The 62567-nt window shown below is 36.2% G+C and overlaps 6 protein-coding genes across 12 annotated transcripts in view; 3 read left to right on the forward strand and 3 right to left on the reverse strand.

The window, feature by feature from the left end:
* LOC120423658 (dynein assembly factor with WDR repeat domains 1) overlaps positions 1-3908 on the reverse strand; it is a 9814-nt gene extending 5906 nt beyond the window's left edge. For 2 of the 4 annotated variants that reach the window (XR_005606268.2, XM_039587540.2), the window contains exons 1-3: positions 3830-3908; positions 3694-3766; positions 3420-3623 (exon numbers count right to left, since the gene is read on the reverse strand). Coding sequence is in view for 1 of the 4 variants with exons in the window: in XM_039587540.2 (XP_039443474.1) it covers positions 3420-3623; positions 3694-3766; positions 3830-3869 (317 nt within the window). In the remaining 3 variants the exon portion in view is untranslated. The remainder of the gene's footprint in view (positions 1-3419; positions 3624-3693; positions 3767-3829) is intronic. The other 2 variants (XR_005606267.2, XR_005606266.2) reach the window with 1 other exon arrangement.
* A 16335-nt stretch (positions 3909-20243) lies between these two features.
* LOC120423659 (importin-13) lies at positions 20244-36849 on the reverse strand. Its single transcript, XM_039587541.2, has 7 exons — positions 36191-36849; positions 25505-27535; positions 25356-25448; positions 21230-21368; positions 21020-21175; positions 20789-20960; positions 20244-20726 (listed from the first exon to the last, which is right to left on the reverse strand). The coding sequence occupies exons 1-7, from the start codon at positions 36503-36505 to the stop codon at positions 20624-20626; spliced, it is 3009 nt and encodes a 1002-aa protein (XP_039443475.1). The 5' UTR covers positions 36506-36849; the 3' UTR covers positions 20244-20623.
* A 139-nt stretch (positions 36850-36988) lies between these two features.
* LOC120423660 (glycosyltransferase-like domain-containing protein 1-like) lies at positions 36989-42256 on the forward strand. The gene is made up of 4 exons (XM_039587542.2): positions 36989-37197; positions 37276-37753; positions 41167-41451; positions 41508-42256. The coding sequence occupies exons 1-4, from the start codon at positions 37125-37127 to the stop codon at positions 41779-41781; spliced, it is 1110 nt and encodes a 369-aa protein (XP_039443476.1). The 5' UTR covers positions 36989-37124; the 3' UTR covers positions 41782-42256.
* A 2776-nt stretch (positions 42257-45032) lies between these two features.
* Positions 45033-51098, forward strand: LOC120423667 (uncharacterized protein K02A2.6-like). Of its 4 annotated transcripts, XM_039587554.2 has the most exons (4): positions 45033-45630; positions 45854-46113; positions 46220-47312; positions 50252-51098. In XM_039587554.2, the coding sequence occupies exons 3-4, from the start codon at positions 46226-46228 to the stop codon at positions 50296-50298; spliced, it is 1134 nt and encodes a 377-aa protein (XP_039443488.1). In that variant the 5' UTR covers positions 45033-45630; positions 45854-46113; positions 46220-46225; the 3' UTR covers positions 50299-51098. The 4 variants fall into 4 exon arrangements, 3 of the variants coding, with proteins under 3 accessions (XP_039443488.1, XP_052564150.1, XP_052564151.1); XR_008212118.1 differs by lacking the exon at positions 46220-47312; XM_052708190.1 differs by having other exon boundaries at positions 46220-51098.
* Positions 51099-56090: 4992 nt separating this feature from the next.
* On the reverse strand, positions 56091-57589 carry LOC120423669 (RNA-binding protein with serine-rich domain 1-A-like). The gene is made up of 3 exons (XM_039587555.2): positions 57430-57589; positions 57245-57370; positions 56091-57184 (listed from the first exon to the last, which is right to left on the reverse strand). Coding segments are annotated over exons 1-3 (966 nt in total). The 5' UTR covers positions 57432-57589; the 3' UTR covers positions 56091-56346.
* Positions 57590-61816: 4227 nt separating this feature from the next.
* Positions 61817-62567, forward strand: part of LOC120424570 (syntenin-1-like) — a 2429-nt gene continuing 1678 nt past the window's right edge. The window contains exon 1 of the mRNA XM_052707464.1: positions 61817-61977. The gene's annotated coding sequence lies outside the window, so the exon portion shown is untranslated. The remainder of the gene's footprint in view (positions 61978-62567) is intronic.

Below are 62567 nucleotides of genomic sequence, written 5' to 3' on the forward strand. Positions count from 1 at the left end.
TGAGACATTGGCATTAGAAAATGGAGGATTGTTTGAGTTAACTAGAGCCTTTAAATTTCCCGGGAAAAAAACCAATTTTTGAATATATTCTGAAAAATAAAGATGAAGAAATTCAATATAATCTTGTTCAATTCAATTTATAATTAAGTTCATATAAATTAATCAGATGATCAGAAAATTTGCTGTCAACATTTATTTGTGATGATATTAAATTCTGAAGCTTCTGAAAATAAATCTAGCCTCGTAAAAATAAACTATTACAATTTAGGTAAACTTTTTGAAGAATAATTTATGTTACCGCAAACACAAAATTTAGTTTTTTTACGTTTTTGTTAACCATGAATGAGATGAAAATTGAATTAGTATCATTAATAATTTCAAAAATGTTTGGTGATAAGAGAAGTAAATACTTCAATTCGTTTAATATGAGATTACAATTTGAAGTAAAACAATTATGAAGGCAATGGTTGTTACAGGGTAAAATATAAAAAAAATGGAAGACTGATTGTGAAGTGATGTTACTTTATCGTATAATTTATAATCATATTTTTGAGCTATGAAAAAACTTTCAATCGAAGTCAGTTATAAAATAGAAAACCATTTGGCATAATAAAACCATAAAAACACTTTGTTTTGTTTGAGAGTTGTCCAAAATCTGCAAACATATTTTAAAAACTTTTTCCAAATATTTGAAAAAATTGCATTGAGTTGTTTGAAATAAAAGCTTTAATATTTTGTTCTCAGCAACCACAGGTCTAATCTTTTAGACAATTATAGAGCAAATTTTCTGAACATTAAAAAAAACATGTTCAGAAATGGTCACAATTTTTTTAAATCGAAAAATTGCAAATATTTCACTGAAATCAAACTTTCAGTGGCTATATCTTGAAAATGAGGCTCTTTATAAAAAAAATCCGTAAAGTACTTTTCGATAGCAATTTCAAATTTAAATTAAAAAAAAATATTTTCAATTTTTTAAATCACGAATGTTTTATATTTTAACATTGAAAATCGGACCATTAGTTGCTAAGATATCGACATGGTGGGTTGTTTAGGTGAGACTTAGAAACATCATTTTTTTACTGTTTTTTAATCTTTGCATGGTAAAATCTCAGCAACTAAACTGCCCATGCTCGCATAAATGCCCCATATGCATTTTCTGCAAGTTGAGAAAACGAGGTTTGAAGCTTGAAAAATTATTTCTCATGAAATTCAAATATACAATCATTTTACTGGAAATTCATTCAGAAAAAAAAAAAACAAAGTTCAAAAAAGCAAAATATAGAGATTTTTCTCAGCCTTTCAAAAATATTGTTTTCATGGGCACTAATTAAAAGAAACGAATAACTGCGAATATTTTCGAAAAAAAAACCTAAAAGTGGATATAACTTGAAATCAATGCACTTTATTAAAACTTCACTAAAGTACTTTTTGATTGCAAATTCAATTTTACATCGAAAAATGAAGTTGAAAATTTTTTGCGACCAATATTTCGTTTTTTTGAAAAAAATAGTATTGATTCAAAATTTCATAACTCGGTCAAAGATTTTTTGCACATTCTGGAAATTTCTTAAAAATTGGCATTTGATGTCCAATAAAACATATTAAAAAATTAAAAAAAATAAAAATACTGTTTTTTTTGCAAATCAAGTTTTAGTTTAGTGATAAAAAGTTAAATTAAAAATCACCAATTTTTTTACCTTGTATCATTTTTTTCAGTGCAGTCCTTATCCAAACCTACAACTTTGCCGAAGACACAAAATCGATCAAAAAATTCCTTCTAAAGATACAGATTTTTGAATTTTCATATATCAGTTTTGTATGGACAGCTGCCAAATTTGCTTGAAAAATCATATGGACAAACTAATGATGCAAAATGGCTTCTTTGGGCTTTCCAAAGGCACCGAAAATGTGTCAGCCGGATTAAAAAATACAACAAAAAACGAATGACCGAAATCTCAGAGAATTGTTCAGCAGGAAAATGCATTTCAAATTGTTTTCAGTTGATTCGACTTCTATTTTCATCAAAGTTTTGAAGTTTTTAGAAATTGAGTTTTTGTGAAAATAAGTTAGGCCGTTGCGAATATTTTTTTAATCTGAGGTTAGCAAAATTGTAGGGGGGGGGGGGGGGAAATAAAATTAAAGTAGCAAGCTATGGTCACAACTTTTGAATGAAACAAGTGTTTAAAAATGCATTTTACACCTGCCCAGTTGTTTTGCAATCATTAATTTTTAAAATATCTAAGTATTGACAAAATTCACAAAAAATCCAAATATATTTGATTGATTCCAGACAAGCTAAATATGCTTTTAAAAGCAGGAAAATGCCTTTCAAATTATTTTCAGTTCATTAAGTTTTGAAGTTTTTTCGAAACAAAAATTTTTGCCCCCTTATTTTTCGGACCGATTTAAAAGGGGTAAGGGGGGGCACATAAACTTTGAAAAATATTTGCAACGGCCTTAATTAAAAAAATCGATAAGATTTTTTCCGTGTACCTATTTTTTCTGAACAGTCCTCATCAATATCTACAACTTTGCCCAAGACACCAAATTGATCAGGAAATTCCTTCAAAAGTTACAGATTTTTGAATATTTATGTACCATTTTTGTAAGGACAGCAGCCAAAATTGTATGGAGACTTGTATGGATGAACCATTGACACAAAATGGCTTCTTTGGTCAAAGGGAAGGCCCCCACAAAGTTTGAGCCAAATAAAATAATACAAATAAAATCTATTTCCGGTTTTGATTGAGAATTGCTCAACTAACTGATTCAGAGCGTTTTGTACGGTATGTCCACGCATCCTTCCTCCCCTGTTGATTCTGTGAAATGTGGTCCGTTTACAGAATCTGTTTCTGCGGTTAATGCAACGCAGTAAGCCTGGTGGTTAATTTTTTGCTATTTTTCCGGGGTTACTCGTATGCACTGTAAAAAATTAAATTGAAGAGAAAGTACTGGGGTACGCCCCCAAGTTCTTCCATGATGCTTTCTTCGGACTGGCTGCGCTTGTGTTCAATTAGATTAAATTAGACCAGATCATGCTGTCAAAAAAAATGATTTCAGTTTCACACTATCACAAAGATAAAAAGATATTACACAATGCTTCGCATGTCAACATGTCTTTCAAAAAAATCCAAGCTTTTTCCACCACATCAAAATTAAAAGTCTGTAACTTTTCGCACCCACTTTCCACTTCAATGCCAATGCTATCGACAGTTCACACCTGGCGATAGTGCTGCTATTATTATTTCTTGTTTTATTTATGCCCCAATCGATTCCTAACTGAACTGCAACGGAATGGCCCAACTCCACCCTCCACCCCGATCATAAAACCACCAGCGTTCCAATGCAAAAATCACGCCAACTTCTCGACATAAAATCGATACAAACCAAAAAAAACGGCTGGTAGGTATACTCACTTCTTGCCCGATTTGTCGAAGGACACGTTCGTCAGCGGAAGAATGTGCGTTTGGAGCGTTTTGAAGAGGTAGAACTTGGTCTTGACCGGTTCCTTGAGCTTTTTCTGGAGCTTCTCCAGGATTTCTATCACCTGGGGGAAGATGTCCTGCGTGATGAGGGGTTCGGTGGAGGCGATCTTCTTGGTGACCACCTGCAGGTCGCAGCTGGAAGGGGGAAGAGTTTTTTTCTGTTAGAACAGATTGAGTTGGGAAAGACTTTGAAAGTATCGCTCACCTTGGAGTTAGATCGAAGAGATCAATCATTTTCGTTTCTTCAATGTTACGTTTTCGATAGTTTAGTGCGATGCCTAAAACAAATTGGTGATCAAATTTTAACAATCAAACAAAACAAAATCAATCATCAAACTTACCTGGTGGATAGTAACGCAGATAGATTTTTACCAGCCTCATATTGTTGGGGTTTTAAACTAACTTGAGCTGTTATGCAAAGTTATTTGAAAAATTTGGCGGATATTCCTTCACAGCAAGACTGCCTCCGTTGAACAATAATGAACGAATGTGCAGAATTTTCCATCATCGACTGTTGGATCGATACCGGATGGTCGTGAATTTCGATAGATCGAGCCACGGCCACGTGGGTTCCGTATCTTGGATATGGTTGCCGTAGGAATGAGATTCGACTGTTGATGTTTACAAGCCACAACTGTTGAAGCTTGGATTGCGTGCTTGGCATTCAACACACGGTGTGTTTTTTAGAACAAACTAATGATAAAAAATTCGGTATGTCTGATATTGGGCACCGTGAAAGTAGGGCTCTTTCCGGACATTTTGCGGGGTATACCGAAATATTTCGTCGGGGGGTCTAGAGCAACTTTTTTTTTTTGAAGATTATTTTTCGATTTTATGGGATATTTGTTCAAAAAAGTCACAGAAAATCGATGCATTCATGTTGATATCACTCAAATTTCTTATGAATATGCCTTGGGGACACTAACTAACTATATTTGACCCATATTTGACCACCACAAAAAAATCGAACCAAATTTACCAGATTTCTAGCTTTCTTAGAAATTACCCCAAAATCCAAGCTGGAAACCCAGTTACGACCGAGAATAAATCTTTTCTTTGTACAATTTTTCATGGAAAATCAGTAACACATTGCCCGGATACAAATTTGAGCAATAAACAATGCAAAACATGGATTATTTAATAAATAAGCTTTTTATTACCCAATAGGTTCCAATTTTTTTTTTCAATCCTCTGCCACATCACACTATTACATTTTAAAACATTTTAGAATCAATCACATTGTAGGAAAAAGTTTTCTGAACAAGTTCCATAAAAAAGTATCAGTTTTGGTTCAATATAAGCAGAGATATGCCCAATTTCCTGAAATAAATAGTGCCTTTCTCCAAAATTTCTTAATTTAATTACCTTTCACATGATGGGCATTGCCTACTGAGTTTTGTAATGAATGCTATAGAATAATTTTCATGAATTTCGTCAAAACTTGTTATAATTTTTATGTTTCAATAAAATATTATCATCATAAAAAATATCTGAGTAGGCAGTGCCCATCATGTGAAAGGTAATTAAATTAAGAAATTTTGGAGAAAGGCACTATTTATTTCAGGAAATTGGGCATCTATAAGCAGAGATTGAACCAAAACTGATACTTTTTCATGGAACTTGTTCTGAAAACTGTTTTATACAATGTGATTGATTCTAAAATGTTTTATAATGTAATGATGTGATGTGGCAGAGGATTGAAATAGTAGTTTATGCAACAAGTTGCAAAAAGAGGATTTTTTCAGCACGAGTCGTACATTTATCCAACGAGGTTCACCGAGTTGGATAAATACGACGAGTGCTGAAAAAATCAAGTTTTGCAACGAGTTCCATACAACATTTTTTGCAATTTCGAAAAACACCCATTGAGTGAAATTTTAAGTCGAATTTTCATGTATCTTGTCAATAAATCGCTTAAATCAAAAAAATGTTGAAAAGTGTTACTTTTCGAAACAAGTGCTGAAAAGTTCAACTTTTCAGCACCCATTTCAGTGCTGAAAAGTAGAACTTTTCAGCATTTATTTTTAAAAGTGTTGCTATTCGATTCTGTTATTTTTGGTACAGAAAAGTAGGCTATTTCGTCGTTCAAGAATGACAGAAAAAGTAAGTAGTTTCACGACGGAATTGCAAAAAAGTAATTTTCGGAACCTATTGGGTGATAAACAGCTTATTAAATAGGTAAATAATCTATGTTTTGCATTGTTTAATGCTCAAATTTGTATCCGGGCAATGTGTTGTTGTATTTCCATGACAAATTGTACAAAGTAATGATTTATTTTCGGTCGTATCGGGGTTTCCTGCTTGGATTTTGGAGTAATTTATAAAACGTGCAAGAAATCTGATAAATTTGGTTCGATTTTTTTTATTGGAGGTCAAATATTGGTCAAATATAGTTGGTTAGAGTCCCCAAGGTATATTCATAAGAAATTTGAGTGATATCAACATGAATGCACCGATTTTCTATGAATTTTTTGAACAAATATCCCATAAAATCGAAAAATAATCTTAAAAAAAAAGTTGCTCTACGACGAAATATTTCGGTATACTCCGCAAAATATCGGGAAAGAGCCCTTCTTTGACGGTGCCAAATATCAGACATACCGGTTTTTGCCTTCCTCACCATACTGAGGAAAGGCTATAAAATCACTCGAAAAACGAAATTCTTAATTTGACCTCCTAGACCCACCTTCATGTATACATATCGACTCAGAATCAAATTCTGAGCAAATGTCTGTGTGTGTGGTGGGATGTTGATAAAAAAAATTGCACTGGATTATCTCGGCATTGGCCGAACCGATTTTGACCGTTTTGGTCTCATTCGATCCGTCTTGGGGTCCCATAAGTCGCTATTGAAAATTATAAAGTTTGGTTAAGTACTTCAAAAGTTATGCTAAAAAAACGATTTTACTATAAGTCCGGAAGATTGTAAAAAGGGTGGTTTTTGTAAGAAACCCCGTCATGTTATACATTTTTAGAAAGGTATTCAAAAGACCTTTCCAACGAGTTCAAAAGATTGAAGATCTGACGACCCTATCAAAAGTTATAAGCACTTAAGTGTTATTTATGAACTTTTTAGAGGCCGGATCTCAGATAATTTAACAAAAACGTTGTCCGGATCTATCATGCGACCTGTCGTGCGACCTTTATCTAATGTTATAAGCACATAAGTGCCCTGAATTATGAAGATCGGACTACCCAATCTTATGGTATGTATAATGAATCAAGTTTATAGAACACTAAAAGGTCTGCCCTTTTGTGTCTATTTTGGATAACATTACCCTTTAAATGTGAGGAAGGCACCAACCACCTAAGGGTGGATTAAGTAACGTTTTTATCTTTGAGGTCTCTTAAAAATACACCGTGATAACAAGCTTAATTTTTTATTAATTCAATTTACGAGTTATGAGTTACCTAAAACAGATTTGATCAATTAAAACAAAAAACAAAAAATAAAAATAACCTCTAAAACTTAATGCCAAATTAACAGAAAAGATTGGATGGAAAAAAAATCAAAATATTTCAGGAGAAAACAAACCAACTTCTAGGTATTTTCTCAAAAAAGTATTCGACTGCTAAAATGTCCAGGCATTATTTAAAAGTTTTTCAGCAAGTACCTGAGATAAATAAATTACCGTTCGTCATTTGGTCCGTCTCCCACAGCATTAGTTGCCCTTGGAGGTGGTGTATGAAATGATGAAAGTCCGTACGGCACTTCAAACTGCCACACTATTACATATAATGCATCACTTGTGGCACGTGGGAAAATGAACACCTTCGCCGCCGGGGCACCACCTTTTCGCTTCACGGCCAGCAGGGGGAGGATTCTGAACACGAAAGTCCTGACGATTTGCCGGGGTTGTGTGCGTAGTCGGTAGATTACGCGCTCGCCTCTCTGTCAAAACATATCCTTCACGCTATGGATCGCGATGTCAATCGAAGCGCATCGTGCAGTGAAATGATGTTTGCCACCGCCGCGACACACCCTCCCTCCCGCGAATGTTCCTCTGGTCGGCTAATGCGTTAGGTGAGGCTGCGTCCCGGCCATGGGGTGGACCTAATTTCAACTGATCAATAGCGCAGTAGCACTTCTGGCCTTTCTACTTTAACTTAAATCAAATTTTTTAAACCATACCTTTTAGTATTGGCAAGCATACTTGAATAAAATATATTTCAATCATTTCAACCCAACGACGGTACACAAAAAAGTACAATCTCTTAATCTACTTTCTCTATTCCTGCTAAAATTTTGTTGAGTTGTTTATACAACTTCCAATTTTCATCCAGAATAGTGGTCGAGTCATTTCAACAGAACGTCCTATCCTTAATTTTTTTTTCATACTGGTCGACATTTCTTTGTATTTTTTTTATTTTAATAAAACCAAAATAAAACTCTGTCCATGCATTCCCCGAGTCAAAAGTAGTCATTTTGCATCATTATTTTTTCCATACAAGTCTCCATACAATGAATTATGATTTCCGATTTTCAATGTTCAAAAATTAAACTTTTGAGAAATTCTGATCTCTTCAATAAAAATAATTCAAAAGTTGTATAATTTGATATAAACTATGAAATTAGGAAAATTATTAGTTTCATTTTTAAACATTGAAATTCTGATCAATAGTTTCCGACATATCGTCAAATGAAAATTACAAACTTATTAGGGATCCATAAACCACGTTGACCCTTTGGGGGGAGGGGGAGGGGGGTTAGATTTCCAAAAAAGTGTCCACGTGGTCTATGGATGGTCCCTTAGGTGACACTTAGAAAAACAAACATTTTCATCGATTCGAATCCTTTGTGAGGCTGTATCTCAGAAACCCGATGTTCAAGGTTTAGGGACAAAATTTTAGGAAATTTCTCAGCTATTCTTCAAAATTTCTACGCATAATTGTCCCATGTCATTTTTGGTCGATTCTGACTTTTTGTCATTTTTAGGTTTAGTTTGACATTTATATTGCGAAAAACACATAAAATCTAGTACTTTGTTCGGAAACTTATTGAAAACAACACCAAGTCTGTTTGTCCCTTCGTTGAACTTCTACGCATAATTGTCCCACCAAGAATTTTCTTTCACGAAATTATTAGTTTTCCGAAGTATTGTGTCTTGTTAACTTATTGTATAGCAAGAGGATTACGAATAAGAGTGATAATGATTAGGGGATGATTAGGGACGTCTAAGCGGGACAATTATGCGTAGAAACACAAAAAACGGTCAAAAAAATTCAATCGCGTTTTTCTCAGTTGCACTTTTTTTTAACATGGGACAATTATGCGTAGAACGGCAGTGCTTGTCTTTTAATAAGTATTGAAAAAAATGCAAAAAAATAAATTGTATACCTAAAAGCAGATACAACCAGCCATGTCAGATATACAGATAAATCTGTAGTATACAGTTTTTTTGATCCCAAAAATCACAAAAATATATATACGGATTTTTTTTAAAATGATTTAATTTGAAAATTTCAATAATTCAGTCATTGAATTATGCTTTAATATGATTAAAAAGCTTAAATCTGTTGTGAAAAGTCTAAAAAAATCTTCTATTGCTTTGAATTTGACATGGTACAGATAAAATACAGATTTATTTTTAATAAAATACAGATTTCCCATAAAATAATCTGGCAACGTTGGCTACAACTGCTGGAAACGGTACATTTTATAAAAAAAAAGTGGTAAAGTTTTTTCCTATTACAACATCATCAAGATGTCTTTTTAGGTCTCCTAAAACATATCATTTTTTTCGTGTATCTTTTTTTCGAAAAGTCCTGATCATAACCTAAAACTTTGCCGAAGACACCAAATCGTTCAGAAATCCCTTCTAAAGATGCAAAACTTTTGACATTTAGCTAAAAGTTAAATTATTAAAATACGTAAAGAGCAGAAAAAATCATAAAAGTTGAATTTTTAAACATTAAAAATCGACTCATTAGTTTAGCAGATATCACGAGTTGGAAAAGAGAACTAATTAAATGACTCTGAAAATACGATTTTTTCGTAAAACTTAAACTTTAAGAGGCTGTATCAAAACAACTATTTTCTATTTTTTTAGAAAATGTTTATTGCACGGTTGCTTTTTCTTTATAAAGATTTTTTAAATTACAAAAAAAAGTTTTTTTTTAACTTCTAATTATAAATTACCTATAATTTGAAAACGGTGCACTTTATCAAAAAATGTGTTAAGTAATTTTTAATTGCAAATCTGAGTTTACATCTAAAAATTATGTTTTAAATTTTGTTTGAGAATGCAGTGCCAACCGTTTTTGGCAACACGACTTTTCGTCATTTCCTCTAAAAAAAAAAACAAAATTGACTGATGAACAAGACAAACTTCATTTTTCTTCTCAATTGTTGATTGAAAACCAGTTTAAAACTTAAACCAAAACTAAACAATATCAAAAAATATGTTGACGGATGGCACTGTATGTAAAAAAAATCATAAATCTGGTCCAGATTTTGCACCATAGAGCAAAATATGCCTTTCTTAGTCCCCTTAAACATAATTTTATTTTCACAAATAATATAAAAAAGTCAAAGTCAATGTCACAGACATAACCGGAATGGCGTAGACTACGTAAAGTTTAGATGTGTGGGTTTGGTGAGAATCAAATCGGGAAGCAAATTGTCTAACTTTCGACATTTGCGAAAAAATGAAATTCTTTGAAATTTTCAATAGGATTAAAAATATTAATAAACTTTTAGCATTTCTAGGCATGAATCAATACATAATTATTGATTTTGAAGGTAAACGAGAGCAAAAAATGATAAAAATCCCATATTTATCCCCGCGGTGGGCTTGTTTCGGTGGCAAATTTGCTACCCTAGCGGTGGCGATGACGGAGTTTTTTCAAGGTGGCAAATTTAATCTCGATATTCTTAAGCCGGATGCAACATTTGATTTGCACTCCAGCGTTGCAGATGCCCTGAGGGCACAAGCACTAACAATTGGGAATTGATTGCGTTTATTGGATGAATTTTGGCAAGAATGCTAAGAGCAGAATGGGGGGAGGGCAGAGGTGTTGGGGGCGAGAGCAGCCTCAGAAAGCTGTGCAGTCCGTCGCCCCCGAAGACCAAAATTTGTTCCTGAAATTAAAATTATTATATTTCGCTGCCTCGTCCCGGGTGGGACGAGGGACGGGGAGTGGGGCAACTCCGATGAGTTGGAAAGTCCTCACCCCCTTCCCCAGGAGATCCAAACGGTCCGGCCATCGAGAGGCAACTGGCTGACGAGAAGGCGATAATTTTCGAATCGAATGGAACATAAATCGTGTCGATTCGATTAGAGGAAGGAAGATATAAGCGTTTGACGGATGACGCAGTATTCCAGGGTCTTCGGCCCGGGTTTTTTGGAATGGCACCCCAGTACCTTCGAGTAAGACGTAGTCTACGTCAATACATATTTTGAGAATTCAACCTTTACGGATGAAAACGTAAATAAAAAATAAAAAAACCGCGTACCTATTTATTTTCTGAAAAAGTACTAATCATAACTTACGATTTTGTCGAAGACGCCAAATCAATCAGGAAATCATGCCTTAAGATACATACTTGCGGGTATTTACACGCCTATTTTGTATTACCAGTCTGCAAAATTGTATGGAGCGTTGCACGTAAAAAAAATTTAGGCAAAATGGCTTCTATTGACATATGGAATGCATGTACTAAAATAAATAAAAAATGCGAAATTTTAGAAAATTCCTCGCACAAAAAAAAATCTTGAAAATATATAAATTCAAAATTGCTCCTAACAATCAAAGGTTTTTTTTCTAAAATCTTCAAATGTGCTGATGATAGATTAGCAATCAGCTAAAAACAATGAGAAATCTTTTTTTTGCATTTATAAGCAATTTTAGTACATTTCAAAAATATTTTGAATTTTAAAGTTTTCTTTCGCAATAAAAATTCTCATCATAACATAAAATTCTGAAAATTGCGTTTTCTTATTTTATTCATTAAATTATGCCACCATTGTAATTTCATTATTTTTTTAATATTCTTATTAGTTTATCTCATTTACTATTGAATTGTTGTTGTCAACAAATGAAACTTACGTGAAATTTTCTGATCTTTCACACCAAAAAAATAATTTATAGATAAAAAGCAATGATTTAAACATAAAATACATAAAAACATAAAAGTTGTTCAAAATATTTGTATTGCAAGAAATTCTTCAGAAAGTATGACTTTTTTTAAATAAAGTTTCTTTTTTCAAGTCCAACCACCCTACCTTCGTGCTCGACATCGCCAACAGCAGTGTACCTATGTAACAGTTTTCCCGAACGCTGCGTATCATAATCACCCGCCCTGTTCAGCAGCAGCTTAATCTTCAACCTCTTCACTTGATGCATTTCCCGGACGGGGAGGACGACTAAGCCCATCATTCCGGCGGAACAATTTCCACCATCCCCTTCAACGCTATAGGGTGCTGCTGTACTGCCGGGGATATCGTCGAGTGTGAAGAATAATAAATTTACGTGATGTGTTCGGAAAATAAATAAAATTGGCTTTCCGGAGATAAACCCTCTTACAAATAGCTTTTTGTCGAAAATCCTTTTGTTAAAGTATAATACCGGTGTAGACGCACGTACGATCGGACCCTCGGCCACCCTTCTGGGTGGGTGGGTGGATATGGACGGACGGACGGACGGACAGCAGGATGTTCTGTGTCCCAGGTTATGCTGTTGACCAAATGGGCCAAGTGATGACGATGACGGATTTTCCGACTATCGGACAGGGGTTTATGCATGATTTTTCCATTTTCCACCGTGGTGCCATGTTTTATTATTTATTTTATAATGGAAGTTACAATTGTAACGTTATATGCAGCTATTAAAATTCTTAGAAGTTAATATTTTATCTTTATTTGCAATTGATTGTTTCACAAATGAATCAAACTGCTTCAAACCGGTTTCATAGCTAAACGTGAAAGGTTTCTCAAAAAATCTTCTAAGAAATGCTTGTGCAAACATCACCAACTTCAACTCTCATAGGGTTGATTTTTGTTATTCTAAATTTGCCTGTCAGCCCTCATCCGGGGAGGGCTATTTCTTCACCGGCTTTGATCCTTATTGAACTGAAAATATTGTCCCAAGTCCAGTAGCAAAACGGCATCGAAGCTGACCCTCATTTGAATAACTGTGGAAATCTTTGAACCAAATAGAGAGGAATCAACAAACACAAGACGAAACTACCAATAAGAAGTACACATCGTCAGCAGCCAGACCAATATCGTCTCCGGCTTGGCAAAATGCAAAAGTTATCTACATATTCCGGGTTCTTAATAGCAAAGTCTCGAAGAGGACACAAACACACACATACACAATATGGTGGCGGAGGTGGCTCTCTCAAGTTTCTTGAATACACAAGCAAATTAGTTCAAAGCTAGAAAATTTTCTGCCAACGACGACGTTTCCTAATACAGCCTCTCCAATAAAAGCAAACTGTCAGGCCACCATCATCTTTGGTCGTGTAGAAATGTGGCACGGAAACCGAGGCATCTTCAGCTGGAAACTTCTATTGGGAGGGCAATTCTTTGGAGTATGGATTGGATAGATCAATCATGATACAAAAAGTGATATTTTTTGAAAAATTGTTTCTTTGAAAATATTGTAATTTTTGCTCTCAACAACCAAATCTAGTAATGGCCACCTAATCATCAAAAAATACTAGAAAAAACATTATCGAATTGATCTGATGAAACTGAGATTTTGTAAAGCTCTTTATATTAGCAAAGCTCTTTTATATTTTTCTTCAAAAATTATTTTAATCACAATACGGAAACAAGATTTATCGTGAATCTTACTAAAATTTAGTTAAAAATAAAAAAAAAATGTTGTTTTTGAACCACGATTTATTTTTAAGATAGAAATCCTTTTAAAAAAAACCCTGGATTTGTCAGTTCGAGCCAGTTCCAAAAACTAGTAAATCTGGCTAGAATTTTAGTAAATTTTACTAATTTGCCAGCTGGAAACATGCGGTCAGTTTTTAAAGCTGTATGTTTTCAGTTAGTCTGTAAGCAAATTAAGCTGAGCAATTCCAGCTCAAATCAGGAATTTTTCTGGTATTTTTGTACCCGACCCTCTCCGATTTCAATGAAACTTTGTAGACATGTTATCCTAGGCCTATATAAGCCATTTTTGTGCATATGGAGCAAATAGTACTCGAGAATAACATTTGAGAAGGGCGTAAGGTATTTAAATATTTTTGTATTCTGTAATTTAAAAATTACTGTATCTCGAAGCCGTTGCGTCGTATCAAAAAGTGGTCAAAGACAAACTTGTAGGAAATTGGACGGGCTTTCTGAAAAAATACACTGAAACAAAAATACACGCCACTTCTATGAGATTTTTCAATTTTTATGTTTAAAAGTTAAATTTTAAGGTGATGCCACGATTTTTTTTCGTTCGAAATTTTTGAGGAAATAGCCTAAAATGTTACAAAAAAACTCACGAAAGATGCAGGATGGTATGTCTCTTCTAAAAAAATTGAAAAAAAAAACATTTTAAATTTTCCAATTTCCTAGAGAACTGCCCCTCCTACTAACCGGCGTCGGATGCTGGGGAGGTCGGAGTGATTTCGAGCGTCAAATGGGAACCAATGAACGGAAGCAAAATCAGCGACTGCTTCAGGTAGAGGTGGAGACATGTGACAACCGGCCAGATATTGTAGAGCTAGAATTGGACTTGTTCCATATCGTGTCTAGAACAAATAAACAATCTTCGTTTGATTCCTTGCTATTTCTTCCAGTTGGGGGGAATCTTTAGAAGAAGCTTTTCTTTGTGGAGTCTACAATGTAGAGCATTTTGACAATGGTTGCATTAAGATTTGATCCACTCCAAATATTGTTTTACTTAACTTTAAGAATTTGTCTCATAAAAATATGTGATTTTGAAATTCCAGTTTTTAATAAATGCTTAATTTTTGAGACATTATTCGAATGTTACCCTAAAAGTATAGGAACGTAAGTGGCAAAGAGCCTCAAGGCAATACGCCATGCCATGATGTGCTGTGATCTGTGTTTAATGTATTTCAAGTGTTAACAAAACATCTGGTCCCGTTCGTCTTTGGAATTTCTAGCATATTCGCATTCTCACTTACCTAGATGTCTTCATCTCATTATAGTGCTTCATGACGATCAATGTCCGGGAAAAGTTACCGTACGAAAAGCGTACGATTTGCGATTTTCAAAATGTCTTGCAGCCAGATAAGGAACTCTGTCTTTTTGAAATCTTATGGTTTTCCACAGTGTACGAGTGTGCGCTGCTGTCTTCAGGCCGTTGGAAATATTTTTTCAAGTTTATGTCTCTCAACTCTGACCATAGTATTTTTTCGCAGAGGATTTTTTTTTGCGATACAGTCCAGACTCGATGATCCGAAGACCTCGGAAAAATTTCACTTCGGATAACCGAATCACGAAAAAAAAATGTTTTTCGTTGTCTAATTTTTTATTGTTGAGGTCATACTACGCTAAAATTATTTAGAATTTTTAAATCCAATATGGCGGCCAAAATGGCGGTAATGCAGGATTGAAAAAATGCATTTTATTTTTTGAAAGGCAATCAACAACTCACATTTGACTAAAATGGGGTCGTAGAACTAAAATTTTATGTTAAAAACAAGAAAATTTAAAAAAAAAAACAAAAAAACAATTATCCGTTATTATATTATCCGAAGTCCCATACAAACCTTCGGATAATCGAAACTTCGGATAATCGAGGCTGCGGATAATCGAGTCTGGACTGTACTGTAATTTTTTATGTTTTTTTTTGTATTTTTAAATGTTTAAGTTTCGAAGCATAGAACACAGCTTTTTATGTTTATTAATGCTTTTTTATGCTCTTTAAATGTTTTTTATCGGTTTTTATGTTTATTTTGTTTTTTTTAATGTTATTTTAAAGTTTTTATGGTTTTATAAGTTTCATGTTTTTTTAGGTTTGTTATGTTTTTTTTTAAATGTATGTTATGTTTTTTAAACATTTTTTTTGTATTTTTAATGTTTGTTTTTTCACATTTTTTTATGTTTTTATGATTTATTCTGTTTTTATGTTTCATTATGTTTTTATATATTTTTATTTTTTGCTGTGTTTTAAATAACATAAAAAATATATTTATATTGTTATGTTCTATGTATTTTTTATGTTTTCCAGCTTTTTATGCTTTTGCCTTTCTTACAAAAGAAAGGTTTAAGGTTTGCTTTTGGAAAAACGCATTTTTCAAAAATCTAAAAAAAATCGTGCACGGCGAGGATTCGTGCCAGGAAAAAATCCTATTACTAAATTGAAGGTTTAGATGCGCTCTTTCGATTGAATTTTGGCCCGAAACCCGGAACTCAAAGTCTGATTTTTGAGAGCTCTTTTTCTGAAATACATGGCCGATGTCTGTATCGATCAGTAGTGCGGTGCTTGTGGGACGCGCAGTCCTGTTTTTTCGTGTTATTTTCCGTCTCTTTTGTGTCGCTGTTCGAGTGCATGGGGTGATTAGATTTCTTCTTCTTCTTTTTTCATTTATTTTTTGTTCGCGCGTTCGTTGGCCGATGAATTTTATTTTTGTTCTCTTTATATAGTTTTCGATAGAAACGATCCGATTTTTGTTTTTTGAGACAAGCAAGTCGTATTGCTGGATTAAGTCCTTTCCATATCATCGAGGATCGGAAGGCACGTCGACGGATGTGTTTTAAGGCTTATGATATAAAATAATTTTAATGAATGAAGCCCTTCCTACATCACCGTTGATCGGAAGGCACGCCGACGGAGAATTTCTGGAGAAACGCGGTCGAATTAATACTATATTTAAATCCCTAGATAGGTATCTTTCCGCAGCCGGCTGCCTAAGATTTTTAAAATTTCAACCGATAAACAAATTGCTCATGGTCGCATCACCTACCACAGTGAATCCTGACCTCATACCCATCTTACTAACCCCTCAAAACTCATGTGATACTTTGTCGGAGACGCAGTCGATTTGGCGGTCCCATCACTCAAGTATCGGCTAACATTTCCATCCACTTCCCCGTGTCTTACCACTGGTCGTGGCCGGCGTCGGTATTGATCAGCACGATAGGGACCTTTGAAAATTGCGAAGGGGTGATGATTGGTTCCTACTTTTCATCTGTGGTCCACGGAGCAATGTTTGGGGGTCCTGGTCAATAACGAAGTAGCAGCTACGGGTAGACACCAATGCTATGCTATGCTAATACATGGCCGATGTCTGTATCCGCTCTTAAAAATTTGTGTCTTCCATCACTGGAAAACTGCTCGTAAAACCCACAATTTTTAAAAGCCAGATCTGTAGCCGTGGGGTCGGAGACGAACATTTTATTTTGCGATTCACAATTTTCGACCAGGAAATGTGGTCTAAGCCATTTTTAGAGGTATTTTTTGGACTATTTTACAGATAACACTATCAAATTTAAAGAATTCAGTTTCAAACAAAAAGCCATTCGAAAACATGCGCCATAAACTGTTTGGGCCCAAAATTTGAAGCTTTTCCAAAATGTATTTCCAGAGATATAGCGATTTTAGTGTTTTTCGTCTTATTTTTACCCTATTTTTTCCTATTAAATTTTTGGATTTATACAAAATCATATACTGAACATCAAATTCAAAGTCCCAGCCCATTCTCGATCGAAAGCATTTGGTATGAATTGTATTCGAGTAAATTTTGGTATTGATCAGACGGTTGGTTCAAAAGTTATAGCTGTATGATTTTTCCCGGCTCGTTCTCGCTCGAAAGCTCGACAAGTTGTCAAGTCGAAGCTTCAACGCCAGCGCTTTTACGCTGCGCGTGAAAGTGTTCTTTCTGGCTTCTCATAATTGATCGACAAAGTGCAATAGCGATACATATTTTTTTAAGTTAATCATAGACTAACATTATAGACTGAGTACCCTTTATTATTTTTCTAATAATGTCAATCCAATATGTTTTTCTTAATTTTATTTAATGTTTTAATGTTTTAATGTTTTAATGTTTTAATGTTTTAATGTTTTAATGTTTCAATGTTTTAATGTTTTAATGTTTTAATGTTTCAATGTTTTAATGTTTTAATGTTTTAATGTTTTAATGTTTTAATGTTTTAATGTTTTAATGTTTTAATGTTTTAATGTTTTAATGTTTTAATGTTTTAATGTTTTAATGTTTTAATGTTTTAATGTTTTAATGTTTTAATGTTCGTTAATTGCTAATAACTCGTCAGGGTTAACTCGGATCGTTTATCGGTCTTCTACAAAATACTACAAAGTAGATTGACATAAAATTTTACATAAGAGCCTCACACTTGACAATGATTAGAGACATTTAACACCTTTAGTGCCAAAAAAAAGTTACATAATTTCAATGGAAATTCAAGTGCAATCAGCTCAAATCAATTAAAAATGCATTCCCCTGCGTTTAGAATTATTTTTAGCATATTCAAACATATTTTGATATTTTTCAATTTTCGATGTGCAGTAAAAACAGTACAGTATTTTTTTTTTGTCAAATCTTACGTTTTTTGAAACTTATTAGGCTTCTTCCATAAAGTATGTCAAGCTAAAATCAGCCAAAAGGTTCCTTGGAGTAGAAAGAGGTTTGGGTGCCCTCCACATTCAAGCCATTGGACTCCTAGGTTCTAATCTAATCTAATCTAATCTAATCTAATCAGACCCTAGCGCAGCCAATCTTTCGAAGGGATCCTGGAGAGTGCCTTAGGTTAGATGACGCCTAGCACTCTTCTTGTCATTTATTAACATTTGTAGTGCGCCATTGCATCGGAATGCATTGAAACATCACAAGCGTTAAAGCGGCCAGTCCTACTGCGTAAAGCCGTATCGCAGAGATGACTCGTAATGAGGTTGAGTTCGAACAACAACACAATTCTGAATCGACAGGCGAGGAAGAAGCGTGGGCTCACACCACCATACGCTCCGAGATTTGATTGTATTCGTTGGGAGCACCATGCTAAGAAGGTTTGGTACTCCGGGACCCTCTGGGATGGGACATTGTATTTCCACAAATGCCCTGGACACTATTTGCCGTGGTTATAGCGCCACAACTCGCTCTCAAGCCATTGGACTCCTAGGTTCGAGCAGAAACTTGCAATAGAGACCACAAAAGACCTGGGGGTCGTTAACGTGGATGGTTTGATTTTTTGATTTTGTTTCTGGGGACCGTAAACCGGGGTGACTTTGATAGGATTTCAACTTGTTTTTAGAATATTTTCCAACAGTAAAGGTTTTTCTCAAGATTCTTATTTTTAAAACATTTACTGGGGTAGGCCACACAAAGTCCAAGAACTATTTCGGAAAAAAGTTTTTTCAATAATGTTTAGAAAAATAGTTACGTTAAAAATTCTTAGTTTTAATTCCGGGGTGACTTTGATAGTCATAGTTTTTCTTGTTAAAATCATATTTAAGATGTTCAAATTTTATTTTTACGCTAAATGTACCATCACTAAAGTAGCTGATATAGTTTTTAAGAAAAAAAAAATCGATGTTTATATTTAGTTAACTAAGGGTATAAGCTTTTTAGCAAACTACATATAAATTTTAAGTAAAATTGTTAAAAAGTCGGCATTTTGCCTGTAATTTGTTTAAACTAGTTTTGTTTATAAAATAATCGTTTTTATTACATTTTATACTGAATTCGAAGCACGAATCACAAGTTTTCACATTTTACATGAAATTTGTTCAAACTGAAATTGCCTATAAATTTGGAGATTTTTTTTAAATTGTGTTTCAAAAACACATATTATTTATTATTTACAAAATTTTTTGACCTTCTCCTAGTGGAAAATTGTCCAAAGAATCCGAAAATTCATTCTGTTTTTCGATCAAAAATCATGTTCATTGAGAAAATCATGACACTTTGAGAAGTTTAAAATAATGACTTTCATCAACATTTTCTAAACTATAGTTAACTAACTTTTTAAACTTGTCAAAATTTTATGAAAAGTTCTTCTTGAGGTACTTTGAAAACTTCTCTACCACGGTCAATATGTTTCTAAATCATTCCTTGCGTAATTTAATTGTACTCTTCATTCTGCGGAAAAATCGCAAACCTATCAAAGTCACCCCGGCTATCAAAGTCACCCCGTTTAACGGGACCTCAAACTTCATGCTTCCCCTCGAGTTGTGCCTGCGCAGTAGGGGAACTATTCCCTTTCTCAGCCTATTTCTATTATCGGCCTATCAGCACTTTGAACATGAATTAAAGCTTTCATAAAGAGTTTTTGACTGTTCCAAAGTAATAAATAGCTCAAATGAAAGTGAGCAAGCAACTTTCCATTGTTGATACATCTGAAAATGTTGATTTAATAGCGGAAAACGGCAAAAGTGATGAGAATTGGTCGAACGGCTTAGTGTGATTAAAATGGGTATATTTCCCCTAATTTTTGTCATTATTTGGAGGTCAGTATAATCGAGGGTCAAGTATGTATGCGTGTATGTATGTATGTTGATATGATCCCCTCACTCGCCGTTAACTTGGTCCTGAAACACACATGCGAGCGCTAGGTGAACAAAACGATCATCTTTTACTCCGTTATCCGTACACTCACGTCCATATTTCACTTGGGACTTTTAGCATAGACGCCCTTGCTCCCTTCACGTCAATAAAGCTAAGAACAAGATTTTCCGTTCTACGCATATGCAGAACTTTGCGATAGAACAATGCCCTTTGTTCAATGATAGATGACAATTGAATTTCGACAAAAATTGTTCCAAAATTATTTTTTCAATTAGGGGGAATTTTCGGATATTACAAAAAAAAAGTAGACACACAACTCTTTTTGATAAAATAAAACTGTGTTTCGTCATTCTGCTGTTTTCAAACATACATTCAGTGAAGTATCCATAATTTACGTATCATCTCCTAAACTCTCTTTCTCTTAAACACTAGACAGAGTCTACGGGAGGGCACTGGCAACGAACCTTCTTAGCTGTGGTTCGTTTCCCTCACAAAACAGATACACGAAATGGGGAGGGGGGGAAGGAAGTGGAAAAGTACTCACACTTTGCTAGCTCATCGCCAACGTCATCAGAACCTAAAAGCTAAAATCACAATCGAACTGGGAACCCACCTCTGCAACCGCACGCAGATTCTGCTGCCATCTTTCTCTTTAGTACTGTCAAACGTTTGCTGCCGCACTCTAATCCAACCAGGTCTAGCTGCTCGTCCTAAAGTCAATCTCCCACTCGACCGCGTTCCGGCACTGGGCCGCAAACTTGCGCACGTGCTCCTGGACGAGCCGCCGGTTGACCTTTTCCCTGAAAATTGTTAATTTTGTTGTGATTTAATTCTAAATTACATAAAGTTTCAAACAACTCACTTTAGAACCTTCTTCACAAACTGCTCCTTGTCGGCTTGGCTGACGAAAAAGGTGGGAAAGTTGGGCTTCTCAAGGACCTTGATCCACCTGACATAGTCGCTCGGATACTTGTAGTTCAGGGCTAGGAAGATGTCCGCAAACACGTCTACGTGGGCTCGCGGAGTGTAACCACCTAGAGGGAAATAACTTGAGTTATTACAAGGTTCAGTTAGTGTAGCACCAAGACATTACCCAAGCACAGGAACGTATTCCGTAGGATGTTCTCTCCTTGGCCCGCGACGGCGCTCATCATCCGGGGACAGTTGCGGGACTCCTTGATGAATACGGTCAGGAAGCCGACACTCTTCTTGATCGGGCCCGTCTCCGGCAGCATCATGGCTTTCATGGCTACAAGAAGAATCAACTCAGAAATGTGTTGCCCAAAAGTCCTAAAAGTTTTACCGTATTCCACGAGCCGCGTACAGTCGGCCTGCACCTCGCCGTAGCAAACCGGCATCTTCTTGGTGATGCGCGTGTTGAACATGTAGAACGTTTCGATCAGGTCGGCCACGTCCGACAGCTTCTGCTGCTCGTCGTATTGCTGCGAGAGGAGAGCGAAATAGCAAGAGTTAAGTCGTAGAGTACTAATATGAGATGAGAACAAATACAGGGTTGTTACGGAGAAGTCGACAAAAAATCCGCGCCGTCTCAAAACCGATTTCGCGAGAAATCCGCGAGAAATTTCGCGACAAACATACAAGAGAAATTCATAATAATTTAATTTTAGATAAATAAAAAAGATAGTATTTGAAAACAAAAATTAAACTCGTTTTATGTTTAAGGGCTCCGTCGCCAATACGCAACAATCACAAACGTTTAAATAAAGTTGTATTCAATAAATACAATTTTAAATCCAGAATATCCTCATGAAGCCGAATCTCAGAACGCAGAATGTTGAAACGCCGAAAATGAAAAAATTAAAGACCAATTTATTTTTGCTAGGTTGAAATAATCCAGAAAAAATCCATAAGAATAATTTTGACTAAAAAAGAAATCCAAAAAAATAAACCATTCAAAAAATAAGACATAAAAATTAAATAAAATTTTAATTCAAAAATGTTTAACAAATAAAATTTAAAATCTTTAAAAAATCATAAGACTAGGGGTTTGAAAATTTAAACACAGTTCGTACTCGATGATACTCGCCAAAGAGTCACAAAGAAAAATCGAAACACGAAATTTGTATAATTATCTTATCAAAATTTCTCTAACCTAAAATATGACTCAAAAAATGCTCCAAAGTTATCTAATGCTCAGCAAAAATGGTAGCATTTAGGAATTGAGGAGATCACCAGTTTAAATTTTTAAACAGGTCCAGAATTTAAGAATCCTGCAGTTCACTTTCAAAAGGGTCCTGAAGTTGGGATTTGAGGAATTTAGAAAATCAGACATGTAAGAATTTTAGAAATTTAGAAATTTAGAAATTTAGAAATTTAGAAATTTAGAAATTTAGAAATTTAGAAATTTAGAAATTTAGAAATTTAGAAATTTAGAAATTTAGAAATTTAGAAATTTAGAAATTTAGAAATTTAGAAATTTAGAAATTTAGAAATTTAGAAATTTAGAAATTTAGAAATTTAGAAATTTAGAAATTTAGAAATTTAGAAATTTAGAAATTTAGAAATTTTGAAATTTTGAAATTTTGAAATTTTGAAATTTTGAAATTTTGAAATTTTGAAATTTTGAAATTTTGAAATTTTGAAATTTTGAAATTTTGAAATTTTGAAATTTTGAAATTTTGAAATTTTGAAATTTAGAAATTTAGAAATTTAGAAATTTAGAAATTTAGAAATTTAGAAATTTAGAAATTTAGAAATTTAGAAATTTAGAAATTTAGAAATTTAGAAATTTAGAAATTTAGAAATTTAGAAATTTAGAAATTTAGAAATTTAGAAATTTAGAAATTTAGAAATTTAGAAATTTAGAAATTTAGAAATTTAGAAATTTAGAAATTTAGAAATTTAGAAATTTAGAAATTTAGAAATTTAGAAATTTAGAAATTTAGAAATTTAGAAATTTAGAAATTTAGAAATTTAGAAATTTAGAAATTTAGAAATTTAGAAATTTAGAAATTTAGAAATTTAGAAATTTAGAAATTTAGAAATTTAGAAATTTAGAAATTTAGAAATTTAGAAATTTAGAAATTTAGAAATTTAGAAATTTAGAAATTTAGAAATTTAGAAATTTAGAAATTTAGAAATTTGGAAATTAAGAAATTTAGAAATTTAGAAATTTAGAAATTTAGAAATTTAGAAATTTTTAAATTTTTAAATTTTTAAATTTTTAAATTTTTAAATTTTTAAATTTTTAAATTTTTAAATTTTTAAATTTTTAAATTTTTAAATTTTTAAATTTTTAAATTTTTAAATTTTTAAATTTTTAAATTTTTAAATTTTTAAATTTTTAAATTTTTAAATTTTTAAATTTTTAAATTTTTAAATTTTTAAATTTTTAAATTTTTAAATTTTTAAATTTTTAAATTTTTAAATTTTTAAATTTTTAAATTTTTAAATTTTTAAATTTTTAAATTTTTAAATTTTTAAATTTTTAAATTTTTGAATTTTGAAATTTTGAAATTTTGAAATTTTGAAATTTTGAAATTTTGAAATTTTGAAATTTTGAAATTTTGAAATTTTGAAATTTTGAAATTTTGAAATTTTGAAATTTTGAAATTTTGAAATTTTGAAATTTTGAAATTTTGAAATTTTGAAATTTTGAAATTTTGAAATTTTGAAATTTTGAAATTTTGAAATTTTGAAATTTTGAAATTTAGAAATTTAGAAATTTAGAAATTTAGAAATTTAGAAATTTAGAAATTTAGAAATTTAGAAATTTGGAAATTTAGAAATTTAGAAATTTAGAAATTTAGAAATTTAGAAATTTATCAATTTATCAATTTATAATTTTTTTGAAATTTTGGCTTTTCAAATTCTCACATTTTAATACAACTTTTTAAATTTAAATTCTTAAATTTTTGGAGTTTAATTAATCTTATTTATTAATTTCGAATGTTTTTTTTTTATTTTAAATTAAAAAAACGTTTCTTAATCCACCATTAGGTGGGTGGTGCCTTCCTCACATTTAAAAAGTAATAATGAAAATAAGTTAATGCTTAAAATATATACCTGATACAGACTTTTCCAGAAAACATGCAGACTCTCATTTGAAGCAATGTGGCAACCGGGCGTTTGCATCTGGCGCGACTCTCGCACGTAAACAAAAAGACCCGGCCTTTTGAGGTTAGGCAAAAAATCACCCTTTTTTGTATCTACAAAAATCTGTTTCTTGGCATAACTTTTTAAATACCTAACTAAACTGAATAAAATTTAATAGGGTCTTAGGGGACCCCAAAACGAACAGAATAAGGCGGATCCGGCCAAAATCGGTTCAGCCAGTTCTGAGATAATCGTGTGGAAAAAAAATCATGTCTACACACATCCCCACAGACATTTGTTCAGAATTTGATTCTGAGTCGATAGGTATACGTGAAGGTATATCTTGGAGTCGTATTTAAGAAGTTCATTTTTCGAGTGATTTTATAGCCTTGCCTCAGTGGGGTGAGGAAGGCAAAAAACAGTTTTTTTTTTAATTTTTGGATTAAATTAACTACACACTTAGATTTTTTACAGATTTCGGTAGTAAAAAAATCGGTAAAGTTTAAATCGGTAAATCATCTGTCAAAATGAACAAAATTCTAGCGAATGAACAATGATGAACAATAAGTCGGGACCGTGGTGTAGGGGCGTGATTGCCTCTCACCCAGTCGGCCTGGGTTCGATCCCAGAAGGTCCCGGTGGCATTTTTTGAGACGAGATTTGTCTGATCACGCCTTTCGTCGGACAGGGAAGAAAATGTTGGCCCGGACTAACCTAAAAAGGTTAGGTCGTTAGCTCAGTCCAGGTGTAGGAGTCGTCTCCCTGGGTCCTGTCTCGGTGGAGTCGCTTGTAGGCAGTTGGACTAACAATCCAAAGGTCGTCAGTTCGAATCCCGGCTAAGGTGTAAAAAGAGGTTTGCAATTGCCTCAACAATCAAGCTTTCGGACACCCTGTTTCGAGTAGGAATCTCGCAATCGAGAACGCCAAGGCAATGCTGTAGAGCGAATAATTTGATTTGATTTGATGAACAATAATGAACCTCATAACCGAATTTCGGGAAGTTTTTACCGAATTCACTAAATTTCAGTTTACCGAACTGTTCAGCATTTGAAAATTCGGTAAACTTGACCGAATTTGGTAAGAAAATCTATGTGTGTATAAAAATCAAAAAAACTTTGAATTTTTAAACTTCTGAAAATTCTGAACATTTAGTTGCTCTTATTATTGATTTTTTTTCCCCCAAAAATGTTTAAATTTGTAAAAAAAGTATTTCTCCGTAACAAAAAAAATAGCAAGCCACGGAAATTCGCTGTATTGTTGCATCTGCAATTCGCACACTTTACGCGTGTCTGGTGATGGTATATCAACACAGCTCAAAGATGATCCGAATTAAAACTGATCTAGCTTTAGCTGCTACCCTGTAGTTGTCTTACCTGCATTTGGCCAAAGTTGTACTCTAGAATGGCGTTGAACAGCTGCTTCATGCTGTCTCGGCTCTGCGGGTCATTGTAGAATATCAGTATAAACTGTAACGAAAAAAAAGTTTAATAAAACGCGACGAACCCCTACCACCTCCACTCACATTCCCGGCCATTTCGACCGCCGACGGGGCGCACTTGTTGGCAAAGATGTGCAGTATCAGGCAGCACATGTCGTTCAGCAGGGGCTTGATGTCGTCCATGAGGTTGGTGAGCGCCTGCTGGAGCGCCTTGCACAGCGTCTCGATGACGCTCTCGTCGTGGATCCACTGTTCGCACAGGGTTTTGAGCAGGCCCATCGTCTTCTCCAGGATGAGCAAAATCGGTTGGACGGGTTGTGGTTGAGGTGGAGCGGCGGCGGCGGCAGCCGCAGCCGTTGGTTGGCCTCGACCGACGGTGGCGGAAAGGTCGTCGCCGTCCTTTTCGGAGGGTTTTCGTGTGTTGAGTGAGGAGAAGAGCTTCGAGATCATCTCGAGCCGCAGGATGATGCGACTTTTGGCGGCGTCGCTTTTGTCCTGGTTTTGGACGGTCATTTGAAGTTCGGCGAAGCAGGGCGATACCATAACGTCCAGGTATTGGATGATGTTTTCGTACGAGATGACGCTCATGATGTTGCCAACGGTGTACATGAGCCGGATCATTTCGGAGTTTTTGAGGTGTCCACCCTGGAGGGCGGCCCGACATGCGTCCAGGAGGGGAAGCGCGAACGGGGCCATCTCTTTTTGACACTCGGAGGTAAGATCTTTGAGGCCAAGGGTGGCCTGTGATGCTTGCGTTGAGCTGAGCCCTTTGACGAGCAGCTCGATCGCCGACGGCAGGTACTTTGGGTTGTCGCTGATCCAATCGCTGTACGCGCCGGCCGTCTCCAGCGCCATGCCGAGCAGCTTATCGCTGTACTTGTCGTACGGGATGTCGTTCAGGACTTTGAGCAACTTTACGATCTGAGGATATTCGGCGTACTCGATCTTCTGTGCGATCGAGCAGTACGCGTGGATCGTCGCCTCCAGCAGGGGCCAACTGTCCGTGTTCTGTGGGTCATAGTTTAGGTACAGTATCGACTCGTCCAACGCTTCTGACAACACGTCCAACATCAGATCGTTCAACACGTCGTGACAAGAGAGCAAAGTATCGCCAATATCTTGCCTGTAGCATCGGAACGTCTCCAGATCGTCCGAGTTCCACTTGGGCAGCGCTTTGTCGTTTGGCAACTGACTTTTCCGGATCAACACCTTCAAGATGTGCGCATACACCGGCTTGATCGCATCCCAGCACTTGGTCTTGTGATCGTCATTTGGCATCGAGAAAACCTCGTCCTGCAGCATGTACCAAAACTCCATCGCCAGCGTGCTGCACGATTCGTCCACCGGATACGTCCCCGGCTTGTCCGTACACTTGACCAACAAATCAACCGTCCTCCCGTAAACCTTCGTCAGCTCTTCATTGTCCGTCAAAATCCCAGCAAAGATCACCGACGAGTAGCACTCCAACGTCGTCAAAAACAGCGTATAAATCACAAACGCCAAATTCTCATTCTCGTTGTTCTCCTTCCACTCAACGTCCAAAATCGGACCCAACACGTCCAGAAACAACACCATGAACCGTATCACGGTCGCGGAATATTTGTACCCGTTGCAGTTCTGCGAACTCATCACCTTCACCAACACCTTCACCGCCGTCTCCGCCAAATCGCTGTCCTCCTGCGACAAACACCCGTCCTCCTTCGGCTCCTTCCAGTAACAATAGTGAATCAACTTCAGCAACACCTGCACCATCGTGTCGCACTCGTCCAACCGCACATTGCCGTACTTCAACCAGGTCGCCAAACACTTTGTAGCGTTGATCAGCACAGTCATCTCGCTCTCCTCCAACCGACCGGCGTTCAACTTCTCGCTCAGGTAGTTAATCACCGTTCCGGTCGCAAAGCCGGCCTTCTTGTTCAGCTCCTCGCGGACCATCGCCCGGGGGATCTGCGTGTGGACGGAATCGGCCTCGTCCGGGATGCCCTCGAGCACCGACATCAGAATCTCCAGCTGGCACGTTTTGGACAGCGCGCCGAGCTGCTCGTTCAGGAACATCCCCGTCACCTCCTCGATGACCGTCGGGTGCTCCAGCATGTGGACGATGAAGACGCTGAGCTGGAAGAGAAGAACAAAATAGACGTTTTTTCTTAATTTTAACATCAATTTCGAGTTCTATGACCCCAATTTAATCAAATTTGAATTGTTGAAAAAATGTATTTTTTAGTGTATTGCAGTTTCGATTATCGCCATGACGCCATCACATTTCGTTAAAAAATTGCGCTCTTGATTTTTTTTCCTCGCTTGGGTAGTTATTAAACATTAAGCGCGCATTTTGTTTATTGATTCGATTCCAGGGAGCAGGCCACGTGGTCACTCTGCAGGATTGATATTTTTGCATCCTATTTTTCGCATGTAGATATCCATTTTTAGTGTATTTATTAAAAAAATTAAATATGCTGATTAATCCCATTACACAAAAAATAATTAAATGCTAACTAGTTAAATGCTTTTTGAATCGGTCGTTTTAATATAAGTTCTAACTCTCACATTTAAATAAAACAAATGAATAAATAAATATTTGATGTTCACTCCGCATTGCTGTAAGAGTTTAAATTCAAGATTCTAATTATGCGTTAAATCATCTTTATAACCTCGAATTTCGCTTAAACACATAATAATTTATAAAGAAATATATAAACTTCGCTTTACTCTTACAGTCGATAGCTTGAGTTTAACAGCAGACATGTTAAAACTGTGTTTAATCAGCATTGTTTTTACCTGAGAAAATGGTTGGTTTAGTAATACTACAGACAATTTAATCATGCACGGCTTCGTCGCGTTGTATCTGCCGTGACTTTAAATCGAATATATATAAATCATGCATCTTTCATACTGTACAGTCATCTGTATAAGTTTAATAACCAAAAAAAAGGTGCAGGTGGTTATGTTACACATGACCAGTATGACAAAGAACTTTGCAAGATGGTTGTTGAAATTTTCGATTACATTGTCTGGTCCAAATTTTCCCAAGATTCACTAGATTCATAATTACCATAAAGTTTGATACCCATATTGCCCCTACTCTTATGGTTCGGCAAATGTCCCCCCATCGGAACATCCCCGGGGCCTCCAAACACTCCAGGTGGTGGCCAATTCCAATTATCGACTCCTAATGCCGGCTGGCATGTCTTGGCTGATCCATGCCATCTGCTCCCGGGCCACCAGACCATCTGCTCCTGATGTTGACTCGTCGACGTCCAGCAACAGAATGAATTTTCGGGACCAACCGAGCCGAGTTTTGTTGGTTTAGGTTTAGTTTTGTTGCCCCGTCGACGATCCGAAAATTATGAGGTGGAGTGGGGGTAATTTTAGATACATCAATCTCACGTCTCTCGATTGACTGATTGGGAAACGTTTGTTCGACCAACCAGCGTGTACCTAAGAGGGGAAATTTGCCGAGAGGGGAATTCGTCACGTAACGTTTTCGCTTCGCGAAAATTTTGGATTGACACCACGTATAGAAACCTTAGGACAAAGTTCTTTGTCAAAAAACTAAATATAGGTACTTGACTTGCCCGCAATACCTTTCGGGGTATATCCTAGGGTTCTACCTCCCCAAGTAACCAGAAGCACTAAATCAAAACTCTAAATCCACTCTAAATAAACTTTCACGATGCTATGGCACTTTAAATAGTCTTTCCCAATGTTTTGAAACATTTGTAGCTTGAAACATTATTATCTACTGTATAATGACATATAGAACAGCCAATTAAAGTTTCAAAGCATTTAGCTCAATAATGTTTCAAAGCATTAATGGTAAGCTTTATATATCAATGTAAAGTAAGCTTTTAAAGTTACATCACACTTTGACATTTCTTCAAATGTTTCAAAACACTAACTCAACATTAGTGAGAGCAAAGAAAGTTTGCAAGTATTTGGTGGTATTTTTGTTGATGCAGGAAAAAACGTTTGGAGGAGGTCCAGGTTTTACTCGGACGAGATCGTGTTCGGAGTGGCATACGTCTACGCCAGCTTTAATTATACCTTCGTCCACGTTACGGATCTTTTGGGCAAGTAACTATCTGGCGGAGCACCGGCGGCATGAAGGTCAAGGCTGATCGTGACGAGGCTCGCCCTACGCTGCTATGTGGCGGCTTTGTACGTAGGCGAAAAGTGCAAGTCCCTCGGAATCACCTCGCTGCACATGAAGCTGCGTGCCGCCGGCGGAACTTGCACCAAGACCCCGGGACCGGATGCGCAATCGGTGCTCCGTGGCCTAGCCCGTTCGTCGATGAATATTGTGAAGATTATTAATATCTTGTAAAGGTATGAAGTGTATTGATTAATAAATATGTACTTTGTTTCAACCTGGCTAGTGTATTCTTTTTTCATGCTACTAACTGAAGGAAGACTCTATCGACAAAAAGGTGCAGGTGGTTATGTTCTACATGACCAATATGACAAAGAACTTTGTACAAAACTCCTAAAAAAATATTCTATTACATTTTATTTTTAAATCATTGCCTATTTATTTAATCCTGAATAATTTATTCTAATTAAATGTTTCCAATCTTAGGCACCTCTGTGGGAATAAATTGCAAAACACGAAAATATTGCCAAAACAAGTATGGTTCGGAAAATGCCACGGAACCGGCCACTCCAGCTTGTGGTCACTACAATCAAAATGGTTATTTTCATGTCCAGTATCAAAAACCATGAATTTTAATACCCATATTACCCCAAGTCGGATGGTTCGATTAATGTCCTCCCGGTAGAACCTTCCCTTGGACACTGGCCACTCCGGGTGTGGCCAATCCGGTCAAAATGGCCATTTTAGTTACCAGTTTCAAAAACCATGAATTTTGATACCCATATTGCCCCAAGTCGGATGGTTTGATTAATGTCCTCCCGGTAGAACCTTCCCTAGGGCACTGGCCACTCCAGGTGTGGCCAATATTTGGTGCACATACTGTGTCTTTCAATGTGTGCGTGTGTGTGTGTGTGAGCAATAAAATTACCACCGTGGATCCGTCTTTGACGAAACCGCGATAGGCACTGAAATTTTCTGAGGCTAAGTGCTAGCTTATATAGTTCGCATGAAATGTGGGAACATGGTGCAAAATTTGCTTCCTCTCCTGCTTTCGCAAAACTCTCACGCGAGAGTTTGGCACCACTGTTGCCACATTTCATGCGAACTATATAAGCTAGCACTTAGCCTCAGAAAATTTCAGTGCCTATCGCGGTTTCGTCAAAGACGGATCCACGGTGGTAATTTTATTGCTCACACACACACGCACACATTGAACGACACAGTATGTGCACCAAATTGGGAGGGATTCTGTTCTAATGAAGATTGATAGGAAGGTCACCGGAAAACCAGAATAATTTGGGGCAATGGGGTTGGGACCACATTGGTAGAACATTGGCCACACCCGGAGTGGCCATGGCCCTGGGGAAGGTTCTTCCGGGGGGACATTTACCGAACCATACGACTTGGGGCAATATGGGTATCAAAATTCATGGTTTTTGAAACTGGTAATGAAAATGGCCATTTCGACCGGATTGGCCACACCCGGAGTGGCCAGTGCCCTGGAGAAGATTCTATCGGGAGACATTAATCGAACCATACAACTTAAGCCGGGACCGTGGTGTAGGGGTAAGCGTGATTGCCTCTCACCCAGTCGGCCTGGGTTCGATCCCAGACGGTCCCGGTGGCATTTTTCGAGACGAGATTTGTCTGATCACGCCTTCCGTCGGACGGGAAGTAAATGTTGGCCCCGGACTAACCTAAAAAGGTTAGGTCGTTAGCTCAGTCCAGGTGTAGGAGTCGTCTCCCTGGGTCCTGCCTCGGTGGAGTCGCTGGCAGGCAGTTGGACTCACAATCCAAAGGTCGTCAGTTCGAATCCCGGGGTGGATGGAAGTTTAGGTGTAAAAAGAGGTTTGCAATTGCCTCAACAATCAAGCCTTCGAACACTTAGTTTCGAGTAGGAATCTCGTAATCGAGAACGCCATGGCAAAGCTGTAGAGCGAATAATTTGATTTGATTTTGATTTTTTTTTTTTGACAACTTGGGGCAATATGGGTATCAAAATTCATATTGGTTTTTGAAACTGGCAATCAAAATGTCCCGCCCGTGTGGATCAATCGGACCGCGCACTGGACCCACAATCCAGAGGTTGCTGGTTCAAATCCCGCGGCGGGCGCTCTAAAATTCTAAGTGTAAATATGGGTATCCGGCGCCGTCGCTCCGTGCCGTACTCAAACACTTAGGAGCCCAGGGCGGCGAAGCCCTTGTAGTTAAAAGAAAGACACTAGTGGTTGGTACTAGCGGCCGACAGCTATAAAGTCAACTTCATTTTTTTCAATTAAAATGGCCATTTTGACCGGATTGGCCACACCCAGAGTGGCCATTGCCCTGGGCAAGGTTCTTCCGGGGGACATTTACCGAACTATACGACTTGGGGTAATATGGGTATCAAAATTGCCCCAAGTCGTATGGTTCGATTAATGTCCCCCCCCCCCGGTAGAACCTTCCCCAGTGCACTGGCCACTCCGGGTGTGGCCAATCCGTTCAAAATTGCCATTTCCATTACCAGTTTCAAAAAACATGAATTTTGATACCCATATTGCCCCAAGTCGTATGGTTCGGTAAATGTCCCCCCGGAAGAACCTTCCCCAGGGCACTGGCCACTCCGGGTGTGGCCAATATTCTAACAATGTGGTCCCAACCCCATTGCCCCAAATCATTCTGGTTTTCCGGTGACCTTCCTAACAATCTTCATTAGAACAGAATTCCTCCCAATGTGGTGCACATACTGTGTCGTTCAATGTGTGCGTGTGTGTGTGAGCAATAAAATTACTACCGTCGATCCGTCTTTGATGAAACCACGGAAGGCACTGAAATTTTCTGAGGCTAAGTGCTAGCTTATATAGTTCGCATGAAATGTGGCAACAGTGGTACCAAGCTCTCGCGTGAGAGTTTTGCGAAAGCAGGAGAGGAAGCAACATTTGCTACGTGCTTTCAGCCAATCAGCAGCCGGGATTTTTCTTGCATTCATTTTTTATTTTCATCTTAACTTTTAAGTACTTTAACAAAGTTTTATCAACTTTGTGAGGTAGTCAACTTGTACTTTAAGACTTCCCCTTTCGTTTGGTGTGTAAAACATAAAGATTGTTTGAATGGGGGGGAAGATATAAGCATTTGAAAAACGACAGAAAATCGTTAAACTTTCGCTTCGCGAAATTTTGGATTGACACCCATAGACAGTGCCCTTAGGACAAAGTTCTTTGTCAAAATCATACGTGTAAACATATTTCAGGACGGGTGAGACGGTTGGCGCAGGGCATCTAGGTGAAACATCTCTGAACATCAAATCAACACGCAGTTTAGAATCTCGAATGAAGCACAACACAGCAAAAAAACGCAAACAAGCTTTCAAAAACTGTCATCCCAGCGTGAAAAGCACTCTCCCAAGAGAGAGAGAGAGCTACGCGCAAAGCTTTTTTTTCTATTTCAAATACTGCCGGTAAGGTAGTATTTTGACGTTTTACCGCGGTATAACTCTATATCAACTCTACCAGTCGCCACTCAATTTTACCTCCATGCGTATAAAGTGAATATAAAGTTTTGAGACTCTGTATGCATACTTTATATGTTGATATAGAGGGGATTTAAAGCTACCATATACAGTCCCACGGTTACTTGGGTCTCCTACTAACATTGAGTCCAAAACCTCCCTACAAACATCTATACCACTAAGGTGACGTAGGGTTCCCTGCGCACTTTAGATAGGTGTTTACAAACATTCCTTCATTTCCCCGAGGATAGCTTGGACCCGGCGTGGACCCCCTTATGCCCTGGGCTGTATTACACACTCATCAAAAGATGAAAACATGGTATCTCCCGTGTTGGATTATTGTTCCGGATGAGGGTCTAACACAACCAGACCAAACAGTGGGATAAGCGTTGTGGAGCCTTCCGGTGGGGGGGCGTCCTCCAAATGCTAATGCTAATGCAGTTTCGATTATCTGATAGTAGAATTTTAGTAATTTAATAGTTTAGTATTTTAGTATTCTAGTATTCTAGTATTCTAGTATTTTAGTATTTTAGTATTTTAGTATTTTAGTATTTTAGTATTTTAGTATTTTAGTATTTTAGTATTTTAGTATTTTAGTATTTTAGTATTTTAGTATTTTAGTATTTTAGTATTTTAGTATTTAAGTATGTTAGTATTTTAGTATTTTAGTATTTTAGTATTTTAGTATTTTAGTATTTTAGTATTTTAGTATTTTAGTATTTTAGTATTTTAGTATTTTAGTATTTTAGTATTTTAGTATTTTAGTATTTTAGTATTTTAGTATTTTAGTATTTTAGTATTTTAGTATTTTAGTATTTTAGTATTTTAGGATTTTAGTATTTTAGTATTTTAGTATTTTAGTATTTTAGTATTTTAATATTTTAGTATTTTAGTATTTTAGTATTTTAGTATTTTAGTATTTTAGTATTTTAGTATTTTAGTTTTTTAGTTTTTTAGTTTTTTAGTTTTTTAGTTTTTAATTTTTTAGTACTTTAGTATTTTAGTGTTTCAGTATTGAATGGTTCTCTACGATTTCACAAATCGACTATTCTTAGTATTTTTTTTATTTTGATGAAACTATATCCATGTATTCCCTATGTCAAAAGAAGTCTTTTTGCATCATTCGTTTTTCATAAAAGTCTCCAAACAATTTAGGGACTGGTCATACAAAATGCGTACGTAAATGTATGAAACTCTATATCTTGAGAAGAGATTTTCGGATCGATTTGGTGTCTTCGGCAAATTTAAAGGTTATGATTACGATTTTTCAGAAAAAAAGACACGCAGATTTTGGATGGGATTTTTTCCATGTTTTTTTAACTTTTAAATTTTACTGTTTTAATTTCGAAAGGTTTTGATATTATCAAGTTTTTAAGATTTTCAGTTTTTTTTTACAATTTTGTTTTCCAAAAAACGATATTTTGAGGTGTTTTGTTGATTTGTTTCGATGTGTGCAGTGTTTATTTGCCGAAAAAAGTGAACAATAAAAACACGATAAGCGTTTGGTACGGTATGTCCACGCACCCTTCCACCCCTGTAGATTCTGTGAAAAACTTCAAGTAGCTCAAAATAGAATCCTAAAAATCATCTTAAATCTTCCTATTCGTAGTCACACAGTCGATTTGTATGTAAAGAATAATACTTTACCTGTCAGGGGAAAATATAGGTTTTTCAAGTTTGTTGTTTCATTTACCTTTGCTTAAATAATAAAACCCATACTAATACTAAATTTGTTCGTTCTAAACATCAATATGGTACAAGATATCACGATCTATCGTCCTAACGTAACCACAGTACCTGGTGAGCGCAGTATAATTTTCAATGGAGCTCAGCTTTATAATTAGATTTGGTAAAAGCTTATCCTTAAATATCTTCAAAAATCAACTAAAGCAGTGTTTGTCCCGACCTGACATCATAGAAAAACTTCTAAAATCCGTTAATATTTTTGCTTAATTATTTTGTTTAGTTAATTCTCCGATTCAATCCCTCGTTTGTATTTGTTTCCATCTTGAACACATTTATCTTGGTAGTTTTCTTTTATTTATTTTCAGCCGCTAATCGCCAGAAACCGAACTCCTTAAAAGGTCTACGCCGATGGAGTTCTGGAGCCAGCCGCATCAACTTTGTCGTTACATTTATATTTAATTTTCAATGACATGTAATCTACTTAATTTGTATTACACATTGAAAAGAAACAGTTCAGTCAGCACTTTGCTGGCTTTTTCTGTCAAATAACAAACGCAGTAGGGCTGTCCGCTTTGATTTTTGCAATACATTTTCGGGTGTTCTCGGATGTACTGCAATTATTAATAATGACAAGAAAAGTGCTTTGTTTTTTATGTTTTCAAGTTTTAATTTTTTATGTTATCATGTAAAGTTTTTTACGGTAATAAGTTTTTAATAAGTTTTTAAGTTTTGATTTTTTTAAACTTTATTTTTTGTACTTTTTATGTTTTAAAGTTTCTAGTTTTCAGTTGTTTGTAAATTTTTGCATGAAACTATCTTACATAGAATCATTCTCGCTTACTTTTTCAAAAGGCCTGTGGACTGTCCTGGGATCCAATTCTTGGAATCTACCACCGTAATAACACGATTCTACCAAGATTTTAATAGAGGTTAATTTTCAATGTTTGACTTTTTTCGAGCACTACGAACTGTTTGAACCACTTTTAAACTGTTTGGGGTACTCCAAACCAGGATTTTTTACATGGATTGGAGTGTAACTTATCTCTCCAACTAATTAGGAGCCTTCGAGGTTGGAATGGTCATACATAAAAAAAAATCTACATTATCATCTTGACCTGAAGTTTGTATCAGACTATGAGAACTGTACAAAACTGTCAGACACATCACTGAAGTGAATACGAACCTTGATCAAAATCTTGGTAGAATCGTTTTGTTACAGCGATAAGCTCTAAGATCATATTTCAGGACACTTTGGAGGACCCAAAAAAATCAAACCATCCGCTTGAACGACCCCTAGGTTTTGTGTGGTCTCTATTGCAAGTTTCTGTTCGAACCCAGGAATCCAAAGGCTTGAATGAGGAGACCCAGAACATTCCAAAAGTGGTCCAGAATGTTCATAATGATGCCAAAGAGTCCAAATGAACAAATTATATGAAAGGTCAGAGTTTGACTAAGATATAAAAAAATAACAAAATTCAACTAAGCCTACAATATCAAAAGCACTCACCGAAATGCACAACTGGCTGAGCACAATCTTCGGCCCGTTGCCGAACATGACGATGCTCTCGAGCAGCTTCTGCTTGAACTCGCCGTGGGCCTCCTTCGGCACCTCGGCCCAGTGCTTCGTAAGCTTCGAGTGCAGCGTGATCGCGCCGAAGAACTGCACCTCCGACGGCCGGTCCAGCTGCATCAGTTGCCAGCAAAAGGACCACGCCTGTTGACTTTCCTGGATCTTCTGCAGCCACTGGTGCGTGTCCTCCTGCTGCTGGGTCCCACTGCGGTAAAACGACAGGACCGCTTCCTCGATCTGGCGAATGTCCATGTTGGCGCGTGTGGACACGTCTGCGGTGGGGAAGGTTGCGCTTTTCCGCGATGGAGGATTACCGTTTTTTTTTCTTTGCTTTTTTCGGCAAGTTGCTGCTGGACGGGTGTTGCAAGTGGCGACGACGGAACAATCTTACCGGAGGGAGTTTTGTGTGCGTTTACCGGGCGTGCTTTTGTGCCAACTACTTGTCCTGCATGCTAGTATGCTCCGTTCGATTGTTTTGGGCTCATATTTTAAAGTTTTTCCCCGAGCTCGGAAAGGCGGAACGAAAATAGAACAAAAAATTCACGCACAAGCTGCAAAACTTTTTCACTCCTTTTTTTGACAGCTCTTTTCGTCCGGCTGATTGTCATCCGAGGAGCGGTGTTGGTGCGTTGAGGTCGAAAAAGCAAGGTGAAATGTTTCACGGACCGGGATTGTCGGTGCAAAATGAGTCACCCTGTGCCGAATGTTTTCAAAACGCTGCGCAAACTGTCAAACATTTTCAATGTGTCTGTGTGGGTTGCGGTTTTCAAAACAGTGTCGAGTTCGGGGCAGGAAAATCGGAGGAAAAGGAGTTTTCCGATACGAGTTTAATCTTTTAGCACATTACATTTGCGATATTTAGACTGCATTTATGGCCAAAATTCTCATCATTGAACCATTCTATGGCGGTTCTCACAAGCAGCTGCTGGACACTTTCCTCGAACGTAAGTTATTCGGTTGATTGAAGCCGATAAGGACCATCCTCAAAAATAAGCCACGTACCTAATCTTTGCCTCCCGCAGAGTTTCATCCGGCCGAGTACGATCTGTTTACGCTGACGGCGAAGAAATGGCACTGGCGGTCCCGGATAGGGGCGCTTTACTTTTCGGAAACGATTCCACGGGACCACCACTACCGTGCCCTGTTCACCAGCTCAGTCCTCAACCTGGCCGAGCTTATCGGTCTGCGGCCCGACCTGGCCCAGTGCCGGAAGATTGTGTACTTCCACGAGAACCAGCTCAACTATCCGGTGCGGGAGATTAAGGAACGGGACTGCCAGTACGGACTGAACCAAATCATGACCTGTCTGAGTGCGGACCAAATCGTGTTCAACTCGCGGTACAACATGACGTCGTTCCTGGACAATATCAAGAGCTTCCTGAACATAGCGCCGGATCTGAAGCTGAAGAATCTGCGGGAAAAGCTGGAGCCGCGCTGCGAGGTGCTGTACTTTCCGATTCCGTTCCATATGATTCCGAAGCGGATTTTCACCAAGAATGAGTAAGTTGAACTTTCTGATAAGGAAGTATCGTTAGCGAAGTACGATCATTTAATCGGCGATAGCGGAAAATGCCTTGTTTGAATTAATTTATTAAAATGAATTGATTGAAACAAACTTTAAAAATTAATAATCAATTTCACAAAATTTAGTTCTTACGGTAATATGGCAATGACGCAAAATTTGGTATACATTTCAACTTAGTTAAAGTTTTTTCAACTAAATTCACAAAATACCGTACATATTTTATTGAATACTAAATATTCATGATTCGAAATTAGTACCAAACAAGGTAAAATTTGTATTTAAAAGTGTGCAAAAAAATCACATTTGACCTCTTTTTAACTTTATGAAAATTTTAGTATTTAAATTGTAGTTTTTTGAAAAATAAAACTAAACACAAATGCATGGAAATTTGAAATTTATATTTAGAGTAAATTTGTGTTCACCACTGACAAACGGACGTAATTCTCCTCTTAATTTCATCAATTAAAAACTTAACGGCTGATCTGAATTTAAATATAGTTATTGGATCGCCCACCACAAATCCAAAAAGCGCTGCACTGCACACACAAAGAAAAATATTTGAATCAACAAAACATTTAAGGACGTATTAGACTATGACAAACAAAAAAACAAACTCGCACTTTTTCGTGTTTGACAGTTTGCTAACCTCGCAAACTTGTTTGCGGCAAACTCGCAAACATGGCAAAATATATGTTGGCTGAAGGAGCCATTACATTACGGCAAACAAACAAACAAACAAACTCGCACTTTTTGACAGTTTGCCTGCATCAGCCTTTATACATTTTGACTTGTTTGCGAGTTTGGCAAACTGTCAAAAAGTCAAGGGAATGATTGAACGAAAAAAATCACAAATCCGCATAAATAATTTCAAGATTGTTCAGGTGTAAACCGAAAGCGCGATAAAAAATTAAAGTGGACGAATAATGCGCTTAACAGCTTTTTTAATTGTCGGTGTATAGGTTGAATTTGCGTTCGTAAACAAGCAGTCTATCCCCCTCTTGACGTGAACTGTCACTTGAGCAAAAGGGATAGACTGCTTGTTAACAAACGCAGATTTGCCCTATTGAACTGTTACTACGGATTTCCTGGCGTACATTTAATTTTGCAGCCCAAAATCAGTTATTGAACTGAAAAAATAAAATGCTTTTTGAATTGTTTTTTTTTTCCACGATTTGTGTGCACCTTCGTCAAAGACTAAGATTGTTTACTTTTTACTCTTTGGTCTGACAGTCTTGGAAAAAGTGCGAGTTTGTTTGTTTGTTTGTTTGTTTGTTTGCGGTAGTGTAATGGCTCCTTGGCGTTTCTACAAACAAATGCAGGCAAATAAAACAAAGCAGACAAACTGTCAAAAAGAGCGAGTTTGTTTGTTTGTTAGCCATAGTCTAATACGTCCTTTAGAAAAATAATATTTTTGTGCATCAATTACTCGTCAAAGCAAGTTTTTCATAACAACAAAAGATTTTTGTGAAATGGAGAAATCGGACTATTTCGTACATTTTTTTGTGGGGGCCTTCATTTTAAGGCTAGTACGGAGCTCTGAAGCAACGCAAAACACTATATAAAAAAACGCTCAAGGAAAGAGTCACAAGTCCTAGTTTGGATTTGCTTGTTTCAATGCGAATGAAAATTATAAACGTTTAAATAATTTTGCATTCGAATAAGAAATATTGAAGATCCAAAATTGCCACAAAAAGAAGAATCTTAAAATGCAGAAAATTAAAAGAACGGATTTTGTGTTTTGCTTAAAATGATTTCACTTTATTTTCTGGCAAGAAAAAAACAGAAATTTTGAAATTTAGGAAATACCTATTCTTAAATAAAAAATCCCAATATTTCGAAACTTAAAAACTTTGAAATTCAAAATTTAAAAAAAATCTAAAATTTCAGAATTTGTATATTTAGGAACTTAAGGAATTTAAGAATTTAAGAATTTAAGAATTTAAGAATTTAAGAATTTAAGAATTTAAGAATTCAAGAATTTAAGAATTTAAGAATTTAAGAATTTAAGAATTTAAGAATTTAAGAATTTAAGAATTTAAGAATTTAAGAATTTAAGAATTTAAGAATTTAAGAATTTAAGAATTTAAGAACTTAAGAATTTAAGAATTTAAGAATTTAAGAATTTAAGAATTTAAGAATTTAAGAATTTAAGAATTTAAGAATTTAAGAATTTAAGAATTTAAGAATTTAAGAATTTAAGAATTTAAGAATTTAAGAATTTAAGAATTTAAGAATTTAAGAATTTAAGAATTTTAGAATTTTATAATTTTAGAATTTTAGAATTTTAGAATTTTAGAATTTTAGAATTTTAGAATTTTAGAATTTTAGAATTTTAGAATTTTAGAATTTTAGAATTTTAGAATTTTAGAATTTTAGAATTTTAGAATTTTAGAATTTTAGAATTTTAGAATTTTAGAATTTTAGAATTTTAGAATTTTAGAATTTTAGAATTTTAGAATTTTAGAATTTAAGAATTTTAGAATTTTAGAATTTTAGAATTTTAGATTTTAGAATTTTAGAATTTTAGAATTTAGAATTTTAGAATTTTAGAATTTTAGAATTTTAGAATTTTAGAATTTTAGAATTTTAGAATTTTAGAATTTTAGAATTTTAGAATTTTAGAATTTTAGAATTTTAGAATTTTAGAATTTTAGAATTTTAGAATTTTAGAATTTTAGAATTTTAGAATTTTAGAATTTTAGAATTTTAGAATTTTAGAATTTAAGAATTTTAGAATTTTAGAATTTTAGAATTTTAGAATTTTAGAATTTTAGAATTTTAGAATTTAGAATTTTAAAATTTTAGAATTTTAGAATTTTAGAATTTTAGAATTTTAGAATTTTAGAATTTTAGAATTTAAGAATTTAAGAATTTAAGAATTTAAGAATTTAAGAATTTTAAAATTTTAAAATTGTATGATAAAAATTTATAATTGTGTTAAGAATTTAAGAATTTAAGAATTTAAGAATTTAGGAATTTTAAAATTGTATGATAAAAATTTATAATTGTGTTAAGAATTTAAGAATTTAAGAATTTAAGAATTTAAGAATTTAGAAATTCAGGAATTTAGGAATCTATGAATTTTAAAATTTTTTAATTGTATAATTATAATATTTAAAAAATTTGCTATTTAAATATTTTTAAATTTTATAATTTCTTTGTTTTAAAATTTTAGAATTTGAGAATTAAGGAAATTAGGAAGGAGGAGAAAGGAAGGAGTTTCTTAAAATTTTTGATTTTTGAAATCGATTTATTTTAGTTTTTTTACGAGCCATTTTTTAAATGGACAAGTGCCAAAATTGTAGGGAAAGGGAAAGTTGGAGCCAATTTTTTTTTTGTTTTGTATCCCGTGGAGAATTGCTCTGCTCACAAATTTCTACCCCCGCAGCAAACCCCTGCACCTGATTTGGCCCCACCGCTGGGAGCACGACAAAAATCCACAGTTCCTGGTGAACACGCTGCTCGAGCTGAACAAGCGGCAGGTCGACTTCCGGGTGTCGATCCTGGGCGAGCGCACCCAGTCCATTCCGGAGTGTTTCGAAAACATCGGCGAACTGCTCAAGGAGAAGCTGGTCAACTTTGGCTACCTCGGCAAGGACGAGTACTACCGGGCGCTGCTGGACGGGGACGTGGTCATCTCGACGGCCGGCCACGAGTTCTACGGCGTCGCCATGTGAGGAGGAACTTGCGGTTTTTTGTAACTAATAATTGAGTCACTTTTACTTCTAGGCTCGAGGCGGCGTACTGTGGCTGTCTGCCGGTGGCGCCGAACAAGCTAGTCTATCCGGAAATCTACCCGGACACCAGTCTGTACAACACGTCGAATCAGCTCATCAAAATGCTCTACAACTGGTGCAAGAACCGGCCCCTGTTCGAGCGGGATCGTGCCATTTTCTACGAGAACTTTAACTTTGACAAATATTCGTCCGTGCAGCTGGTTCCAAAGTTTATCTCGATGATCAAGGCCCACATTGCCAACAGCACCGTCAGCAACGGGGTCTAGGCGGGAGGAGACGCGTAGTGACAAAAAAAGAAGTAATCGGTTCTATTAAACTATTCGTACTAGAGATGGAACGACCTACCGGAACGTGTTCATACATACAGGATGAGCGAAAACGAGCAGACCATCGTTTTACTGTAATCTCGCGCCAATTATTATATCTATTATATAGACTAGTGAAAGTCTAGAGGCACAAATTTGTTAAATGCTTGGTCGTTTCCTTTTCAAATCTTCCAGCAGATTTCACACGAATCAATCTCGTTTTTTTTGTTCTACTACATTCAGAGTTTAAATACGGAAATATGTTTTTAATATCGGTTTTATTATTAGCCAACCTAGTTTTTGAAATTTGTTAAAATCACGTATTGTATATTACAATACGATAGTCAATACAATTTAGTGAAATAATCAAACTATTGGGAATCAACAAACTCGTAGATAAATAAAAGAAATAAATATTATATGATATGTATCAATATTTGGGAGCAAATGAGAGCCGTTTTATTATTAATCCGATAATCTTTTTTGCTTTTGAACAATAACTACATTACACACATTCTTATACACTTTCTCACTTTCCGCCAAAAAAAAAAAACTCGCAAACTCGTGATAATCCAAATTTTAAAATTAGGAAAAACTGAAATTTATTTATTTAAAAATACATACTTAAAAAAATTTTTCAATTCAAAATTCAATAAAGCTTTTACAAACATTTTTTAAAGCGTTTGTGCCTACCCCCCCCACCCCTTCCCCCCCTTTTCCTCACCCACTTCAAAATCGCCTCGAAAATTCAGGTTGCAAAAAAAAAATCCAAATATTCATTCAAGTGCAATCAGCCAAAACAAATTTAAAGTACATGCTAAAAAAACGATTTTGGCGTATGTACGGAAGATTATAAAAAGGGTGGTTTTTGTAAAAAAAAAACCCTGTCATGTTATACATTTTCAGAAAGGTATTAAAAAGACCTTTCCAATGAGCCTAACTCATTGAAGATCTGATAACCCTATCAAAAGTTATTAGCACTTAAGTGTTATTTATACACTTTTTGGAGGCCGGATCTCAGATATTTCAATGAAAATGATGTCCGGGTCCATCATGCGACCCATCGTTAGTTAGATAATCGGAATACCTTTCAAATGAGCCTAAAACATCAAGGATCTAACAACCCTATTAAAAGTTATTGGAACTTAAGTGATTTATTCACTTTTTTGAGGTTGGATTTCAGATATTGTGATAAAAATATTGTCTGTATCTTCCATGCAAACTATCGTTGGATAGGTTTTTTTTTTATCAGACCTTGCCGATGAGCCAGAAATATTGATGGTCTGCGAACCATATCAAAAGAGATGAGTAATAAAGTTGATTTGTTAAACATGTTAAGGCCAGGGTGGCCACCTCGGGAAAAAACCGGGAAAACCGGGAAAAACCCGGGAATTTATTCCACCGGGAGAAAACCGGGAAAAACTCGGGAATTCGACTGACAAACCGGGAAAATATTTTAAGTTTAGTTAAAATTCGACAAATTCTCTTAAATGACATCAATGTATACTTTTCTCTATTAGAATATTATTCAAGTTATTCTTAATGAAGAATTCAGGAAAATAATGTTTAAATTTGTGTAATAGACTCAACCTACTAGGCTTTGGTTGTTTTTTTTCTGTTGAGTATTCCATGATATATTTCTTTGGCGAGGGGGGGTAACTAAAATTACCACTACACCACCGGACCCGGTTTAAAAAACAAATGTTTGATAAGCTGCAATTTTTCCTATCAAGTTCGCGTGTCAATAGAAAATTTAATCAGCGCTATGATTTTTGAAGCCTTATATCAATAAGTATTGAATTTCATAACCACAATAAACAATTTATTTTTATTTTATTATTTATTTCAATATCAACTTGAGGGAGCACAGCAGCCAAGGTAGTTGTTGCCTTTTTATTCCAAAAATTGTCAAACTTACGGATTTAACCCTTCAACAATATGATTGTAAAAAGAGTCAAAATCTGCTTTGTTATTTTTTTGTAGACAGTAACTTTAGGGAATAAATAACCGATAGTTCCCATAATTTCGAAGATACTAAAATTTGCGTACCGAAAATCGTGGTGCTAAAAGCTTAGCAGAGATTACAGTTCAGACTCGATTATCAGAAGGCCTCGGAAAAAAATAAAAAAATATAAATATTGAAACAAAAAGCCACAGTTACAGCCACATCGAAAATTTTTAAAAATTCAAATGATTTTTAAATCAACCCAAACATGCTAAAAATGATTCTGAACGCAGGTGAATGGATCTAACATTGATTTCAGTTAAATTTTCATTATAATTTTGAAGTTTTAAACAAAAAATGGCCCCCCTGATTTTCGGGCCAAAATTTTAAATAAAATTTGTACCAGCCTAAACTACTTTAAATGATTTCGAGTTATGAAATCCAAGATGGCGGCCAAAATGGCTGAAATGAAATATTGAAAAAATGCATTTTAAAAATTTAATAGGCAATCAACCACTCAACAGCGACTTAAATTAAGTCGCAGAACTCGAATTTCATGTTAAAAGTAAGAAAATAAAAAAAATACGAATTGTTTTTATTGTTCAAACCTTCGGATGGAATTTCAAAAATCTGTTTTCAGTAGTATTTTACACCCTTACCAAAAATCATGATTTTTTGAGTTCAATATTCCACTTTTTATACGAATTTTTCAGTTCAACCCATATAACCATTTTTATGGTTGTAGTACCTGAACTCAAAAAATCGTATGAAAAGTGGGATATTGAACTCAGTAAATCATGATTTTTGGTAAGGGTGTATAAGATGATGTTTGGCTATCTCAGTCAAACAAATTATTAAGGAAAAATTGCAATGAACTTTGTGTTTGTGTTTTTAAATCAGATTCGAGTACTTTTGTATAATTTTAAAATGTCGGTAATATTTGGAATTTAAGATATTATTATATAGTTATTTGAGAATCTTTCAACAGTTAAATGCCTATCTAATTGTGTTCAAATTCAGAACATTTGAAAAAATATCTTTCTTTTAAAATTTATTTTAAAATTGTAATTTAAATTTTAAATAAAATTTTCAGATATTTTAAAATTACAATATTTTCAGAGTTCAACTGCATAATAGTCATTTCAATACAAACAGTAACATTTTATTTTTATTCAAACACAAAAATTGAGTTTTCGTTGGGTTTTATTTAATTCTCATCTCGTGGCGCAGGGGTAGCGGCTTCGGCTGCCGATCCCGATGATGCTATTGAGGTGTACCACCCTAACGCTTTGGCGTTTTCACGCACACTATCAAAATACTATGTAACGCACCGAACCGTTTTGCCTAAGCAATAAAAACCGAGCAGAAGCTCGATCACTTCTCTCTACACCACGAACAGAACAAGTACTCTTTCCTTTACCAAATACCACGCCGAAACCTCGCAATACTTAGCCCTCACTCACTTATCAGTGGCGACGAGGAGGATAAGTTTTTTTTTTCGCATTTTTCGGGTGCGCGGAACTTGATTAAATATCGAACTGCATTAGTTTCGCGGGTGCAATTTGCAAAAAAAAAGACTTTGAACCGAACTTTCGGGTGAGCGGTTAAGTGTTCTACGGTTGCGGAATTTCTTGTTTCGGGTGACGCCGGAGCGGATTGGACGAGAGCTGCTTGGAGGTGCCGGATTTTTCGAGGACGCCGGTTGGAAACGCTCGACGTTTGGGTGTTTTTCCCGGAGGAAGCAGCACGCGGCGATCAGGCGAGGTCCAGAACAAAGGCGGCACGGTGAGCATCAACTTCTGGGACGCCATTTTGTTGGAAGGCACGCGCGTCGTTCTTTTGTTTGGTGATTGCTGATTGGCAAGGTAAGGGCATCTGGGGCAAATTGGTTCCTTGTGCTTTTTCTTTTAAAATAAAATAAAATTCTTTTGGGTAGTATCACCAAAAGAATACCTCAGTGAATTTATGTGAAAATAATTAACAATTTAACCTTTGTAAGTGTTGCGTGTGCAAGAATTTTGGTTCTGATTAGAACAAAAGTAAAAAAATCTTAAATTAACATAAATTTCATTATTTTATTGCAATTAGTGTGTGCTGTCGGGTGATCTTGGCACGAGTAATTCTTGTTTCCAAGTGTCTGGTTGGTTCCAACGTCACAGCCGGTCGGATCGTCCAGGTTGCTGTTTAAGGAGAAAATATTCAATCGCGGCAGCGGTGGTGGCTGATTGTTCGCTGGAGGACGCTTGTGCTGTGCTGGGACGTACCGGGCACGCGGTAGCGGCCATTTTGCTGTGTGTGTGAGAGGCGTTGTAAGCAAATTTGCTGGCAAAGGCCGGAATAGCAGAGCGGTGAGTTTTTCAAGACTTTTTTACCCCTGAAACAAGACTAATTGGTCTTCATTGTTTTCATTTTTTTTATCTATTTATTCCATTAAATTGCATTTTGGAAAGAAAGGGCAAAATGAGTATGGCTTCAAGCATTGAGCAATATCGCAAAGGCACAACCTTTGGCGATTGGGCTGATAGGCTGGATTACACCTTCAAAGCTAACAAAGTGGAGGGTGATCTTCAAAAATCTCATTTTATGAATCTTTGCGGGCCATACATTTATTCCCAATTGAAACTTCTCTTCAAGAAGGATGAATTAGATAAAGCTGATTATGCTACCATTGTGGCAAAACTCAAGCTTAAACTTGATCTTACTGAGCCTGACCTTGTACAACGGTTTCGGTTTAGTCAACGGTCTCAACAACCGGACGAAACCGCTGAAGAGTTCGTACAAGCTGTCAAGCTTCAGGCTGAGTTTTGTGGGTTTGGAAATTTCAAGGATGTGGCCATCATTGACAGAGTCTTAGTGGGACTTAGTGATGCTGTGTTGAAGGAAAATCTTCTGAAGGAGGAAAAGTTGGATTTGGCTAAATTGGACAAGTTTATCACTACATGGAACATTGCTAAACGCAATGTACATTCGCTTTTCAATCAAAATTCGTGCGCTAACTACAACTACCCTCCTCCGGAGATGATTAACCAAGTGAGAAGACCAGTTCACGAGCGTTTGGGCCATCCCTACAATCAAAGACAACACACACGCACACAAAACAATGTCAATAGACAGGGTAATGGTTTCAATAGAACAAATGGATCGTTCAACAGATCGGGTTACAACAACAACAACAATCACAATCGCACACAAAATTCACAAAACGCTCAGCGTACAGTTCGATTCCAAGGTGATAATCGTAACAACACACAAAGAAACACAAACTACAGTAACAATAACAGACTGAATGGTCGCAACAACTACAACAACTGGCCTAAGAGGGATTATTCGGAGATGGAATGTGATTACTGTGGGGAGTTAGGTCACATTAGGAGAAAGTGTTTCACATTGAGAAACCTGCGGCGAGATGCGGTGAATTTCATCGAGGCCGCGAAGCCAGGGACCAGTGCGGAAAAGGAGTTGTCAGATCTGATGGGGCGCATGAGGACAACGGATGTTCCTAGGGCGGAGACATCGGATGATGAAAGCTACTCCGAGTGGAATCCAGGTAGTTTACAATGTATGTGTGTGGAGTCCATTAACAAAATAAGCGAACCTTGTTTGACAAATGTCATAATTGACAATGTTTTCGTCCAAATGGAGATTGATTGTGGATCAACGGTAACAGTGATGGGAAAAACTCAATATTTCAGACTTTTCGACAAACCTTTGAACAAATGTGATAAACAGCTGTTGGTAGTTAATGGAAATCAACTCAAAATTGAGGGAGAGACAGATGTTTGTGTAAAACTGAATGGTTTCAAACATAAGTTGAAATTACTTGTATTAAATTCTGATTTCAAGTTCATTCCGCTTTTTGGCAGGAATTGGATGGATATTTTCTTCCCTCAATGGAGGCAATTCTTTTCTAACAATGCGACGATTGATGAACAAATTAACAGTGTGAGTGCGCCAAAGGGCGATGAGTTGATTAAAGAGATTAAACGGGATTTTTCGGATGTTTTTGTGAAAGATTTTTCTACTCCGATCAAGGGTTTTGAGGCTGAGTTGGTCTTGAAAAGTGAAGTTCCCATTTTTAAGAAAGCGTATGACGTTCCTTACAGGCTGAGGGAGAAAGTTTTAACGTATTTGGATAGATTAGAGAAGGAAAATGTGATCAGTCCCATTGAAGCCAGTGATTGGGCATCTCCGGTGATAGTTGTCATGAAAAAGGATAATAAAATCAGACTGGTTATTGATTGTAAAGTGTCTATTAACAAAGTGTTAGTGGCGAATGCATACCCTTTGCCTGTTGCTAGTGATTTGTTTGCTAAATTGGCGAATTGCAAAGTTTTTTGTTCTTTAGATCTTGAGGGTGCATACACACAACTTGCGTTATCGGAGAGGTCCAAGAAATTCATGGTTATCAATACAATTAAGGGTTTATTTACCTACCATCGCTTACCACAGGGGGCTTCTCCTAGTGCGTCAATTTTCCAGCACATTATGGATCAAATTTTGGGCGGAATTCCCAATGTGTTCTGCTATTTAGATGATGTTCTGATAGCAGGGAAAACTGTCGATGATTGTCGAGATAAGCTGATAATTGTTTTGGAAAGGCTTGCAAAGGCAAATATTAAGGTAAACTGGGAGAAATGCAAATTTTTTGTTACAGAATTGAAATATTTAGGGCACATTATTACGAACAAAGGTTTATTGACCTGCCCTGACAAAATTTCGACTGTTCAGAGAGCAAAAGTGCCTACAAATGTTAATGAACTAAGATCCTACTTGGGATTAATAAACTACTACAACAGATTTGTGCCAAATATGTCTGCAAAATTGCATTTTTTGTATAACTTGCTAAAGAAAAATACGAGGTTTATTTGGGATCGCGATTGCGACAAAGCCTTTCACGAAAGTAAACAAATGTTGCTTTCGGCAAATATTCTGGAATTTTACGATCCTAATAAGGAAATTGTAGTTGTTTCTGACGCATCAGGCTATGGCCTAGGAGGAGTAATTGCTCATGTGATCGATGGGGTTGAGAAGCCTATTTGTTTTACATCTTTTAGTTTAGATGACGCACAAAAGAAGTATCCTATTCTTCATTTAGAAGCTTTAGCTTTGGTTTGTACCATTAAGAAATTTCATAAATATTTATTTGGACAAGAGTTCATTGCTTACACTGATCACAAGCCATTGCTGGGAATTTTCGGCAAAGAAGGCAAAAATTCAATATTTGTAACCAGACTCCAACGTTATATTTTGGAACTTTCCATTTATAAATTTGAACTTCGGTACAGGCCGTCTGCAAAGATGGGTAATGCGGATTTTTGTTCGAGGTTTCCTCTAAGTCAGTCGGTGCCTGCCGAATTGGATCAAGATTTCGTTAGGAGCATTAACTTCAGCATAGATTTCCCATTAGACTTTGTTTTGGTTGCCAAGGCGACAACTGACGATGTTTATTTACAACAAATTTTAAGCTATCTGCGTGATGGTTGGCCGGAAAAGGTGGACAAACGCTTTATGGACGTATTTGCAAATCAGAATGATTTGGAAGAGGTTGAAGGGTGCTTATTGTACCAAGACAGGGTGGTGATACCACGTGGAATGCAAAGCGGGATTTTAAAACTTTTACACGCCAATCACGCAGGGATAGTTAAAATGAAACAATTAGCACGTAGACAAGTCTATTGGTTTGGAATTAACAAAGATATAGAAAAATATGTTTCAACATGCGATATTTGTGGTAGTATGGCAGTGGTGCCAAAAGTTCAAACTACGTCTAATTGGACGCCAACTACTAGGCCTTTTAGCCGAATTCACATTGATTTCTTCTATTTTTCTCGCCATACTTTTCTTCTGATTGTGGATTCACACACCAAGTGGCTTGAGGTAGAATGGATGAAACAAGGCACGGATTGTGCAAAAGTTTTGAAGAAATTGGTTGCTTATTTTGCAAGATTTGGTCTGCCAGACGTTTTGGTATCGGACAATGGTCCTCCATTTAACTCTTTTTCCTTTGTGTTTTTTCTTGAAAGGCAAGGAATTAAGGTGATGAAAAGTCCACCATACAATCCGCAGAGCAATGGCCAGGCGGAGAGGCTAGTTAGAACAACTAAAGACGTTTTAAAGAAGTTTTTGTTAGATCCGGAGTTGGACAACATTGATTTGGAAGACCAGATTAATCTATTTTTAATAAATTTTAGAAATAATACTTCGACGAGTTCAGGGCAATTTCCCTCAGAGAAAGTTTTCTCATACAAGCCAAAAACAATGTTAGATTTATTAAATCCTAAAAATCATTACAAAAATCATCTAGTCATTAAACAAACTCCTAGTGATGAGGTACAAGTACCTGAAATATCCAACAAAACGTCGAATGACGAGTTGGACGAACTGAATGCAGGAGATACTATTTGGTATAAAAATCACGACGTTAAATTACCAAATAAGTGGATTTTGGCTACGTACTTAAAGAAATTTTCTAAAAATATTTTCCAGATACAAATTGGAAACGCGGTGCTAATCGCGCAGCGCGGACAGCTTAAACCGCGACGTGAACGCCGGCACGAACATCCAAATTTGATGATGCCGCTCGCAACGCCGGTGACAAATGCGGCGGAAGACTACCTGGATGTCGAGATGGGAGAAGATACAGAACTGATGCGGGGCACTGGATGCGGTGAGGGCCCGTTCCGAGGATTCTTGGAACCGGTTCAAACGAAGAGCAGGAGAAGAAAGCGGGATGCCGCTGTGGCAGAGTTGCCAGCGATCTGTCTTCGACGTTCGAAACGTCAGAGAAATCCTAAAATGAACGATGAATTTGTTTATAACTAGTGTATAGCTTTTTCGAACTCAAACTCTTACTATTTTCTTAACTTGTATTTCGAATACTTGATTGAATTGTTAAAATTACTTATTTCTATTAATTAAACACTGTAATAACAAACTGAAAAGCGGAGGACTGAGGTGTACCACCCTAACGCTTTGGCGTTTTCACGCACACTATCAAAATACTATGTAACGCACCGAACCGTTTTGCCTAAGCAATAAAAACCGAGCAGAAGCTCGATCTCTTCTCTCTACACCACGAACAGAACAAGTACTCTTTCCTTTACCAAATACCACGCCGAAACCTCGCAATACTTAGCCCTCACTCACTTATCAGCTATGAGACGCGGGTTCGATTCCCGCCTTATCCACTGAGCTTCTATCGGATGGTGAAGTAAAACGTCGGTCCCGGTTTCTCCTGTCTCGTCAGAGGCGCTGGAGCAGAAATCCCACGTTAGAGGAAGGCCATGCCCCGGGGGGCGTAGTGCCAATAGTTTCGTTTTTCTGAAAATTCCGTAAAAAAAGATTAACTGAATTTTGACTGTTTCGGTTGTGTTGTTCAGAAAATCGCAGCACGATCAATTGATTTTTTACCATTCTGTGTTACTCAAAAATTTCAAAACATCCAAACATGTTTATTTTTTTCTTTTTTCAATAAATTTGGCACGGCTCATACAAAGGATGTATTGAGATTTATGTTTATGTTTGCGCGATCTGGGAGTCGCGATGAGGGGTTGAAGTACGGGCCAACTCAGAGGGGTTTTTTTTGACAGTTACATGTTTTCTAGAAATCGAATCAGCAAAAAAAATAAGGTACCGATTGTTTAAATATATGGCACTCTTTCTCTGGAAGAATCGTTCTTCTTGAATTTACAAAAGCTTTTTCAATGAAAACTGAGTATTTCTGGAGTTTTTTTTTTAAAGGTCCAATAAACCAAATTTTCAGTTTTTGCTTTTTGGGTGTTTTTGAAACCGCCTTGAGTCAGGGGTATCAAAAAACACCCAAAAAGCAAAAACTGAAAATTTGGTTTATTGGACCTTTTTTTAAAAAAAAACTCCAGATTTGTAAAAATGTTGTTGTCTTTTGCAAAGCTTTTTTACCCATACTCATACCAAACATTTGATTTTTTTAATTAAATATACTTTATTGAATCTTTCTTATAATAAATACATTTGGTTTACATAATAAGTGGTCAGCTGTGGCTCTTCAGCTTTAGTTTGCTTTCCGTGATTTAAATACTGTTCATTTTCATAACTTTAAAAGTATATGATTTACCATTTTTGTAACACTAGGTACACCCTAACATTGTAAATGCTATTTCCTGCTTTCCAGTAATAATTTATGTAAAACGATTTTTTATTGATTGTAAGTTAAGAAAAATTGTGGAGCATGGAGATGAAAAATCACAAGCATTATGGAAATTAAGGATTTGGACTAAAAACTGTTAAAAACGGCTTCTTACTTTTTGTACTCAATTTAAAAGCTTTCTTGAGAAATAAAAATATTGAACCAAATGTAAACGTTGCGTATGCGTTCAAAAAGAATTTTGATACTAACGTCAATCTATAAAAAAAAAACATTGTAATTTGATTTAAAACTATATGGAAAAAATCCTTCTGGCCTCGGGAGAAAACCGGGAAAAAACCGGGAAATTGAAAATCCAAATCTGGTGGCCACCCTGTGTTAAGGGGGAATGTTGCTATTTTTACTGAATGTATTGACTTTATGAATATGAGGAAGGCACCAACCACCTAAAGGTGGATTAAGTAACGTTTTTTTTTTAATTTTAAAAATTTGATAATCAAGAATTTAAAATATTCAAAACTTGATCAGTTCAAAACAGTTCAAAAAAAAATATTTCAACAAAATCAGAATTCCATATTACAAAATTCTTAAAAATCGAAAAAAATTTAAATCCTGCTCTCGATCCTGCTCGTTTATCCGAAGTTATTGCCAAAATTTAACTCCGGGTTACCGAACCACGATTTTTTTTTCTCAAATTTTGATTCTCTTACCAAAAACCTCTCCCAAAGTATAATCCAAAGTTATTTGATATTCTGTAATCTAAAAAATATATTCCCTTATGAGCATGAGCATAGTTGACTGCCAATGAGCTGCTACTCCGTTATTGACGGATCAGCTGAAGTTACACAATGAACCAACAGATGAGTAGTGGGAGCTAATCATCCTCACTGTATAACCCCTGAAGATCTCTGCTTTAAGTCAATACCGGCGCCTCCCCCCAAGGAGATGCAGTTCAACAAAGGTAGGAATGTTAGTCCGATAGTTAAAGTTGCAGGCTCTTCAGACACAGAGTTTATCGCTCTATACTGCCGTTCTACGCATAATTGTCCCATGTCAGTTTTGGACGACTTTGATTTTATGACATTTTTAAGTTTAGTTTGATGTGTACTTTAAGAAAAACACATAAAATCTGGTACTTTGTTCGGAAACTCATTAAAAACAACACCAAGTCTGTTTGTCCCATCGTTAAACTTCTACGCATAATTGTCCCACGAAGTATTTTCTTACACGGAATCATTAGTTTTACTAAGCATTATGTCTTGTTTACCTGTTGTATAGCAAGAGAATCATAAATAAGGGTGATAAACTGCTAACTGAGGCGATTAGGGACACGTAGGGCGAATAGGAACCCACGGGACAATTATGCGTAGAAACACAGAAATCGATCGAAAAATTTCAATCCCTTTTTTCTCAGTTGCACTTTTTTGAACATGGGACAATTATGCGTAGAACGGCAGTATACCTGTTGCGTGAGCAGGATAGACTCTTTGTTTACACTTCGACTTCGGTCATTTTACATTGTTTTGCTTGAATTACAATCGCGTTTTTCTCAGTTGCCCTTTTTTGAACATGGGACAATTATGCGTAGAACGACAGTATGTGAAAAATATATACAGTATATGAAAAATTTAAGACTTTTGAGAATTTAAGACATTTAAAATATTAGGAATTTAATAAGAATTTAAAACTTTTAAAATAATACGAATTTAAAATTTCAGAATTTTAAGAATTTATGATTTTTAAGAATTTAAGACTTTTTAAGAACTTAAGACTTTGTAGAACTTAAATATTTAGGAATTTAAAAATTCTGAGATTTGAAAATTTAAGAATTTAAAGACTTTAGAATTCAAGAACGAGGACACTTTTTTGGGAATCTGTTACCCCTCCCCCACCCCTTCGTAGACAATTCTCCATACAAAAAAAATGTATGGATCGTGGACAATCGCCGTACCCCCTCCCCTTCCCCGCCTAAAGTGTCCACGTGGTTTATGGATGGCCCCTGAAGATTTTAAGAATTTAAATAATTTAAGACTTTTAAAAATTCAAGTCTTTTAAAATATAAGGAATTTAATAGTTTAAGAACTTATGACTGTTTAGAATTTCAAAATTAAAGACTTTTTAGCAATTCTCTACTTTTTCGGTGCCTTCACTGCACTGGGAAATACTTGACCGAAATGTCAAGCTGATATATGCGTTTGTCCTTCCAGCTTTTCATAGGTCTGATGGCCGAGTGGGCTAAGGCGCCAGTCATTTCTGTTGGTGCTGGGTTTGAAACCCGACGGTTGCTGCTTTTTTTTTGTGTTTGCAAAAATTGTACATGCAGAGTGTAATATTAAATGTTTATTTTGACGAAGGTGATGTGCATGCTTTTGCATGCGATTTTACCATCGGATTTTTTGCTGTGTACGCATAATTGTCCCGTGTATTCCTATTCACTCTATAAGTCCCTTATCATTCCAGTTAGCAGTTTATCACTCTTATTAGTAATCCTCTTGCTATACAACAGGTAAACAAGACACAATACTTCGTAAAACTAATGATTTCGTGAAAGAAAATACTTGGTGGGACAATTATGCGTAGAAGTTCAACGATGGGACAAACAGACTTGGTGTTGTTTTTGATGAGTTTCCGAACAATGTACTGAAAGTATACATCAAATTAAACTTAAAAATGTGAAAAAGTCAGAATCGACCAAAAATGACATGGGACAATTATGCGTAGAAAGGCAGTTCAGTATGCCCAAAGAAGCCATTTTGCATCAATAATTTGTCCATATAATTTTCTATACAAATTTGGCAGCTTTTGAAGGAATTATTTCATCGATTGGTTGTCTTCGTCAAAATTGTAGGTATGGATACGGACTACACTGAAGAATAAATGATACACGGTAAAATTTTTTTGGTGTTTTTTATTTAACTATTTGGCACTAAAACTTGATTTACAAACAAACACTATTTTTATTTTATTTTTTTATATGTTTTTTTTCGATGTAAAATCAAATTTGCAATCAAAAAGTAAGTCGCAGTTTTTGATTTTTTTAAACTAGTGCACATGTTTGCCCACCATTGAAAAAAACATTTTTGAAAAGCTGAGAAAATTCTCTATATTTATATATATATATTCTCTATATATATATATATATATATTATATATATTCTGTTTCCAACCTTTTCGAAAAAAACCATTTTTAAAATTGTTAAACCAAGACTAACATTTCAAAAGCGTCAAACATTCAATATTACGCCCTTTTAAAATGTTAGTCTTGGTTTAAAAAATTTCAAAATATTTTTTTCGAAAAGATCGGAAAATTTTACGAATGTTTCATATTTTAACATTGTAAATCAAACCATTAGTTGCTGAGATATAGACATTAGAAAATGGTGGGTTGTTTGGGTGAGACTTAGAAAACATCAATTTTCCTGTTTTTAAACCTTTGTATGGCAATATCTCAGCAACTAAGGGTCGTATCAACAAAGTTCAATAAAGCAAAATATAGAGAATTTTCTCAGCTTTTCAAAAATATTATTTTCAAAAGTGGGCAAACATGTGCACTGTGCATTTGATGTCCTCTAAAACAAATAAAAAAATAGTGTTTTTTTTTGCAAATCAAGTTTTAGTGACAAAAAGTTAAATAAAAATTCACAATTTTTTTACCGTGCATCATTTTTTTCCAGTGTAGTCCGTATCCATACCTACAACTTTGCTGAAGACACCAAATCGATCAAAAAATTCCTTCAAAAGATACAGATTTTTGAATTTTCATACATCGTTTTTGTATGGACAGCTGCCAAATTTGTATGGAAAATTATATGGACAAACTTATTATGCAAAATGGCTTCTTTGGGCATACCGAAGGCACCAAAAAAGTTTCAGCCGGTTGTAAAAATACAAAAATTAAAAGAGAATTGCTCTAGTGTTAAAAAGTGAATAAAGATGGGTATTTTTAAAGTGTGCCTATTTTTCGAATTGTTCTCAATTATACCCACAACTTTGACGAAGACACCGAATTGATCAGTTTTCAAATTGCAGATGCTAGAATTGGTAGATAACTTTTTGTTTTGTTTTGACAACTGTCTAATTTGTATGGAAATTTTTATGAACTAACCAGTGACGCAAAATCGCTTGTTTGGTCAGAGGGAAGGCTCCTCGGAAGATTAAATGATTTCTAATTTTAATTAAAAACTAAATTCAAACGCTCGAACATTTGGTGAATGAATGTATTCTTTATTTATATCAATTGTTACTGCATACATTATTAAAACATGTAATGTTCATCGTAAGCTACAAATCGTAATCGGTGACAGAAATTCTGGAGATTTTTTTTCTTTCTCTCTCTCTCTCTCCGCAGGTGCTCAAAGAATTATATTACCGAAGAATAGAAGAGGGGGGCGGGATTACTCTTACCAGCCTAAGAAGAAAATTATGATCATTTTGTTTGTGTCGAAGCTCGATTCGCGGCTTAACGCGAGCTGTCCGAACTGTTGCTGTGGCGTCTCCTTCTGACCGGACTGCGCGACCGTCGACGACGTGGGCTGCCTCCGCGGCCTCCTCCACCCCGCATCGGCGACCGGCGCTGGTACCGACGTGGTGATCCTCCACGCCAACGCCCCGGTGGTGGCCGGTTATTACGCATGATGGGCGAGGGACGCCTCATCGGAGGGCGCTGCTTCTGGACCAGAATCGCACTGGCGGTAATTTCCTGCCCATCGACCTGACCACCGTCCATGTGCTTGATGGCGTTTTCAGCTCCGTCCGGATTGACGAAATCGACGTAGCAAAATCCGCGGGTAAAGGATTGGAACCGGTCGACGGGGAAGTCTACGGAACGGATTTCACCGTACGTGCCAAAGATCTCCAGAATGTGGTCCTTGACGACGTTCCGGGTAAGCCGACCAACGTGTATTCTGGTTGGGCGCGGTGTTACGGACCGTTCCTTCCGGCGACGTTTCGAACCGGACCGCGAGCGACGACTGCGGCCGTCCTTGCTTGGCCGTTCCGGAGATGACGCCGCAGGGCCGCCGGTCTTGGTCTGTTTATTTTCCTTATCATTGTCACGGTCAACGCTGCCACGGCGCTCCGTCCGCTCCTTCGACTTGGGACGAACCGGTTTGCTGGCCTCCTTCGGCGGGGCTTCCTTTGCCGGTGGGCTCGGCGAACGGGTTGCGGTCTTGCGCTTGGTCGTGCGACGTTCTCCCCCGCTGCTTGACGAGGACGACGAGCTCGATGAAGACGAACTGCTGCTCGAAGAACTGGACCGCGATCCGGAACTGCTCCGGGACGAACTGCTATCCGACGAGCTAAAAGTGTTTACATCAGCAAAACAAAACCCAACAAAAATCGATTTATCAAGCACTTACCTTCCGCTGCTATCGCTACTGCTCGAGTTGCTACGCTTTTTGCGGTCCTTCTCCCGGCCCCGCTGCTTCTGCTTGTCCTTCTCCTTGTCGGATTCGGCCGACTCGGAGCGATTCTTCGAACGAGCCCTGCAAACGCAAACACAACTAAATTAACGCCGCAAACCAAACCAAAGCGTAACACTTACATTGTTCTCGTAGCGACGGCAGGAATCTGCGTCGAAAAGCTGGATTTTCACCGGAAAATTAGTACCCAAAACGTTTGCCAAGCAATGGCAGCCTGCGATGCGCGTAAAAATGATGGCCGAGGAACGAAAAGTCGCTTTTTTCTGTTCGTGTTCGCGATGCCAAAACGAAACGTCAAACGGCGACACCCGTCACTGAAATGAAAATGAAAGTGGTGAAATGTTTCAGCGGGTTGAGCCGGGGAGGTCGAAAAAGGTTTTGACTTACACTAGCGAGGGAAATAAAATGAACCGATTGCTTGATGTTGGGCCGAGTGTTGGGCAAATGTAACGCTTTGAAAATGTAATATTGTCGGTCTGTTGGGATTATGAGGTTTTAATTTTATTAGTTTTTTTTAAGAAGATGAACTTTGTATTTGGTAATGTTAGTGAATTTTTACAAACTTGCGGAGCGTTTAAAATCCGTGAATTTTTATACTTACGGTGAAAATACTTGAACGACAGTTAAGTCACTATTAAGTTTGAATTTGTCAATGTTCGAGGAGATTTTGTGTAAACACCTCTGTAAAAACGGTAAAAATCCTTGATTCCTGTTTGTGTGTGCACCATGGCACACGGTGGGTAAGAAGGGGATTATTATGCAACTTGCATGCACCTCGGAAATTCCTTCTGGAGGTTGTTGGGGGGACTATTCTGAGTCAGAAAAATCGATTCCCAAAATATTCTGTCGGTGAAAACTGATTTTATCTCGATTTGAAGTTAAAACATCTAATATCTCACCTAAAACCTCAAAAATACGTCCAAAATTTTGGTCTAACTTAGGACATAGAAGTTAATTTTCATCAAGATATCAATTCTTAGTTTCCAAAATATAATCCTGACATAGTACACCTTAAATCGGTCCATTACATGAGTCCCAGCGTCATCAGGAGGTATAAAATAGTGTTATGTGAAAAAAAATATTTTCAATTTGCTCCGGTAAATCAACTGTCATGTCTGAATTTAAAAACTAATGTTGTAGCATTGTTGCAAACAAAATGAAGAACAATTTTGCAGAATAAAGTATGACATTTTATCCATTTTCAGTAAAGTTATGTCTATTTTAGTGGGGAAATTGCTGCCAATTTTCAAAATTCTTCGATGTTTAACTCATTCCTGTTATAAACAGCTACTACGATCATACTCAGTAAGATGTAACAAAAACTACTTTTTGGCGGGCATTCAGGGGCTGGTTAAGGTGGGCGTACAGCGCTCAAATCCCAAATATGAGCTTGATTGAACTTAATAGGAGCTATGCATTTGAATTTTACATAGGATTCAACTCGTAAAAAACATGTTTTTCAAAAATGTAGATTTTTTAGGCACTTTGGCCACTGAAGCGTTTATTGTCAACATCATTGGCGTGTAGGCCAGATCCTTGCGCATGTTTTGGTATATATAACATTGAAGTTTTGAGCAAAATGGAATGGCGCGTCGCCTATCTTTTCTGCTGATCCGTTTTTCGAAAAATTTCAAAACTTTGAAGGTCTGAGCTCCAGAGTGCGTCAATTCAATGTTATATATACCAAAACATGCGCAAGGATCTGGCCTACACGCCAATGATGTTGACAATAAACGCTTCAGTGGCCAAAGTGCCTAAAAAATCTACATTTTTGAAAAACATGTTTTTTACGAGTTGAATCCTATGAAAAATTCAAATGCATAGCGACAGCTCCTATTGAGTTCAATCAAGCTTATATTTGGGATTTGGACTCAGTATGCCCACCGTAACTAGCCCCTGAATGCCCACCAAAATGTAATTTTTGTTACATCTTACTGAGTATGATCATAGTAGCTGTTTATAACAGGAATTGATTAAATATCGAAGAATTTTGAAAATTGGCAACAACTTTCGCACTAAAATAGACATAACATTACCGAAAATGGATAAAATGTCATACTTTTTTCTGCAAAATTGTACTTCATTTTGTTTGCAAAAATGCTACAACATTAGTTTTCGAATTCAGACATGACAGTTGATTTACCAGAGCAAATTGAAAATATTTTTTTTTCGAATAACACTATTTTACACCTCCTGATGACGCTGGGACTCAAGTAATGGACCGATTTAAGGTGTACTATGTCAGGATTATATTTTGGGAACTAAGAATTGATATCTTGATGAAAATTAACTTCTTTGTCCAGAGTTAGACCGAGATTTTAGACATATTTTTGAGGTTTTAGGTGATATATTATGTTTTTTAACTTCAAATCGAGATAAAATCAGTTTTCACCGACAGAATATTTTGGGAATCAGTTTTTCTGACTCAGAATAGTCCCCACAACAAACCCCAGAAGGAATTTCCGAGGTGCATGCAAGTTGCATAATAATCCCCTTCTTACCCACCGTGTGGCATATATACCGCTTTGAACGTCAAGTAGTTGACCAAAAACGGAGCGGAAAGACGTGTGTGTGTGGAGAGGAGCGCTCACGCTCATGTTTTGCTCATTGAGCAAAATGAGCGTCATTTTTTACATGATATGGGGAAGATACGGACACAGACACGGCGAAGTTAAGTTGCGCTAAACAATAAATGCAAAAAGGGGCAAAGCAAGGGGCAAAGGCAGTTTTTGCTACATTTTGGCTAAAAAATGCATAGAAAATCACGCTTGCGCAACACACACACTATGAAAACAAACCAACGAGCTGTCAAGAGAGTCATCTACGTGCGCATGTATTGCGTGTACGTACACGAAGGGTTTTTAGGTTAAAATTTGTACCCACCAGCAAAAACTAATGGTAAGCTAGTGTGCGTGAGATCGGACTTAGATAACTCTAGACGACAGAGCCATCGTTTTGTGGTGTTAGTATATGCTGCTGTGGAGAACTCGAGTGCTCGTCTGATTGTCTGGTGTAAAAAGCTATAACATAACAATATCTTATATTAGTAAATAAATGCTAACAAAAACAAATGTTGATTAACAAATTAAAGTCGATTGAATATAAATATAAAATTAAATCACTAAAATCTTGGAATAATGTGCTTCATTTTTTAGTTTTTCTACATTATTTTTAACGTTTTTACAGTCCGTGTTTTGCAATTAAGGTCCCCGTGAAAATTGCAATTCTTTAAAATGAAAAATCATCGAGCTCGAGCTGTCACTGTCCCAGTCAAACATGTTAGCTTTCATCGGGCGGCAGGCCTTTAAAAACCAGCACTATTTTTATTTTTTTAAATATTTTCTAGGGGAAATCTACCCTTTCCAATCAAACACCTATCTTCGTCATATGGAGAGTTTGATGCTCGATTAAAGCTCCAAAAATACTATTTGGGCTATAAACTTACCAGCAACAGCACCGCCTCGAGTAAGCACGCAAATGTATGCAACTTACTGGCCAAAAAGATCACATTTAATGCACTTTTGATCATAATTTGTATTTTGCGAGACCACTTCTCATCATTTTGTTGGCACACACAGTGACACACACGAGAATCCCTCAAACGCTTAATGAATATCGCCAAAATTAACTTTTCACTTTCGCTTACTTTTTCACGGCGCTTAAGATATGAAATTGCTTCCAACTACCGGCAACATGTTCTTTTGATCATTAGTAAGGCACTCACTTGAAGAATAATCCCGAAAAATGTAATAAATTAGCAAGCGCCATCAAAAAAACAAACGCGCCAAGTCGTTTGACGTTTCAATTTTCACTTTGCATTCCAATCGAAGGCTGAAGAAAACCGAGCGAGAGACGAAGGCAAAAAAGAACAAAGGCTGGCCGTCAACACCACCAGCAGCACAGCCAGCGATGCTAGGAAACTTTCCCTATAAATGCCACTTTTCGTGAGTGTTCGTTTGAACTGTCAGCGCAAATGGCAACACTCGACAGAGTGTTGGAAGAAAAAAGAACTAAGCCGATATTAGAAAATGGGCGTGGCCCAATGTATTCGCCTCGATTAGAATACCCTTGGGATTTTTTTTTGTTAAATGCTTGGTAAAGAAATAGAAGAACTTTTAGTGAAAGTGAAAATAAACAGAAATGTTCTCAAAAACTTGCTCTACTCATTGGTGTACTTGGTTTTAGTAAAATTCAAGGGAGACTCTAGATTATCCAGCATCATTCAAACACGACCGCTTATTAGGATTAAAATGGGTAGATTTCCCCTAACTCAATTTTCCTTTTTAGGTATTTTCTTTTTAAATTTTTCTTTATTTCGATTTATTTTATAAATTTTCTTTTTTTTTCGCAAATTTCCTCCAAAACAAACACAACTGGGAGTTTCGCGGCAGCTGGAAATGTTTCACTTCTTTTTTTTCTCATTTATGCCGACTGACCGACAGTCCGATTGTCGCACCCCTCGCACGTTATGTTTTGAGAATATTTTCGCATCAACACATCTGCGTGCTGATGGCAGCTGGCCGTGTTTGTGTGCTGTCCAGTATGAATCATTCATTTGAAGAGAAAACATTGAATTAAATTTTGGTGGACTGAAGTTTTGCTACTTTTTGCGGTAAAAGTTAGTCCCGAAATTGTTACAATTTTATCTAATCCCAGTTGAGAAATATTCGGTGAGTAACGTTGTGTGCAAATTCTTAGAAAAGCTGATGATATGGTTGAAATTCTGAAACGTAGTTTTTTGAGAGCCCTTCAAATTCTAAGAGCATAAAAGAAAATTGAAAAAAAAGAATAGAGGAGCCCTTTGTTGTCTGATAAGGTGCTTTATTAGATGTTTGAGCAACATAAAAAACATGTTGACACATTGTTCAAAATTTCGTCGTATAATTGTTTCTATAAATTTAAAACGATTCCAGAGGATTTCACAATATTTTACCAAAAGGTTTATTGTTTACTCATTTTTTTTAACAAAATCAAACCATAGATTTTTTAAGTGGTGAAATAAAATTTAAAAAATACTTATATCCAAACAAGGTGATTTTTGATTGAACAACGCTTACAGCACAAGATTGAGTCCAGTTTGCTGATTCAGTAAAATTTGTTTACAGAGCAGTATAAACAGGTTTATGATTCCGATGACTCATCAAACCGCATCTAACTTAGATTTTTTCTTGGGTTATTCCAATTCTTCTTGTGCGATTAAAAAGGATGTCGCTAAACTAGAAAAAAGATTTTTTATCAATTATATTCTATTCAATGTGTA

Source organism: Culex pipiens, chromosome 2 (genome assembly GCF_016801865.2).
Source record: "Culex pipiens pallens isolate TS chromosome 2, TS_CPP_V2, whole genome shotgun sequence".
Taxonomy (NCBI): Eukaryota; Metazoa; Arthropoda; class Insecta; order Diptera; family Culicidae; genus Culex; species Culex pipiens.

Excerpts from the sequence above, each read along its gene's own strand:
- LOC120423669 (XM_039587555.2), bottom strand. Across the intron at positions 57,185-57,244 it reads AGTAGCGATAGCAGCGGAAG|CTCGTCGGATAGCAGTTCGT; the intron begins GTAAGTGCTTGA and ends AAACACTTTTAG.
- LOC120423660 (XM_039587542.2), top strand. The coding sequence starts at position 37,125 with ATGGCCAAAATTCTCATCATTGAACCATTCTATGGCGGTTCTCACAAG. Across the intron at positions 37,754-41,166 it reads CGGATTTTCACCAAGAATGA|CAAACCCCTGCACCTGATTT; the intron begins GTAAGTTGAACT and ends CTACCCCCGCAG. Across the intron at positions 41,452-41,507 it reads GAGTTCTACGGCGTCGCCAT|GCTCGAGGCGGCGTACTGTG; the intron begins GTGAGGAGGAAC and ends TTTTACTTCTAG.
- LOC120423659 (XM_039587541.2), bottom strand. The coding sequence starts at position 36,505 with ATGGACATTCGCCAGATCGAGGAAGCGGTCCTGTCGTTTTACCGCAGT. Across the intron at positions 20,961-21,019 it reads GAATACGTTCCTGTGCTTGG|GTGGTTACACTCCGCGAGCC; the intron begins GTAATGTCTTGG and ends ATTTCCCTCTAG. Across the intron at positions 20,727-20,788 it reads TTTGTGAAGAAGGTTCTAAA|GGAAAAGGTCAACCGGCGGC; the intron begins GTGAGTTGTTTG and ends AACAATTTTCAG.
- LOC120423667 (XM_052708190.1), top strand. The coding sequence starts at position 46,226 with ATGAGTATGGCTTCAAGCATTGAGCAATATCGCAAAGGCACAACCTTT.